We start from the raw sequence: 72,089 nt of genomic DNA on the forward strand, positions 1-72,089 counted from the left end.
GCTACCAGTGGGTCAATCCGAGCTCCCAAGGGATTGCTGAAGGGTTGCCAAAGGCCTCAGGTAAAGACGTGCTATGCTGGAGATGTCACAGTCATTAACACATAGCCTCCCTGTGTCTTATGTCCTCCGAATACATGGACTGCAGCCTAAGGAGGTGAAGTTTATACTCTGCCTATCCCACCTACAGTGTGGACTATCAGCCTGGTTAGGGGACTCATGCATGTTCTGGAGCAATAAATTGGATACTGGTATCAGGACTCTTGGACTCAGGGAGTCTGGTGACCCTTTTTGATATCCAGATAACAAGTAGGCTTTTGTTGTACTCATGTGGTTGCCAAAGACTACCCTGTTTCCAAAGTGAATTTAAAAATGAACAGTGGGTCTCGTCTCATGAGGTCGGATTGGTTAAGGACTTGCTTCACCCGATGATAATAGGGAGGGATTTTTGCTGTTCTGGGATTTATGGCGGGGGTACCAAGTGACTCAAACAGGAACCGGTTCAACCGTGATGAATCCCCATCGCTGTTAGAGGTGGATGAGTTCCTCATGTGTGTCCTTGCTAATGACGAGGACAAGATGGCGACCAATGAGGTCGAGATTCCTGAATTGGAGTTTTATGTTAGGAATTTTGGAACTGCTCAAATATGGAACCTTACTTTGAAAGGGGCATTTGACAATGTGACTGTGATAAATGGGGTCTCTTAAGAGCTGGGGGCCGACACCAGGTTTTCACTTTCGCTTTAAATAAGGAGTTGCTATATTGGGTCCCTAAGCTGAGAGAGGATGCGGGAGAGCAGTTGTTAGTACCGAGTCCCTCTAGGCATAGGGTACTAGACTTGGCAAATTATCATATTGTGGGTGGACATCTGGGCATAAACAGGAATTCTAGAGTGGGTTCTTCAGAGGTTCTACTAGCCTGAGGTCACAGAAAGATTGCTAACTACTGCCGATCCTGCTCTACCTGTCAGCTAACTGCTCCCATATCCCACTTTCGAAGTTCCCTAGTGCAATTATAGAAATTCCATTTGAATTGATTGCCAAGGACCTTGTTGAGCTCTTAATTAAGGCATCCAGGGGGCACCAAAATATTCTAATGGTGATGGACTATGCAACACGGTACCCGGAGGTGGTACCACTGAGAAACTCCTCCACCAGGAGTATAGCCCGAGAGCTAGTCCATATTTTCTCCCAGACTAGCCTGCCAAAGGACATCTTGATTGACCAATGAACTCCTTTATGTCCAAAGTGATGAAGGAGTCATGTAAGGCGTTCCATATTACACAACTCCAGACGTCGGCGTGCCATCAGCAGACAGACGGCCTAGTGGAGAGGTTCAACAACATCTTGAAGTCCATGCTGAAGCTACATGCCTGGGGGCCAATCCTGATGTCAGGGCTGATAATGTCACAGTGGCAGAGACACTGTCACTGGCCCAGAAAGAGCAGTGTTGAAAACTGCTTCAGCAGAACTGAGACCTGTTTTCCTAGTTGCCAGGATGTATGCAGGTTGTTGAGCATGAAATTTTGACGGAACTGCATGTACAGGTAAATCAAAAGCCTTATCGAATCCTCGAAGCCTGCCGCAAGGTGATTTCGAAAGAGGAGAGGAGAATTTTGAGCCTGGGCATCATCGAAGAGTCAAAGAGTGACTGGTTTAGCCCCATTGTCCTTGCCAGAAGCCAGATGGAGAGTGGTGTATCTGTTATGATTATAGGAAGCTAAAGGAGGTATCTAAATTAGACACATATCCAATTCCCCAGGTTAATGAGCTCATTGAGAGGTTAGGGTGAGCCAAATATATCACCACCCTGGACCTAGCAAGGGTACTGGTGAATTCTCCTGTCCCTAAGTACCAAGGAGAAGGTGGCATTCTCTACACCTGATGGCTATTTTCAGTATACCAATATGCCGATTGGTCTGCAGGGAGCCACAGTTACCTTCCAGAGGTCTATAGACTGGATCCTAGCATCTCACAAAAAGTATGCTGCAGCTTACTTGGACAATATTGTAATCTTCAGCTGGGATTGGGTAAGTCACTTGTGGAAGGCCCAGGCGGTACTGGATGCACAGGAAGGCAGAATTTGCAGTAAATCCAAAGAAGTGCTCCATCCGGAAAGAAGAGGCAAAATGCTTGAGCTACATCTTTGGAAGGGGCAAAATAAAGCCTAAGGGACTAAGGTGGAGGCAATCCAAAATTGGATGCAACAAGTCTCCATGAACAGGTTCAGTCATTTCTGGAAATTGGGAGATACTATAGGCGATTTATCCAGAATTTCACCATGATAGCCACAATCCAAAACAGATCTTCTTAAGAGCATGAAGACATCAACGGCCAAAGGGCCTTCTAAAGCAGAGATGACATTCCAAGATTTAAAGCTCGAGCTGTGTAAGCAGCCAGTCCTCATCGCACCTCACTTCAGTAAGAAATGTGTGGTCCAGACAGACTCCTCAGAGGTTGGAAAGCATGTTGTTCCAAGAAGTAAATGAAGAGGACCATCTAATTTTTTATCTAAGCAGAAAACTCTGCCTGCGAGAAAAACTACACCATTGTGGAAAAAGAGTGCTTTGCCATCACATGACAATGGCAATTGACACCCTAAGGTGTACTACCTGTTAGGCCAGAAGTCCAGACTAGTGTCAAATAATAAGCCCATGAGATGGATGAGGAAAAGGAAGGGGAAGAATGCCTGGCTGAACAGGTTCTTTCTAGCACTCAAGGACTTTTAGTTTTCATGTGGAACACAAGCTCGGGAAGCTACACGGTAATGCAGATGCCTTGTCTAGACTTCCCTGTTTGCCTGTTTGGTGACTGAAGGTGCCAAAACTCCCAGCTTTGGGCAGAGGTGGGATAGGTGACAAAGCCAATGACAAAGTACTGGAGGGGTGATATGTTTCATTGAGGCTGTTATATTCAGTGATTTGTAATCTGGAAATTTGCTCAAGCACGCTTATTGCTGACAGGGGTTAATCAGTCATTTTAAGGACTGGACTTTATGAGAACAACCAAATTGCAGGTCAGAGTTTTTTCACCATATTTCCACCCCAGTGTGGAGAGTGTGGTCTGGGAGATAAATAGCCAGCTTTTTGAGTCATTAGGTGTTCAGTAGACCTGGAGAGGGTAACTCTAGTGCTATGTATCCTGACAAGGAAGCTAAACCACTGTATGTTGATTTTCCTGAATGGGCAGATCCTTGCAACAACATAAACTATTTTGTATGTTATTTTTTGCTTTTCCTTCGGACATACAAGCTTTGTTTATTTTTGCTAACTTTGTACTGGCTTATGCTGCACCCCTAATAAACCAGTGAAAGACTTAAAGGGACACTGTCACCTGAATTTGGAGGGAACAATCTTCAGCCATGGAGGCGGGGTTTTTGGGTGTTTGATTCACCCTTTCCTTACCCGCTGGCTGCATGCTGGCTGCAATATTGGATTGAAGTTCATTCTCTGTCCTCCGTAGTACATGCCTGCACAAGGCAATCTTGCCTTGTGCAGGCATGTACTATGGAGGACAGAGAATGAACTTCAATCCAAAATTGCAGCCAGCATGCAGCCAGCGGGTAAGGAAAGGGTGAATCAAACACCCGAAAACCCCACCTCCATGGCTGAAGATTGTTCCCTCCAAATTCAGGTGACAGTGTCCCTTTAAAGAGACAACTTTTCTTTGGGTACCTTCATGTGAGCCGAGTGAGCCAATCAACCACACCAAGCTGTGCAACAAAATAAGCTGTGGCAATTTCACACAGTTGTGTGCAAAAGATATCTCTGTTTGGGGAGTATCAAGAGCTCAGCTTTTGAAACAAAATAGAAGTATTGTTTTGATCACAAAGAAGCTATTGCTTGTTAACTGGAATTGACAATTTTTACCTTTTTTTGGGGTCCACAAATAGTTTGCTAATCAAAAAACCATTTGGTAATTTCAAGTCTTTCAAAAATTATCCACATTTTTCTGCAGACAAAATAGGAGTACTGTTTTGATCACAGTAGTGACTGTGGCAGGGGTAACATGGTAGAGCGTTAGGAGGAGGCGGTCAATGAGATGTTAGGACCAACAAAAGCAGCCCCAGCAGCTACAAGTATTGCACTACTGATGTCATGATGAACAAGGAGTAGATGCCAGGCTGGGTTTGGTCGATCAGCATGGCAGCAGAAATGACAGTCAATAGACAATCAGACAGGCAGACAGATAATATGGTCAATTTGATCATTGACATCAGCTGTCTGTGCATGAAAGGCAGCACTGATTCATGCCTAATTTATTTTGATAAACGTTATTTTTTTAACATTTGCAAATAACATGGTCCTCTTTGCTGGAGAAATCCACTGGCCTCACTGAATATCCTCCCTGACTTGTCACTAACGGCTAGACTCAAGAGTTCTTGCCAATGGTCCAATCTGTTGACCCAGAATTCCATGGGATCGGGGCTCAGGTTATCTGACTTAAATAGGGCACAGTCTAGGTATAACTCAGCCAGTGTGCTTGTGTTTTTGGAGCAGTTTGTTACAATGTCGAATAAACATCTTGTCCATCATGTCAAATATACTGTAGCTGTTGCTGTCCAGGTTACTTGTAAGAACCTTAAGGCCTGCACAGGCGGGGTAACTGTGTATCTGCATAGGTAGCAAAGTTTCATCAGAGTGTCATTTGCATAACGATCTGATTCTTTCGGATGAGAAAATCTATGACCATCGTAACTGCCTTTAGTTGCATAATCTCTGTTGTGAATTCTGTTGTCGAACTCCCTCCTGTGGTCGGGAATGGTACTTCGGCGAGTTCTGTCCATGGACTCTCTCTGGTGGCTGTGAGTGGAGCTGCTGCTTCTGAGGTTCCTTACACAGGTGACGTGTTTTATCCTTTGGTTGGCTGCTCTATTTAACTCCACTCAGATCGTTACTCCATGCCAGCTGTCAATGTTCCTGCATTGGTTCAGTTCGCTCTTGGATCTTTCTGGTGACCTGTCTACTCCAGCAGAAGCTAAGTTCCTGCTAGTTATTATTTGTTCATTGTTTCCTTGTCCAGCTGGTTATCATGATTTTGCCTTGCTAGCTGGAAGCTCTGGGATGCAGAGTGGCATCTCCGCACCGTTAGTCGGTGAGGAGGTCTTCTTGCACACTCTGCGTGGTCTTTTGTAGTTTTTTGTGCTGACCGCAAAGATACCTTTCCTATCCTCTGTCTGTTTAGTAAGTCTGGCCTCCCTTTGCTGAAACCTGTTTCATTTCTGCGTTTGTGACTTTCATCTTTACTCACAGTCAATATATGTGGGGGGCTGCCTTTTCCTTTGGGGAATTTCTCTGAGGCAAGGTAGGCTTTATTTTCTATCTCTAGGGCTAGCTAGCTCTTAGGCTGTGAAGAGGCGTCTAGGGAGTGTCAGGAACGCTCCACGGCTATTTCTAGTAGTTGTGATAGAATTAGGGGTTGCGGTCAGCAGAGTTCCCACATCCTAGAGCTTGTCCTGTGTGAGTTTAACTATCAGGTCGTGCCGGGTGCTCCTAACCACCAGGTCCATAACAGTACAGCTGGCCCAAAGTATTAATGCATCTCAATAGAGGGATAAGAGAAGTTCTGAGACCATTTTTTTTTCTTTGCACTGTGTTTTGTCTTTCTTTTCCCCTTAACCTTTGGGTGGTTCATGACACAGGTGTAGATATGGACATTCAAGGTCTGTCCTCTTGTGTGGATCATCTCACTGCAAGGGTACAAAACATTCAAGATTTTGTGGTTCAGAATCCGATGTTAGAGCCTAGAATTCCTATTCCTGATTTATTTTCTGGGGATAGATCTAAGTTCCTGAATTTCAAAAATAATTGTAAACTGTTTCTAGCTTTGAAACCCCGCTCCTCTGGTGACCCCGTTCAACAAGTGAAAATCATTATTTCTTTGTTGCGTGGTGACCCTCAAGACTGGGCATTTTCCCTTGCGCCAGGAGATTCTGCATTGCGTGATGTTGATGCGTTTTTTTCTGGCGCTTGGATTGCTTTATGATGAACCAAATTCAGTGGATCAGGCAGAGAAAATCTTGCTGGCTTTGTGTCAGGGTCAGGATGAAGCGGAGGTGTACTGTCAGAAGTTTAGAAAGTGGTCTGTGCTTACTCAGTGGAATGAGTGTGCCCTGGCGGCAATTTTCAGAAAGGGTCTTTTTGAAGCCCTTAAGGATGTCATGGTGGGATTTCCCACGCCTGCTGGTCTGAATGAGTCTATGTCCTTGGCCATTCAGATCGATCGGCGCTTGCGTGAGCTGTGCACCATTTGGCGGTATTCTCTGAGCATAGGCCTGAGCCTATGCAATGTGATAGGACTTGGACCAGAGCTGAACGGCAAGAACACAGACGTCAGAATGGGCTGTGTTTTTACTGTGGTGAATCCACTCATGCTATCTCCGATTGTCCTAAGCGCACTAAGCGGTTCGCTAGGTCTGCCACCATTGGTACGGTACAGTCTAAATTTCTTTTGTCCGTTACTCTGATTTGCTCTCTGTCGTCCTATTCTGTTATATGCAGATGCATGTAAAGAAGCTGCGGAGACACCATCACGTGTTTCTCGACGCAAGCAGTGAATAACCAGGCCTTTCCCCGGGAAGGAACAACCACGGGAAGGGCAGCATCCTATGAAGGAATGCCACCTACGTGATGATGTCTCCGCAGCTTCTTTACATGCATCTGCATATTTCCCATAAGGGATGGGGGCAGTGTTCTGGAATCACTGCGTTGAGAAACACGTGATGGTGTCTCCGCGGTGTTGGATGTTTTGGTCTCCCCGAGGCCAATCATCTGTGCCTTTATGTCCTATTCTGTTATGGCATTTGTGGATTCAGGCGCTGCCCTGAATTTGATGGACTTGAAGTTTGCCAGGCGCTGTGGTTTTTTCTTGGAGCCCTTGCAGTATCCTATTCCATTGAGAGGAATTGATGCTACACCTTTGGCCAAGAATAAGCCTCAGTACTGGACTCAATTGACCATGTGCATGGCTCCTGCACATCAGGAGGATATTCGCTTTTTGGTGTTGCATAATCTGCATGATGTGGTCGTTTTGGGGTTGCCATGGCTACAGGTCCATAATCCAGCGTTGGATTGGAAATCTATGTCTGTGTCCAGCTGGGGTTGTCAGGGGGTACATGGTGATGTTCCATTGTTGTCTATTTCGCCTTCCAATCCTTCTGAAGTCCCTGAGTTTTTATCAGATTACCGGGATGTATTTGAAGAGCCCAAATCCGGTGCCCTACCTCCTCATAGGGATTGCGATTGTGCTATTAATTTGATTCCTGGTAGTAAGTTTCCTAAGGGCCGACTGTTTAATTTATCTGTGCCAGAGCACGCCGCTATGCGGAGTTATATAAAGGAATCCTTGGAGAATGGTCATATTCGCCCGTCGTCGTCACCATTGGGAGCAGGGTTCTTTTTGGTGGCCAAGAAGGATGGCTCTTTGAGACCTTGTATTGATTACCGCCTTCTTAATAAGATCACAGTCAAATTTCAGTACCCTTTGCCGCTGCTGTCTGATTTGTTTGCTCGGATTAAGGGGGCTAGTTGGTTCGCCAAGATAGATCTTCGAGGGGCGTATAATCTTGTGCGAATTAAACAGGGCGATGAATGGAAAACAACATTTAATACGCCTGAGGGCCATTTTGAGTACCTGGTTATGCCATTCGGGCTTTCTAATGCTCCATCTGTGTTTCAGTCCTTTATGCATGACATCTTCCGAGAGTACCTGGATAGATTCATGATTGTATATTTGGATGACATTTTGGTCTTTTCGGATGATTGGGAGTCTCATGTGAAGCAGGTCAGAATGGTGTTCCAGGTCCTTCATGCGAATTCCTTGTTTGTGAAGGGGTCAAAGTGTCTCTTTGGAGTTCAGAAGGTTTCATTTTTGGGTTTCATTTTTTCCCCTTCTACTATCGAGATGGACCCTGTTAAAGTTCAGGCCATTTATGATTGGACTCAGCCAACATCTGTGAAGAGCCTGCAGAAGTTCCTGGGCTTTGCTAATTTTTACCGTCGCTTCATCGCTAAATTTTCTAGTATTGCTAAACCGTTGACTGATTTGACCAAGAAAGGTGCTGATGTGGTCAATTGGTCCTCTGCGGCTGTAGAGGCTTTTCAGGAGTTGAAGCGTCGTTTTTCTTCTGCCCCTGTGTTGTGCCAGCCAGATGTTTCGCTCCCGTTTCAGGTCGAGGTTGATGCTTCTGAGATTGGAGCAGGGGCTGTTTTGTCACAAAGAAGTTCTGATGGCTCGGTGATGAAACCATGTGCCTTCTTTTCTAGAAAATTCTCGCCTGCTGAGCGCAATTATGATGTTGGCAATCGAGAGTTGTTGGCCATGAAGTGGGCATTCGAGGAGTGGCGACATTGGCTTGAAGGAGCTAAACATCGCATGGTGGTCTTGACGGATCACAAGAATTTGACTTATCTCGAGTCTGCCAAACGGTTGAATCCTAGACAGGCTCGATGGTCGCTCTTTTTCTCCCGTTTTGATTTTGTGGTTTCATACCTTCCGGGAACTGAGAATGTGAAGGCTGATGCCCTGTCAAGGAGTTTTGTGCCTGACTCTCCGGGTGTTCCGGAGCCGGCGGGTATTCTCAAAGAGGGGGTAGTTTTGTCTGCCATCTCCCCTGATTTGCGGCGCGTGCTGCAGAAGTTTCAGGCTGATAGACCTGACCGTTGTCCAACGGAGAAACTGTTTGTCCTTGATAGATGGACTAGTAGAGTTATCTCTGAGGTTCATTGTTCAGTGTTGGTGGGTCATCCTGGAATCTTTGGTACCAGAGATTTGGTGGCTAGATCCTTTTGGTGGCCTTCTTTGTCACGGGATGTGCGTTGTTTTGTGCAGTCCTGTGGGACTTGTGCTCGGGCTAAGCCCTGCTGTTCTCGTGCCAGTGGGTTGCTTTTGCCCTTGCCGGTACCGAAGAGGCCCTGGACGCATACTGTATTTCCATGGATTTTATTTCTGATCTCCCTGTTTCTCAAAGGATGTCGGTCATTTGGGTGGTTTGTGATCGCTTCTCTAAGATGGTCCATTTGGTACCCTTGTCTAAATTGCCTTCCTCCTCTGATTTGGTGCCATTGTTTTTCCAGCATGTGGTTCGTTTGCATGGCATTCCGGAGAACATCGTCTCGGACAGAGGTTCCCAGTTTGTTTCGAGGTTTTGGCGGTCCTTTTGTGCTAAGATGGGCATTGATTTGTCTTTTTCTTCGGCTTTCCATCCTCAGACTAATGGCCAAACCGAACGAACTAATCAGACTTTGGAAACATATCTGAGATGCTTTGTTTCTGCTGATCAGGATGATTGGGTGTCCTTCTTGCCTTTGGCTGAGTTCGCCCTTAATAATTGGGCCAGCTCGGCTACTTTGGTTTCTCCTTTTTTCTGTAATTCTGGTTTCCATCCTCGTTTCTCTTCAGGGCAGGTTGAGCCTTCGGACTGTCCTGGTGTGGATACTGTGGTGGACAGGTTGCAGCAGATTTGGACTCATGTGGTGGACAATTTGACATTGTCCCAGGAGAGGGCTCAACGTTTCACTAACCGCCGGCGTTGTGTTGGTCCCCGACTTCGTGTTGGGGATTTGGTTTGGTTGTCATCTCGTTATGTTCCTATGAAGGTTTCCTCTCCTAAGTTTAAGCCTCGTTTCATTGGTCCATATAAGATTTCTGAAGTTCTTAATCCTGTGTCATTTCGTTTGGCCCTTCCAGCTTCTTTTGCCATCCATAATGTGTTCCATAGGTCGTTGTTGCGGAGATACGTGGCGCCTATGGTTCCCTCCGTTGATCCTCCTGCCCCGGTGTTGGTCGAGGGGGAGTTGGAGTATGTGGTGGAGAAGATTTTGGATTCTCGTGTTTCGAGACGGAAACTCCAGTACCTGGTCAAGTGGAAGGGTTATGGTCAGGAAGATAATTCCTGGGCTTTTGCCTCTGATGTTCATGTTGCCGATCTAGTTCGTGCCTTTCATTTGGCTCATCCTGATCGGCCTGGTGGCTCTGGTGAGGGTTCGGTGACCCCTCCTCAAGGGGGGGTACTGTTGTGAATTCTGTTGTCGAACTCCCTCCTGTGGTCGTGAATGGTACTTCGGCGAGTTCTGTCCATGGACTCTCTCTGGTGGCTGTGAGTGGAGCTGCTGCTTCTGAGGTTCCTTACACAGGTGACGTGGTTTATCCTTTGGTTGGCTGCTCTATTTAACTCCACTCAGATCGTTACTCCATGCCAGCTGTCAATGTTCCTGCATTGTTTCATTTCTGCGTTTGTGACTTTCATCTTTACTCACAGTCAATATATGTGGGGGGCTGCCTTTTCCTTTGGGGAATTTTTCAGAGGCAAGGTAGGCTTTATTTTCTATCTCTAGGGCTAGCTAGCTCTTAGGCTGTGAAGAGGCGTCTAGGGAGTGTCAGGAACGCTCCACGGCTATATCTAGTTGTTGTGATAGAATTAGGGGTTGCGGTCAGCAGAGCTCCCACATCCCAGAGCTTGTCCTATGTGAGTTTAACTATCAGGTCGTGCTGGGTGCTCCTAACCACCAGGTCCATAACAAATCTCCCAATAAAGCATTTCGAAGTAGTAATACAGTGCACCATATGGAGACACTTGGAGTGCCTACAGACCTGTAAAATGTGACTGTAAAGACTGTTTATTGTCATACAGAATTTACGTTTAATCCCATGTACATGGAATCTTTCAGTCTTCTACAATACTACACAATAGACACTACAATTGTGCCATATTTGAGCTATTACCGAAGATGCGTGCAGACAAAGGTAGTCAATTAGCTAGGTGGAAGATCAATTTATATAGGTTTTATGTGTCCACTTTCATATTTCAGTCGATGAAAAAGAAAAGAAATTCCTTTGTTCTGATACAGAATTCTTAGCGGTTCTAAAATGCAGAGAATTTAACCATTAATTGAGCTGTAAGTCTGGTGGAAGCCCCATGTGTAGGCACAAACGTCAGGCTAATGACCATTACAAGTGAAGCCCCAGGTTATTATTTTCGCCTGAACAAAAACACTAATTATGTTTTCTGTGTGATGGGAGAAGAAAATGTAGGTGTTAGAATACTCCTAATTATTTCTAATTTATGTTAGATGAGTTCAACATGGGCGTATACGCATCAAATTTTGCTAGATTTACAGTCATTTTAATTACTAGAATTTAAGAAAGTTGTAATTCTACCTCTAGCTCTGGAAATATTTTTTTTAATAAGAACATTTTGAAATTGATAAAAGAGAGAAGAGGTAGTACTATAGGTTAGTAAGACTGGGCTGGTAACGTCTAACATTAAAACTCTAATTAAACGGATCAAAGATTTCTTTATTTTCTTTATTTATTTTACTCAATTATATGGCACCATCGTATTCCACAGCACTTTACAGACATCATCATTACTGTCGCCATTTGGGCTCACAATCTAAATTCATTATTAGTGTGTCTTTGGAGTGTCGGAGGAAATACATGCAAACATGAACATGGGAAAAACCATACAAACTCCTTCAATATGTTGTACTTGGTTGGATTGGATCTCCAGATTCCAATTGTGAAAGGCTATAGAGATAACCACAGTGCTTTTTTTTAGCTAAAGGAAGGTTTTATTATCTATAATTTACTAATTTCATGCTTAGAATAGCATATAAAAGTGGTTCCCAAACTCTAGTCTTGATGGCTCCCAAAAGGTCATGTTCCCAGGATTTCCTTAGTATTGCACAAATGGTTGGAAGCATCATCAATGCATCATAAATTGTCTCTCCTGTGCAATACTGCTGAATTCCAAAAATCATAACCTGTGGGGGACTGTGGGGACAGAAGTTTGGAAAACATTGGGTTCAAAGATAACAATAGCATTGAACTGACATGGCTGACATATTACAGTAGAAAAAAAATATGTCCATAAAGTTCAACGGGATGGGAGAGGATAAATGAAAGGGTACAACCCTCCTAATCCCATAGTTAGCTATTGTCCAACTGCTATTTTTCTGACCACCTCCCTCCTCATATATGTGCAGCCACATCTTGGGCAAGCGTATATGTTTTCCTAATGGGTTAAGGAAAAATCTGCTGTCAAATACCTTTAATGGTGGCTTATCTTCTTTGAGAGCAAAGGATCAGGAATTCCGAAATACAACATGACCATTTTCGTAGCCCTGATGCGTCACATAGGAGACAAAATATTCAGTGTGCCACAATTATACGCAGTATCTTATCATAGTCAACTTACGAAATGTCTATTGTATGCTATTTTCGACGTGTTTACCCTAAAAAGGTCCATCAGGAGGACATACTAAATAGGTTCATCATATAGAGACACATCAAGCCTTTGAATATTAGCTTTTCTGTAACACCCTTGCATATGTGGGCAAGAATTGGTCCACTTTATTGATGCATGTTGGACATTTAATTTGGTGTGTTTGGTCTACATATGGTAATTTGACTATTGATGATGGTAGTGTGATAGGTTGTCTGTATTAACCATTGGTTATATTAATTGTCTCTATGCGTGTAGGAAATAATAAGGTTTATCAAGGTGAGTCTACATTGAGCGAGGGTGCCATTTGCACTTTTTAGGGTGCCAACCTTAAAGGCCAGGCAGGACTGATATTAGGGCTTCCCCTTTGTAACACCCAGTGGGGTCCCCCTCTCCCCTCTCTCTATACTGTTGTTGGTTGATACTAACTAATCCATACAAAAAGTATATTTCACTCAACCAGATAGTGTTCACCAATTTGGGGACATCAATTAATTATATAATCCCTAATATTTTATCTCTTGGTTTTCCTCTTATTTTAAAAAATAAAAGTAATGTTTTATGTAGTGTAAATTCTGTTAACTTATTTGCTAATTCTACATCTTTCAAATATACAAAAACAATTGGTGAATAAATAGGATCTACCCATCTAGCAGTGATCAGTGGTAGCCACACTTGATGCTCTTTAACTATTTAAAGGACATTTTCAATCTCTGACATCAAGGTTAAAATAGCACAATCTTAAGTTCATATACATAAGAGCACCCACCGGCCCCCAAGCGAAGGACTGATGGGTTACCAAGGCAGTCTATAGCCAATGGCACCACCATCTTGAGACTCCTCTGAAGCTCAACCCTGGTTTATATTATACACTGCAATACTGCTGTATTGCAGTGTATAGTTTAAGTGAACAAAGATTCTGGAAAAAAATAATTAAAAATATTTAAAAAATTATGCAAAAAATAAAATTTGAAATCACCCTCTTTGTTAAAGTTGAGAAATTAAGTTTAAAAATAAAGAAATTATTACAATTATTATTATTATTATTTATATTTAGAATCCCTCTATTTAGAAAAGTCAATAAAAATATAAAATTGTTTAAAACTTACAATGAATGCCAAAAAATCGCAAGACCGGATTTGCAGTTTTTCAGTGATCATAGTTACTGAAAAAAATGTAATAAAGTGTGATCAAGTGGTATGTAGCCCAAAATTCTACAATGAAAAATACAAATTGTCACCCAGAAAACAAATCCTTACACAGCAACAAAGAGAGAAAAATAAAAAAGGGTCTCAGAAAATGGTGACACAAACTTTTGTTTTTGTTTCCATTAATACAATCTAAAGAAACAGGTTGGCATTATTCTAAATTTATTGACCTGGAGAAGTATGATTCCAGACTATTTTTACTGAGCAATTGTTGTAAAAGCAAATCCCTAAAAACCTTGGTGGAATTGCAATTTTGTTCACAATTTCACTCCACTTAGAATTTTTTTTCCTGTTTTTTCAATACGTAATGCAGGAAAATAAATGGTGTCATTCAAAGCTGCAAAAAATAACAAAATAAAAATAACAAAATAAAAAAATAACAAAATAACAAAAAATAACTACTCATATGCCTATATCAATGCAAACAGAATAATAATAAATGTTATGACTCTGGGAAAAATGAGAGTGCAAAAATAAAAAAAATTGGCCGGTCCCAAACTGGTTGATGAAAAACTTGTACATGAAAAAAAATAGATAGAAAATTCTCCTTTTGTTAGAGAATTTGTTCCTATTATCTAACACCTTTTTTCGTCCATGTGTTCATATGCTGAAAATAACTTTTTTATACTGCGGACCCAGATATGTTAAAAAGAGTGAAACTAAAATATTTATAAATATGTTGTTTTCTCCGTTAATTAGAGAAGAAAACTTCTCAGAATGAAAAATGAAGATATCTTGGAGCAGTTGTAATAAACTATATACATTTGTCATGTAACTGAGTGCTAATGATTGTGTCTTAGAAGATGAATAAATATTTAAAAGCCTGCACGTTGTAGTGAGAGAACGCAATAGGAATTTTAATATGAAATACAAATAAGTGAAATGACCTTCATGTCATAAAGTAATAATTTATAAAATAAACCACTTCACACTGTAAATTTGTAACTATGACTTTTGTTAAATTTATAATTCAACTTATCATGTTGCCAATGTACTAGAGGATAACCAGGGCGGCACTGATATCATTCTTGATTCCTTTGAGATCACTTTTTAGGAAGAACATTGTTCATATCACATAAGAAGGTCTCCTTAAAAGTGCCCTTATAACAACCAGCTACTATGGTTCATTGTCATTTAATACTCGATGTCTATAGAAATAGTAATGGCACTAGCAAATAGTTAGAGTCCTATGAAAGGACTGAAGACTCGTAAGCCTAGAGCTAAAACGGTTCATTAAATGGCGATAAGTGCTCTGCATAGAAGTATACCTAACTTGCAAACAGTGGAAGAGCATATGCCGCATTCCCCAGCAGTAGTGTGATAGTCCTTTATTCCATACTTTGGGACATGGACAAGGATGAGGAGTGCAGGTTACAGAGGCATGCAGGGAGAGACAGAAAGGACGATGACCGTTTCACGTTATAACGCTTCAACAGGTCCACCTTGTTGCACGAAACACCAGTTGTCCTTTGTCTCTCTCCATATGTCTCTGTAACCTGCACTCCTCAACCTTGTCAATGTATTTTATTCTTGCATGTTTGTGTACTTTTAACTGTTCACTTACCAGGTTAGTAATGGGGGTGTCTGATAGATGCCTCCACATTACTAACTTCTGGGCTTGAAGTCAGCAGTAGTGTTGAGCATTCCGATAATGCAAATATCGGGTATCGGCCGATATTCGCGGTATCGGAGTTCCGATACTGAGTTCCGATACTTTTGCAATATCGAATACCGGAATCGGAAGTTCCCATTATGCTATGAGCCAGTTTGATTTAATTCAGCCAATGAGGAATCCTAAGAAGTGTGGGCACATCCTGTTATGCATGTTAGGCATGTAACTAATGGCATGGCTGTGATTGGCTGCTGAAATGATGTCATGCACTATAAAAGCCGCCGCCGCCATTTTGGGTTCACTCTGCTGTGAATTCAGTTAGGGACAGGATGCTGCTGTTCTGACTGAGGGACAGTTTGAGATAGCGATTTGCTTCATTGTGCTTTACCCAGACTACTGTAGCAACCGCTGTGTGAGAAGCTTTTTTTTTGCCTTGCAGCGCTGTTCATGGCTGTCTGCAAGGTTTCTGTGTGTGTGAGTGCAGCTCACACTGCAGTGTGCTCTGCAGCCACATCTGGTTGTAGTCCGCTCAGCGTGCATCACTGCATCATACTGTTACAATGTCCTTTTTTGCATTTGTGCTGCTGCACATTTTCCTGATTTCTCCTATTAGTGTGTTTCCATCCCTATCCAGCTAGATTGCATGCAAACACTATATAGGAGTAGATAGAGGACCTTTCTGCAGCCTTGTAGCGCTGTTCATGGCGGTCTGCGAGGTCTCTGTGTGTGAGTGCAGCTCACGCTGTAGTCTGTTCTGCAGCCACATCTGGTTGTAGTCGGCTCAGCGTGAGTCACTGCCTCATACAGTTACATTGTCCTTTTTTTCATTAGTGCTGCTGCCCATTTTTCCTGATTTCTCCTATTATTGCATTTCCATCTGTATCCAGCTAGATTGCGTGCAAACACTATATAGGAGTAGATAGAGGAGCCTTTCTGCTGGCTTGTGCCCTGCAGCCCCAGCCAGATCAGTATTAGCCTATTTTTTGGAGCCTCATCTATTGCATAGTAGAGTACCTTCCTGCATTGTAATAGCTACAAAAAGTTTGTGCTACTATAGGTTTGACATCTTTGGGCACATCCATTTTTTTTTTGACAAAAAAAAACCTAAATAAAGTTCACCAAACACTCCACTTACAGTTGTGTAGGCCACATTAGCTCATATTAAAGTCTAGTCCACACTTTATAAAATTAGTGTTTCTTATACCTGTTAGCAGCTCTTCAGGAATAAGCACACTAAGCCCTTAGTACTTTTCTGCCTATCTTTATCAGTCTACCAAGATGAAGAAGGCAGGGAGTAAGGCACGTGGTCATGGGCATGGAGTTTCTGCAGGGAGAGGACATGGAGATTCTGTGCCTGCTGCGGGCACCAGTGACTCAGCATCCCCCAGTTTTACCAGGGAACAGTCCTTTATGCGCAGCTTTGTAGGAGCTCACTGTACCCCACTGCTGCGGGGTGAACAAATTGAAGCCGTTGTCGGATGGATGGCAGCTAACGCATCGACTTCAATTAGTGCCACATCATACTAGGTCCAGAGCACTGAAGAGCACCCATCTGTCTCTTCACCACCTGCCAAATTGCCCAGGCACTCAGAGAGCCCAGGACAGGAGCCATCTCTACTTCTGTTCTCTGAATCTCTTGGCTTGGAAAGAGGGGGCCAGCCAAGCAGCATTCAAGAAATGGAAGAAGAGGAAGTAGGCACTGATGCGCAACTGCTTTGTCTCTCTGAATCTGAAGAGGCGGGTGGGCAAGTGCCTATGGTCAGCACACCTCAGTGCACATCTGATGATGAGACTCAGGTGCCACTTTCTGGTGCGTACTGTGCTGCCGAGACTACCCAAGAGTAGCAGTTGTTGGAAGAGGGTAGTGTGGATGATGAGGTCCTTGACCCATCATGGCGTGAGGTACAGGAAGGTGGTGGGAGCAGCTCTGAGGAAGAGATTCCCCGAACGGCCCAAAAAGGAGGGAGAGGGAGGGGGCAGACTGGGTTGCCTGTAGCCTCCACTTCGGCACCCATTAGGAGCATGCCTCTTCCAAAACCCAAAACGGGCGCTCCCACGACATGCAGTGCCTGGTCTTTTTTTGACACAGTTGCAGAAGACATTTGCTTTTTCAAATGCAAGCTGTGTAATCAGAAAGTGAAAAGAGGGAAAAGTGTCAGCAACCTCAATACCACAAATATGTGGAAACATGTGCAGAGCAAGCACATGGTGGAGTTACAAAAACACACTGAAGACCTAGGCCAACCTACAGTGCCACCTACCACCTCTTCAGCTTGTGTTGTAGCCTCTTCCTCCAGCTCACACACAGCTGGTTCGGCTTCCTCACAGGATCGCCATGGAAGAACCTCTGGCACTATTGTACAGAGACACAGTGTAATTCCACCCACAGCACCATGTTCCCTGTCATCCTCACACTCCCAGGCCAGTCTACAGCCATCGGTAGCACAGGCATGGGAGAAAAGGCGCCCATACTCGGCAAACAACCCCCGAGCACAGGCTCTGAATGCTGGCAGTGCAAAACTACTGTCCCTTGAAATGCTCTCATTCAGGCTGGTGGAGACTGACACCTTCCGTAACTTCATGGCATTGGCAGTCCCGCAATACAACGTGCCCAGCCGCTTTTATTTTAGCAGGCAAGTCATCCCTGCCCTGCAAAAGCATGTGGAGGGAAAAATTAAACATGCGCTACTAAACGCCGTCAGTAGCAAGGTCCACCTGATCACCGATGCGTGGACCAGTAACCATGGACAGGGATGATACCTTTCCCTCACTGCCCATTGGGTAAATGTTGTGGAGCCAGGTACAGATCTTGAGAGTGGCGCTGTATTTGTTCTGCCAAATCCAAGGATTGCAGGAATCCAGTCTGTACACATTGACTCCTCCTCATACTCCAGTTCATCAGCGCTGCAGGAGCAGTCACAGTCTACCTCCACATGGACAGGTGAACGCTTACCAGTTACAACCGATATGAGCACAGCCGTGGCCAAACGTCAACAGGCCGTATTGAAATTAATTTCTTTGGGGAATTGAAGCCACACAGCGCAGGAGCTCTGGAATGCCATCAAGCAGCACAGCGTCGTTTGGTTTGTGCCAGCGAATCTCCAGCCAGGCATGGTAGTGTGTGACAATGGCCAAAATCTGGTGGCAGCTCTAGGCAACCTCACTCACATCCCATGTCTGGCACATGTGATCAACTTGGTCGTGCAGAGTTTTTTGAGGGACTATCTGGATCTTGATGCACTGCTGCACAAGGTCCACCTAGAGTGCTCTCACTTGCAGCGTTCCAGCATGGCAAGATCACGCATTGCAGCTCTGCAGCGCCGATTCTGCCTTCCGGAACATCTCATCATATGTGACCTACCCACCAGGTGGAATTCAATGTTGCATATGTTGAAGTGGTTGTGTAAGCAGCAGGCAGCAGTAATGGAGTACCAGCTGCATCAGGCACAAACAAGTCGCACTGCGCGCTGTTCACACTTCACCACCACTGAGTGGGCCTCTATGAAGGACATCTGCCATATTTTGCATGCCTTTGATGATTCCACATGGATGGCGAGTGCAGATTATGCACTAGTCAGCATGACTATCCCCCTTATCTGCCCGCTTGAAAAAACACTGCAAGCACTAAGGGAGGAGGTTGTGGAAGAGGTGGAGGATGAGGAGTCACAAATGCCATCTGCTTCTGGACAGTCTGCGCAACGTGGTTCACAAAGGCCTATGCAGGGGACACTTTGTGAGGAGGATGAGGAGGAGTCAATGGAGGAGGAAGACATCTGTCCAGAGCAGGGAGTTACACAATGCTCTAGTAGTCAGTATGTAGAGAAGAGGGTGGGGTGATGCAGAGCAGGCAGAGATGACGCCTCAAACAGGGGACTTTGTTTCTTGGCCAGTTGGCAGTCTGCAGCACATGGTTGATTTCATGCTGCAGTGCCTGAGAAACGACCGCCGCATTGCCCACATTCTCAACATGGCTGAATATTGGGTGTACACCCTCCTAGATCCTCGCTACCGGAACAACTTACAAAGCCTCATAACAACATTGAACCGGGAGCAAAAAATGCGGGAGTACCAAGACACACTGGTGCATTCCATCATGTTCTCCATTACACCCGAGAGCAGTGCTGCTAGTGCTTTACAAACCAGCTCAGTGCGTCGAGGCAGTGGAGGTAGCTCTGCACAAAGAGGGAGCAGAAGCAGCTCCTCAGCACAAGGCAAGACCAGTATGACCCAAATGTGGCAAAGTTTGGTGTCCCCTCCACAAATGTCTACACCATCACAGACGGCTCCAGTCAGCAGGAGGCAACGTTTTCGTCAGATGGTGACAGACTACATGTCTTGCCCTCTCATTGTTCTCTCACATGGCAAATACTGATGTAAAATACTAACCAAATACTGCTAGTGTGACGGCAGCCTCACACTACTACAGATATTAAACTGACTCCAATTAGGCCTCAGCCTAAACTCTGTTTCTCCTGTAATCCCTGGGCTCCAACACCGCCAGTTGCTGCTCAGAAGTGCCGTTTGCACAGTCAACACATGCTCCAGTGTTATTGGGGTTCAGTAACGTCAGCTGATCCCCTGCTGTGTGTGCGGCAATTCTCCTGCTCCCTCCACATTCACACTACTACAGATATTAAACTGGCTCCAATTAGGCCTCAGCCTACACTCTGTTTCTCCTGTAATCCCTGGGCTCCTACACTGCCAGTTGCTGCTCAGAAGTGTCTTTGGCACGGGTACTCCCTCCTGCCCAGCCTTGTTCCAGAATGCCAGCTGCTTCCGGGTAGTGTCAAGGTCACTTTGCCTCCAATACGTTGTCCTGTCGGGTTGCGGTCGGGTTAGCCGACTCTATGGTGCCTGCAGTTTAGGTGCTTCCTATGTGGGCTGCAGGAACTGGCAATCAAGGCTGGTTCCGTAGTGCCAATAGGACAAGCTCCCCCTGTAGGACTGTGGGTTTTCGGTAACTCCGGCTGGCTCGCGGCCCTGCAATTTTCTTTTTCATGTGGACCTTCTGCTGCCTATCTGAGTTCCAGCACCATTAGCTGGTTCTTTGGAAGTCAATCTTGAATAGGTCCCCCTGGGTTCCAGTACCGTCAGCTGGTTCCAGGCAGAGCATTTGGCTTAGGTGCCTCCTTTTTGGTATCCAAGTTCCACCAATGTCTGGTAGTCCTTGGTAGTGCTTTCTGGCACAACTACCTCCTGCTTAGTAACCGGGTTCCAATACCATCAGCTGGTTCTCGGTAGTTCCATTGGCTCTTGTACCTTCAGCTACCCATCCGGGTTCCATTACCGTCAGCTGGTTCTCGGCAGTTCCTCAGGCTTTTTGTACATTCTGCTACATTTCCAAGTTCAAGCTTTTTGAAATGGTTTTTGGTAATCACTCTGGATCTCCCTGACGACGACCCTAAAGACGACAACCCTGAAGACCACCCCGAAGAAGATGACGACCCAGGAGACGACGACCCCTAAGACGATGACCCTGGAGACGACGACCCTGAAGACCACCCTGAAGAAGACAACCCCAGAGACGATGACCCTGGAGACAACAACCCTGAAGACCACCCCGAAGAAGACGACCCTGGAGACGACAACCCCGGAGACGACGACCCTGAAGACCACCCCGAAGAAGACGACGACCCCAGAGACGACGACCCCGGCACTTTTTGGAAGTGCATTTGAACTGCAAGGTGGATTGCTGTTAAGGGGAACTAGAGAAAAAAAAATCTATAAATCTTCAATATAGCGAGTTTGAGCGAGCTGAGTGTGACTAGAGCGTAAGTGTGAATGGCGCTAAGTGTGACTTGTGATTCAGTGAAGAGGTATTTGGAAAGCCTTTAACAAATACCTGTGTGAATTGGTGTGAGTTGCTGAATTGGGAGTAGCTATATTCATAAGGGGTTAACTTAGGGTTAACTCAGGGTGGGGGTTCATAATTAAGGGTTTATAAGGGGCAGCTGTTTGGGGCTCAAGTTCTTTTTGGAAGTGCATTTGAACAGCAAGGTGGATTGCTGTTAGGGGAACTAGAGAAAAAAAAATCTATAAATCTTCAGCATAGCGAGTGTGAGCGAGCTGAGTGTGACTAGAGCGTAAGTGTGAACGGCGGTAAGTGTGACTTGTGATTCAGTGACTTTGGAGTCAGGGAGTTTCCAAGGGAGGAATTGCTGTCTGTTTTTTATTAATACTTTGTATTTATTTATTTATTTTTTATTATTATTTAACTTTTCTGTCTGGTGCAATCCCCATTAGGAAATGTGCTCCACTCTTGTTAATGCCATCCAGTGCACATCTTGCCACATGTATGCAGTCCTTGAGCAGCCGGTCTAGGGTGCATACTGCTGTGCGAGATGTGAGCACGTTGTGCATTTGGAAACCCAGATTCTGAATCTAAATGTGCAGCTGGCAACACTGAGATCCATAGACAATATGGAGAGGAGTCTTCTGCTCACTGAGCAGACGCTCAATGGGATAGATGAGGGGGGGATGGTAGGATGGAGCTGCAGGACGATGAAGAAGCAAGCTGGGTGACAGTTAGGAAGCGGGGTAGAGGGAAGAGTGCCAGGGAGGCTAGTCTTGATGTGGAACACCCCAATAAGTTTGACAAGTTGGCAGATGAGGGGGGTGCCAGTACAGGGGTAGCACTGATGCAGCCAGGCATGTCCTCTGAAAGCCGGGGGAGTGACTGCTCCAGTAAGGAGGGAAATAGGAGAGCAGGGCAGGCCAGACAGGTGCTGGTAGTGGGGGACTCAATTATTAGGGGAACAGATAGGGCAATCTGTCACAAAGACAGGGATCGTCGAACGGTGTGCTGCCTACCTGGAGCTCGAGTCTGACACATCGCTGATCGGGTGGACAGATTACTGGGAGGGGCTGGTGAGGACCCAGCGGTCATGGTGCACATAGGCACAAATGACAAAGTTAGAGGTAGGTGGAAGGTCCTTAAAGATGATTTCAGGGAATTAGGCTGCAAGCTGAAAGCAAGGACCTCCAATGTGGTATTTTCCAAAATACTGCCTGTACCACGTGCCACGCCAGAGAGGCAACAGGAGATTAGGGAGGTTAATAAGTGTCTCAAGAATTGGTGTGGGAAGGAGGGTTTTGGTTTCTGCAGAACTGGGCCGACTTCTCAGTTGGCTACAGGCTCTACGCTAGGGACAGGCTGCACCTCAATGGGGAAGGTGCAGCTGTGCTGGGGGAGAAAATGGCTAGAAGGTTGGAGGAGTGTTTAAACTAGGGATTGGGGGGAGGGTATTTAATTTACAGGAGGGGAAGATAGTGCAGATAGAGACCTGGGCACAAATAAGGAAGTTGGGGGTGGCGGTGGCATGGGGGGTGGTGTTAGAACAGTTAATAATTTAAGAAATAGAGGTACAGAGAGGAACAACAAGTGCATGTATACTAATGTCAGAAGCCTCGCCAACAAAATGGACGAATTAGAACTAATGTTATTGGAGCATAATTATGACATGGTGGGGATATCTGAAACATGGCTGGATGAGAGCCATGACTGGGCTGTTAACTTGCAGGGCTAAAGCCTGTTCAGAAATGACCGTAAAGATAAGCGAGGGGGTGGGGTGTGTCTATATGTAAAATCGTCCTTAAAACCCATCCTGCGTGATAATATAGGTGAATTTAATGAAAATGTAGAATCCCTGTGGGTGGAGATAAGGGGAGGGGGAAAATATAATAAATTACTGATAGGGGTTTGTTATAAATCTCCAAAATTAATGGAAGCAATGGAGAATATCCTCGTAAAGCAAATAGATGAAGCTGCGACTCAAGGAGAAGTCATTATTATGGGGGACTCCTCGCCAGAGATGGACTACACCTCAACAAACCTGGGAAACACACATTCGCCAGAAGACTCGCTACACTCATCAGGAGGGCGTTAAACTAGAAGAAGAGGGGACGGGAAGAAAAACATTAGACTTGAACAAAGAAGACCCAGGAAAACATACTCAGATGGGAGGTAAGAACATTTCTAAAGCAATCCACAGCGAGGAGATTGGAACAAAACAAAATCCTCTAAACTGCATGCTCGCAAACGCCAGAAGCCTGACAAACAAGATGGAAGAACTAGAAGCAGAAATATCTACAGGTAACTTTGACATAGTGGGAATAACCGAGACATGGTTAGATGAAAGCTATGACTGGGCAGTTAACTTACAGGGTTACAGTCTGTTTAGAAAGGATCGTAAAAATCGGAGAGGAGGAGGGGTTTGTCTCTATGTAAAGTCTTGTCTAAAGTCCACTTTAAGGGAGGATATTAGCGAAGGAAATGAGGATGTCGAGTCCATATGGGTCGAAATTCATGGAGGGAAAAATGGTAACAAAATTCTCATTGGGGTCTGTTACAAACCCCCAAATATAACAGAAACCATGGAAAGTCTACTTCTAAAGCAGATAGATGAAGCTGCAACCCATAATGAGGTCCTGGTTATGGGGGACTTTAACTACCCGGATATTAACTGGGAAAGTGAAACCTGTGAAACCCATAAAGGCAACAGGTTTCTGCTAATAACCAAGAAAAATTATCTTTCACAATTGGTGCAGAATCCAACCAGAGGAGCAGCACTTTTAGACCTAATACTATCTAATAGACCTGACAGAATAACAAATCTGCAGGTGGTTGGGCATCTAGGAAATAGCGACCACAATATTGTACAGTTTCACCTGTCTTTCACTAGGGGCACTTGTCAGGGAGTCACAAAAACACTGAACTTTAGGAAGGCAAAGTTTGACCAGCTTAGAGATGCCCTTAATCTGGTAGACTGGGACAATATCCTCAGAAATAAGAATACAGATAATAAATGGGAAATGTTTAAGAACATCCTAAATAGGCAGTGTAAGCGGTTTATACCTTGTGGGAATAAAAGGACTAGAAATAGGAAAAACCCAATGTGGCTAAACAAAGAAGTAAGACAGGCAATTAACAGTAAAAAGAAAGCATTTGCACTACTAAAGCAGGATGGCACCATTGAAGCTCTAAAAAACTATAGGGAGAAAAATACTTTATCTAAAAAACTAATTAAAGCTGCCAAAAAGGAAACAGAGAAGCACATTGCTAAGGAGAGTAAAACTAATCCCAAACTGTTCTTCAACTATATCAATAGTAAAAGAATAAAAACTGAAAATGTAGGCCCCTTAAAAAATAGTGAGGAAAGAATGGTTGTAGATGACGAGGAAAAAGCTAACATATTAAACACCTTCTTCTCCACGGTATTCACGGTGGAAAATGAAATGCTAGGTGAAATCCCAAGAAACAATGAAAACCCTATATTAAGGGTCACCAATCTAACCCAAGAAGAGGTGCGAAATCGGCTAAATAAGATTAAAATAGATAAATCTCCGGGTCCGGATGGCATACACCCACGAGTACTAAGGGAACTAAGTAATGTAATAGATAAACCATTATTTCTTATTTTTAGGGACTCTATAGCGACAGGATCTGTTCCGCAGGACTGGCGCATAGCAAATGTGGTGCCAATATTCAAAAAGGGCTCTAAAAGTGAACCTGGAAATTATAGGCCAGTAAGTCTAACCTCTATTGTTGGTAAAATATTTGAAGTGTTTCTGAGGGATGTTATTCTGGATTATCTCAATGAGAATAACTGTTTAACTCCATATCAGCATGGGTTTATGAGAAATCGCTCCTGTCAAACCAATCTAATCAGTTTTTATGAAGAGGTAAGCTATAGGCTGGACCACGGTGAGTAATTGGACGTGGTATATCTCGATTTTTCCAAAGCGTTTGATACCGTGCCGCACAAGAGGTTGGTACACAAAATGAGAATGCTTGGTCTGGGGGAAAATGTGTGTAAATGGGTTAGTAACTGGCTTAGTGATAGAAAGCAGAGGGTGGTTATAAATGGTATAGTCTCTAACTGGGTCGCTGTGACCAGTGGGGTACTGCAGGGGTCAGTATTGGGACCTGTTCTCTTCAACATATTCATTAATGATCTGGTAGAAGGTTTACACAGTAAAATATCGATATTTGCAGATGATACAAAACTATGTAAAGCAGTTAATACAAGAGAAGATAGTATTCTGCTACAGATGGATCTGGATAAGTTGGAAACTTGGGCTGAAAGGTGGCAGATGAGGTTTAACAATGATAAATGTAAGGTTATACACATGGGAAGAAGGAATCAATATCACCATTACACACTGAATGGGAAACCACTGGGTAAATCTGACAGGGAGAAGGACTTGGGGATCCTAGTTAATGATAAACTTACCTGGAGCAGCCAGTGCCAGGCAGCAGCTGCCAAGGCAAACAGGATCATGGGGTGCATTAAAAGAGGTCTGGATACACATGATGAGAGCATTATACTGCCTCTGTATAAATCCCTAGTTAGACCGCACATGGAGTACTGTGTCCAGTTTTGGGCACCGGTGCTCATGAAGGATATAATGGAACTAGAGAGAGTACAAAGGAGGGCAACAAAATTAATAAAGGGGATGGAAGAACTACAATACCCAGATAGATTAGCGAAATTAGGATTATTTAGTCTAGAAAAAAGACGACTGAGGGGCGATCTAATAACCATGTATAAGTATATAAGGGGACAATACAAATATCTCGCTGAGGATCTGTTTATACCAAGGAAGGTGACGGGCACAAGGGGGCATTCTTTGCGTCTGGAGGAGAGAAGGTTTTTCCACCAACATAGAAGAGGATTCTTTACTGTTAGGGCAGTGAGAATCTGGAATTGCTTGCCTGAGGAGGTGGTGATGGCGAACTCAGTCGAGGGGTTCAAGAGAGGCCTGGATGTCTTCCTGGAGCAGAACAATATTGTATCATACAATTATTAGGTTCTGTAGAAGGACGTAGATCTGGGGATTTATTATGATGGAATATAGGCAGAACTGGATGGACAAATGTCTTTTTTCGGCCTTACCAACTATGTTACTATGTTACTATGTAACTACCCTGTAATAGGTTGGGGAATAGAAACCTGCAGTTCCAGCAAAGGTAATTGGTTTTTGACAACTATGAGATACAATTACCTTACACAACTGGTTCAGGACCCAACAAGAAGGGGGGCACTGCTAGACCTAATATTAACCAACAAGCCAGACCGCATATCAAATATAAGGGTTGGGGGTCACTTGGGAAATAGCGATCACAAAATAACAAGTTTTCATGTATCCTTTAAAAAGATGTGTAATAGAGGGGTTACAAGGACACTAAACTTCAGGAGGGCAAATTTCCAACGGATGAGAGAGGATCTTGGTGCAATTAACTGGGACGATATCCTGAGACACAAAAATACACAAAGAAAATGGGAGACGTTTATTAGCATCCTGGATAGGACCTGTGCACAGTATATACCGTATGGGAATAAACATGCTATAAATAGGAGGAAACCAATATGGCAAAATAGAGCTGTAAGGGGCGGAATAAGTGACAAAAAGAAAGCATTTAGAGAATTAAAGGAAGTAGGTAGTGAGAAGGTATTAAATAAATACAAAAAATTAAATAAATTCTGTAAAAAGAAAATCAAGGCAGCAAAGATTGAGACTGAGAGACTCATTGCCAGAGAGAGTAAAAATAATCCCCAAATATTCTTTAACTACACAAATAGAAAGAAACTAAAAAATGATAGTGTTGGCCCCCTTAAAAATAGTCTGGGTGAAATGGTGGATGAGGATGAGGAAAAAGCCAATATGCTAAATGACTTTTTTCATCAGTATTTACACAAGAAAATCCCATGGCAGACAAAATGACTAGTGATAAAAATTCCCAATTAAATGTCACCTGCTTAACCCAGCAGGAAGTGCGGCGGCGTCTAAAAATCATTAAAATTGACAAATCTCCGGGCCCGGATGGGATACACCCTCGAGTACTGCAGGAATTAAGTACAGTCATTGATAGACCATTATTTTTAATCTTTAAAGACTCCATAATAACAGGGTATGTACCACAGGACTGGCGTATAGCAAATGTGGTGCCAATATTCAAAAAGGGGACAAAAACTGAACTCGGTAATTATAGGCCAGTAAGCTTAACCTCTACTGTGGGTAAAATCCTAGAGGGCATTCTAAAGGATGTTATACTGGAGTATCTGAATGGGAATAACCTCATGACCCAGTATCAGCACGGGTTTACTAGGGACCGTTCATGTCAGACTAATTTGATCAGTTTCTATGAAGAGGTAAGTTCCGGACTGGACCAAGGGAACCCAGTGGATGTAGTGTATATGGACTTTTCAAAAGCTTTAGATACGGTGCCACACAAAAGGTTGATACATAAAATGAGAATAATGGGGATAGGGGAAAATATGTGTAAGTGGGTTGAGAGCTGGCTCAGGGATAGGAAACAAAGGGTGGTTATTAATGGAGCACACTCGGACTGGGTGGCGGTTAGCAGTGGGGTACCACAGGGGTCAGTATTGGGCCCTCTTCTTTTTAGCATATTTATTAATGACCTTGTAGGGGGCATTCAGAGTAGAATTTCAATATTTGCAGATGACACTAAACTCTGCAGGGTAATCAATACAGAGGAGGACAATTTTATATTACAGGATGATTTATGTAAACTAGAAGCTTGGGCTGATAAATGGCAAATGAGCTTTAATGGGGATAAATGTAAGGTCATGCACTTGGGTAGAAGTAATAAGATGTATAATTATGTGCTTAACTCTAAAACTCTGGGCAAAACCGTCAATGAAAAAGACCTGGGTGGATGACAAACTCATATTCAGTGGCCAGTGTCAGGTAGCTGCTACAAAGGCAAATAAAATAATGGGATGCATTAAAAGAGACATAGATGCTCATGAGGAGAACATAATTTTACCTCTATACAAGTCACTAGTTCGACCACACTTAGAATACTGTGCACAGTTCTGGTCTCCGGTGTATAAGAAAGACATAGCTGAACTAGAGCGGGTGCAGAGAAGAGCGACCAAGGTTATAAGAGGACTGGGGGGTCTGCAATACCAAGATAGGTTATTAAACTTGGGGCTATTTAGTTTGGAAAAACGAAGACTAAGGGGTGATCTCATTTTAATGTATAAATATATGAGGGGACAGTACAAAGACCTTTCTGATGATCTTTTTAATCATAGACCTGAAACAGGGACAAGGGGGCATCCTCTACGTTTGGAGGAAAAAAGGTTTAAGCATAATAACAGACGCGGATTCTTTACTGTAAGAGCAGTGAGACTATGGAACTCTCTGCCGTATGATGTTGTAATTAGTGATTCATTACTTAAATTTAAGAGGGGACTGGATACATTTCTGGAAAAATATAATGTTACAGGGTATATACACTAGATTCCTTGATAAGGCGTTGATCCAGGGAACTAGTCTGAATGCCGTATGTGGAGTCGGGAAGGAATTTTTTTCCCCAAGGTGGAGCTTACTCTTTGCCACATGGGGTTTTTTATGCCTTCCTCTGGATCAACATGTTAGGGCATGTTAGGTTAGGCTATGGGTTGAACTAGATGGACTTATAGTCTTCCTTCAACCTTAATAACTATGTAACTATGTAACTATGTAACTATGGAGACGACGACCCTGGAGACGACGACCCTGAAGGCCACCCCGAAGAAGACCAAGAAGATGACCCTGAAGAAGATGACCAAAAGGACAAAGAACAAGAAGACAACCACCAAGATACAGAAGAACAAGAGACAGAAGACCAAGAAGCAGAAGAACAAGAATCTGCAGAACAAAAGCAGAAGAACATTAAGCATAAGAATAAAAATCAGATCAAATGATATTATCTAAATTATAAGTAGAAGAAGACTAAGCAGTGTATGGGGGTGAGTCCGTTCCTCCTTGTGGTGCCCCTGGAAAAAACCTGCTGCTGCAGGCCAAACTGAACGCGGACTAATCCTGTTGTAAATCTTTTGTGACAGGCAGAACGGAAGGTGTAATCTTCAAACTTTTATAGATAACAACTACAGGAATGCCTGTCACAAGTAAGAATATGATGAAGAAGAAGAGTATGAAGAAGTTGAAGAAGTAGAATATGAAGAAGAATAATAGTCGAATAAGAAGAATATGAAGAATGTAAAAAAAAATAATAGGAAGAAGGTGAAGAAGAAGTTGATGAAAAAGATGCTGCTGCTGACGATGATGAAGGAGAAAGTGTGGGAGAAGTAAAAAAGAAGGTGAAGAGCATGGAAGTAATGAAACATACAGTAAATATCTGACAAAATATAAAAAAGCTTAACATAGTCAATATCTTTGTAACTCCGAACGTCTTAAAAAAAAAAAAAGTCCTGCTATTCTATTTGATTGGGCTAAATCTCTATGCCTTTAATGTCTCCGCCACCTCCCCCAATACATCCTGCATTATTCTTAGTTGTTTTCCTTCATGTAGAATTAACCTACAAGGAAATAAAGGGTTTATTTTAATTCCGATATTTGTGTCCCATTGACTTGCATTGGTATCCGGTATCGGAATCGGCGATACCCGATATTTTTTGGGTATTGGTCCGATCCAATCCGATTTGATATTTACAGATATCGGAAGGTATCGCTCCACACTAGTAAGCAGATATTACACAGCTGATATCATCCCCAAAATATTACCCCACTTGCCAATGTGACAGGGTGAGTGGAAAGAGCTAGGTATGGAGCCAGTATTGGCACATCTAATAGAGGCACCTTTTCTGGGGTGTCTGCGAGCTATTATTGTTATTTTTAGGCTGGAGAGAGCCAAATATCCATGGAACTTCCCAGCCTGAGAATACAAGGCCCCAGCTGTCTGCGTTACCTTGGCTGGTTAACAAAAATGGGGGGGACCCCACAAAGTTTTTTTATTATTTATTTAAATAATTTAAAAAAAGATAATGCAGGCTGCTGAGGGCTGCAGCCCACAGCTATCTGCTTTACCTGCACTTGTTATCAAAAATAGGGGAGACCTCATATCTTTTTTTTATTGTTATTATTATTTTTTTAATACTTGGCATTGCTGTGATGGGGCCAAAAGTGTGCTCACTAGAAAAGCTTGTTGATTGGCTGCTCTGCAGCTTTTTAACACCCTTTATTTGGGCTGCTTAATCCGAACATTAACACTTATGTTATCACTCCTAACCCCCTCTGTAACCAGTGCACAGATCTGCAGAGAAAAATAATGCAACACGGAGCTCTCCCCAGTAATAAAAGTGTAAAAGCTCGCTCCCCCTTGCCATTAAATCGGACAAATTTAATCCGAACACCAATATAATCCATCACTTCTGTTCTCAGTGGCGATTGCATGCTGAATTAAGATCGCACGTATCTATATAAGTCTATGGGTGTATGACACCCCAGAGTCCGGTTGCCACGGTGACATTGCCTCCCTCTGAAAGGTGCATGGAATCAGGAAGTGGTCCTCATGCCAGGTAATACACAGCATGTAACACAATTCTAGTTCCAGGCCAGAAGGGGGCGCTCTAGGCCCGACTTCAGGGGAGCTGCTGTCTCTGGTCGCTAAGAGGAGTCAGTTTTAGGCTGTTAGTAAGTTGGATGAAGGGGAGAGAGAGAGAGAAGCAGAGACAAAGGCTCTGTGAGATTGCAGCTTCATGAGAGCTGACCTCGGAGAAGAGCGCTGACAAGAAGGATGCCAGAGTCCTTGGCTGTGTGGGTGCTGTATGCCCCGACAGCCAAATCTGGAGGGTAGGGGATTGCAAGCTCCCTGGCCACACTGAACACCCGTAGGCACCGCAGCAGACCAAGAGCCCAGAGCTGCTAGTGAACAGGCAGTGCCCATGACAGGCTCATGCTGTCTGCCATACAGGTCGAAGCCAACATGCAGGAGAGGGCCGCAGCTAGCTACAGACAGCAGAGATCCTAAAACAGAGAGCACAGCAGGAAGGCTTCCAACCCCACCTGGCAAGGTGGACCCCCTGAACGCTTCCAGGCTAGCTGGACTCCTGCTTCTAACTGGTATCCCAGACTGCATGTTCATCTACCAAGAAGTAAAGGTAAAGAAAACTGCACTTTTCTGCGTCTCTTGCTTATTCTCTTCACCCCAACGTTCACCGCCACCTGAACAGATTGTTAAATCTGCCCTGGGGCCCCACTCTACCCATGGGGTGCTGTACCTTCTTTGCTGCTTCATCATCGGCCCCGACCTAAACCAGAGAGCCGGCCATCCCTTGCCGAACACCACAGGTGGCGTCACAAATCAATCTCATATAACTTTCCCCTTGCATTTTTTATTGCACACCCAGGGCCATGGAGTTGTGTCACGGCTCCGTGACTTCCCCAAAGAACTGTCCGACCCGGTTCCGAGTACTCCATGGCCCTGATGGGCGTCGCAGGTGAGTTTGAAACATCGCACTGCACTCGGATATCACTCAAGTGCAGTGCGATTCCTGCCAACGCCGGCAGCTGTGCCGCAATCATCTCTCTGTGAGAGGACTGGAGCACAGACCACTGACTGAAAGATACCAGACTGCATTTATTTCTCTGTTAAAATGCTGTTTTAACCATTGGTCTGCTGGAAGATACCAGACTGCAGTCTTGTGATTAATTGCTTCACTCCTAGAAGATACTTGTTTCTTATACAGTTATTGTTCCTGTAAGTTTCTGTGTCTTTTTGAGCACATTTCTTTGTTTCATGTATGCTACCTGCTCCTCTTACCTATCTGCTGTCCTGGCCCTTGCTGATTCACATGTCATCCATCAAGAATCATTCTGCTGCATCATCACTTTTTGTTCATGCTGGTCATCCAGACATACATCTTAGGGTATGTGCACACGTTGCGGATTTGATGCTGCGGATTCACAGCAGTTTTATATGCGGTTTAGAGTACCATGTAAACCTATGAAAAACCAAATCCGCAGTGCACATGTGGAGGAAAATTCTGCGTGGAAATACAGCGGTTTATTTTCCGCAGCATGACAATTCTTTGTGTGGATTCCGCAGCATTTTACACCTATTACTTAATAGGAATCTGCAGGTCTAAAAACGCATGCAAATTCTGCACAAAATCCACAGTAAATCCGCAGTTAATCTACAGGTAAAATGCTGGGCTTTTTGCCTGCGGATTTTTCAGAATGTTCGCCAGAAAATCCGCAAAGGAATCTGCAACGTGTGCGCATACCCTTAGAGAATCCAGCTTACCAGGTGAGCTCATAGCACTAGGCCTGAAGAAGTCAATTGATTGTCAAGATGGCTCATACAGGGTCCAAGGATTGACAAATGGAGAAATACTTTTAAATAAAGGTCCATAAATCCTATAGTTTTGGCAAGCAATGTTACACTGAACAGCTTTGACGTCTTATTGCATTAATTTTATACTCCTTTCTATTTCTAAGGGAAATATAGAGATGCGTTGTCATACTGAGCAGTTTCCCATCTTTTTCTGCTCATTAGGCCTTTATGTCTCTCTACTTTCTTACGTCGATCCATTTTTTATCAATCTCTTTCACAGTATTCTTCGACCTTTGCCCTTACCATAATATTTGCCTGTGTCATGAAGTGCTCATCAGTTTGAAGTCCTAATCATTCCATAACTAGTACTGATTAATCTTACCTGCGACCTTTCTTTAATTATTCCTTTTCTGACAGGCTCCAGATATTGAGGAAATGCAGTAGTCGCTTGTAGTCATTTTCTGAGATGTTAATGAAGCTTTCCTTAACAAGAGGTCTTCTGGTAGAGCTTGTTAGAGCTTTCTCAGAAACCAGGCAAACTGATGTTGGCTATAAAGAATTAGGACAGATAGCGTTAGCTGCTCATCACCACTTGTCATATCTGACATTTCAGAATGTACATGTGATTGTGTGGGCATACATACCCATATAATTATCATACGCAGTTCTGCATGGTCTGTTAGCGTGATGTTTCAGGAACTGAAACTTTATATATGAATAGAGACGGGCGAATCGGTTCAATGGAAATTGAATTTTAAGTAATTTACAAAACCTGGTAAATTCGAAAAATTTGCGCTTTGTTTTGCGCAAACCACCTACAATTTCCGCCCAAATTTTACGTGTTGCAAATGTTTACTACAGCGAGAGAAGGATCAAATGACTTCAGGAGTGACCAGCAGGACTTCCCAATAATTCCTTGCAGCTATCAAATCATATGATTTAGCAAAGCCAATAAGGACAAATTATCATAGTCTGTATAAAAGCAGAAGCAAGGAATGCAGCAGCTATTTTGATATTGCTAAATCATAAGTGTATGCCTCCTCTCAAAATAAAGACACTGAAGAGACTTTACAGACAGTGTGTGTGACAACAAAGCAGTGAAAAACGTTAGACAGTTAGGTTGGGAGGAACAGGCTCTTGGTTTCCACTGATTACTATTATTTTACCTATAGTTATAGTGTGCAAGGATTTTAGGCATTTGAGGGGTGGCCGGAGAGGTAAGCAAAGAAGTGACAATTTTTTTTAACTAGTTTATTCCCAGCCCTCTACTGTTCAGCAAGGTAGCAGCTACAGATGACTTCCATTTTGCTGAAATCGAGAGTAGTGAATTACAAAAAAAATTGTATTCTCCAGAATGCGGAATTTTGTGAAATTTGAGTAGAATTCAATTCAACTTTTAAAAAAAATTGCCCATTTCTAGTGGTTACACCAAATATTGATTGGAATTAGATTTTTATTTTGTTCATTAACTTTACATTTTATAAATATTTTTCTATCTTTGAGAGCATTCCTATTTTGCAGCATGTTTTCCACACCTACCTAAAATTTTTGCACAGAACTATATTTTAAAGTCAACTGAACATTACTATGGCTGAGTATGTGTTAAACAGCTTGAAAGAGTTTGGATACAAACTTTAAAAACTGCAGACTGTCATAAATGTCTTTTCAGGGCAACTGGAGGCTTTGCGAAACTTTCAATTGAAAATAGAAATTTAGAATTTTTGCAAAACATTTTTTTTAAAGCAGATGAATTTGAATTCCAAAATATTCGCTCATCTCTACGTATGAAGTATAAATTCTTTTATATAGTTTTCTAGTGCTTATGGTAGTAGTAAAATCTGTATGTTTAAATTAGCCTTGTAATATGACCAGGTATTTTGGCCAAGCTGGACACCCATATGGTCTTGATAATTTCCCTAGTCATGTTGAAAGACATGCTTAGAAGCTTAGACCATGATTCATATGGTATTTGCCGCCAACAAATAGAACTGGCAAGATAGTTTTTAACCAAGAGGAATGCAAAATTTAATATTTTTTCCCAAGGTGTATCAATAATAAGACTCCATACACAACTGTTCTACTAAATGACTCACTACTACCCACACAAAGCTGAAAAAGAGTCCAGGAGAGGCATCATGTTTTGGGTATGCCTTGTTGCTGGCTGCTGCGCTCACACAAGTTGGTCAATTTGTGCTCTATGTAGCTTACTTTTTTTATATTTTGTGAACAACAGTAATGCAGTTTCAATTTCATATATTCAATGTTTATATATTACTAGATGGTAGCCCGATTCTAATGCATCAGTGATCATAAACTTGTAAATAACTCATGAAAGAATAAAATAAAGTTACGTTAAAACAAAGCACACCATTGTTTTTCTTGTGATATTCTCAATGAGATTGATGTGTCACATGACCCTCTTCACATTGCATAAAATAAAGTTGGATCCAAAATGGCTGACTTCAAAATGGCTGCCATGGTCATCACCCATCTTGAAAAGTTTCCCCCCTCCCATATACTATTGTGCCAAAAACAGGAAATTGATGTCACCAACCATTCCCATTTTATTTAGGTGTATCCATATAAATGGCCCACCCTGTACTTACAAATACTATGGCGGCAATCCGGGTCCGGCGCTGTAGGACGACACAGCCTCCCTTCCCAGGCTGGTGCAGCTGTGGGGCTGCGGCGGTGATGCTCTTCTGTGGGGTGGTGGTAGTGGTGATGCTCTGTTTGGTGGCATGGCAGTGCCGGCATTTTGTGAAAGCCCGGTGGCCCCTGCAGATCCAGTGATGTGCATGCTGAGATTCAGATCTCGGCAACGAGATCTCGTCCCAAAATCTCAGGACAGGATCTCATTGCCAAGATCTGAATTTGAGCATGTGCCGCCCCTGGCGGCTATTTTCCCAGAGGCCACCGCATGCTCAGATTCAGATCTTGGCAACTAGATATCATCCTGAGATCTTGGGGCAAGATCTTGTTGCCAAGATCTGAATCTGAGCATGCGCCGCCCCAGCGGCCATTTTCCCGGAGGCCACCACATGCTCAGATTCAGATCTCAGCAACGAGATCTGAATCTGAGCATGCACAGCCCTAGGCGATCATTTTCCTGGAGTCCACCGCATCGCAGCACTGGACATGCGGGGGGCCTCCGGGCTTTCACAAAATGCCGGCATAGCCCTGTTGCTGAACAGATCATCACCATTGCTGCCACCCCACAGAGGAGCACAACCGCCACCGCCCCACAGAGAAGCAACACAGATGAGAACTACCACCACAGCTCTACATAGGAGCACCACCATCGCCCCACAGAGGAGCACTACTGCCGCCACCCCACAGAGGAGCACCACCACCACAACCCCACAGAGGAGCACCACCACCGCTGCCCCACAGAGGAGCACCACAGAGCACCGCCACCACCCCACAGAGGAGTACCACAGAGCATCACCACTGCACCAGCATGGGATAGGATTTCACGAAGGCCACCGGACCAGCCTGGACCACCGAACAACCCCGGTGATCACTCTTCCACAGGTGCCGATCCCCCCTAGTAAGCTGAATTCGGAGTGTTAGGTGGAACCCATTTGACACATTATATTTTTTCCCTATTTTCCTTCTGAAAATTTTGAATGCGTCTTATGGTCCGCTGCATCCTATAGTCCAAAAAATACAGTACTTTGTTTGGCGAATATCTTCTTATTGCATCCTCCTCCATTTGTTCATCTTGTTTTGCCCTAGAAATATGTGGAATTCAGTTTTGCACAAGAACGAAGAAAACTAAAAACAATTGGATTTGCTTTTCTTTAGTGATTGAGCCCTTACTATTTTAATAATGTAACACTCCAGGGTCCTGGTTGTTACAGTGACATTGCTTTCCTCATGGGGAGCATGATATCACCGTGTAACATATTATCCCTTTAAAAAATATATATTTATTTAAATGGTCTAAAAAAATACCACTTCCCAGTGAAAACAGAAGAAAAAAAAAATATATATAAGAACGGATCTACTAGTGCACCTTTCCTCACAAATAACCCTACGCTCCCCTGCTGTCCCTTCCTAACAGTGGAGGTTGGCACCCTGATAGATGAATGCTTTTGGCTACACATTAGATGAAATAACTAGTAGCCAGTAAACTCTGAAAGCCAGTGGTAGATGTCTATATACATGCACAGTCAAATAGACAAAAATAGGTGATTTCAACGCCAGCGTTGTGCTGACAGCTAAGTGTTTGTTTTTCTGGGGCCAATACCCTTTTCACTGGGTGCTGTTGAAATCACCTATTTTTGTCTATTTGACTGTGCATGTATATAGACATCTACCACTGGCTTTCAGAGTTTACTGGCTACTAGTTATTTCATCTAATGTGTAGCCAAAAGCATTCATCTAATATCATTTCAGTATCAGTGTGGCACCATAAAATCACTGTGTGCTTATAGATACTAGGAGCTATACTGAGATACGGTATATTGTTTGAATTTCTGGCATAAAATTATTGTGATACCAGGGGGGTGCTGTCATGCACAAGTGTCTATCCTAGACTGAACCAGGTCATTTTTTTATTTCTGTCCTCCCATTGTCATCCCGTCATCTATGCACATAGCTGTATCCCTTTGAGGTGTGCATTAGGACACTATGAGCATATAAGTTATTTACTCTAATTATATTTTTTAAGTGCTTTTTTGTCCTATATGGGATGTTGATTGAGGAGGATGGTATATGATGTTTGTGCACCTTAGTTTCCTTTACCCTACGCTTTCTTTCATTTCTTTTTATTGCTCATTGTTTTCCCTCCTATAGCTGGCTAGTTACCTTAACAGGGCTAGTAGGTGCTAGCCGTCGCGGAGTGGGGGCGCCAAATACTCTATCAGGGTGCCAACCTCCACTGTTAGGAAGGCACAGCAGGGAAGCGTAGGGTTATTTGTGAGGAAAGGTGCACTAGTAGATCCGTTCTTATATATATATTTTTTTTCTTCTGTTTTCACTGGGAAGTGGTATTTTTTTAGACCATTTAAATAAATATATATTTTTTAAAGGGATAATATGTTACACGGTTTTTGATTTTCCCTTTTGTTTATTTTCTTTTTTGATGCTATTTTTGAGCATGATATCACGCTTGGAAGCGAGCGAGGATCTTCTTTATCAGTTAATCACAAGCATACAACATGTTCACACTCCAGGCCTGAAGGGGGAGCTCTGATCCAGCTTATGGGTGGCTCCCTTTAGATATATATTCTGGCTTAAAGGGAAAGTGAGTTAGTTCCTGTCAGAGAGACAGAGGAGAAGGAAGCAGAAAGATGTGCTAGAACATGAGCTTGTCGAGGAACATCAGCTGGCGGAGCTGGTGCGAGGGGAGTGCAGCTGAGAAGACATGGGATTCTGCAGCTTCTGGCAGACAGTGAAGAAAGGTAAAGGACTGAGGGGCCATGCAGCCACAAGAAAGAGCTGCAGCTCCGGGACAGGGATAACGCAGAAAGACGAACAGCTTGTAGTGAGCGTGCAGGAGAGCGGAGCACAGGCGGGTGACAACTGGGGAGGTCAGCTGCGATTGGGCTATCTCCCTGCAAAGCACAGACACCAGTAGCTGGAAGACCAAGGTTGTGAGGGACTCCAAGACTTACAGCAGAAACCGGCAGGACGGCTGGACTTTACATCATCTGTCCGACCTAATACGCTAATACGCAGGAAATACAGTAGCGCATAGAGCCAAGGTCATAATAGAGACCCTGTAAAAAGGCTCGAGCCACCTATCATATGGGTTAGTGTCCTACTTTCAAGGAGGGCAGAAAAACAGTGAGGACCCTGACCGTAGCCACAGGCAGCAAAGCGCTAGTAGGAAGGCTTTCATCTCCACCTGGTAAAGGGGACTCTAAACTTGCTTCCAAGCCAGCGGGACCCTGCCTGTACCTGTGATCCAGTGCCCTGGACTGCAGTTGCCTGAAGCCTACAGTAAACCAGTTAAAGAGACTGCAAACCTGTGTCCTCCGTTCTTTACTATACCATCCACCATCTTCACCTATACACCGGGAGCCCTGGAGACCTACTTTACCTGTGGGAAGTTATACCATCTTAGCTGCCATAACATCACCCCAGAGGACCCCTTAAAGCAGCGCCGGTCCTCACTGACCGAATACCACGAGTGGCATTACGATCACAAACTTTATTCCACAAATCCATTTAAAGACTTTTCCTTTAACATGGGCGCCCAGGGCCACGGACCGGGTCGCCGCCACCGTGACATTCCCCTTTAAGTACCAAAGCCGGTATCGAGTACCCCACGGCCCTGGCGGGCAACTCAATAATATAGATATTTTTTCAGCAATTGCCAGAGTTGTAGCTGGTTATGTTTTTAGCTTTTTATAGTTTATAACTTGTACAGTATCCGGTTTTTGTGAAACTACCATTTTTAGTCCTTCCTAAGAATTTTCTTTTAACTACTGGAGAACCTCAGGTTGGAGATTACTTATTTAAATTGGTTTTCCAGGACTAACTACCTTCCTGTTTCTGCCCTGTAATGATCTCGGAGGAGTCAGAGACCACTTGTGCTGTCGATTCTCCTGCTTATTGAGACTTCACTTTGACAAAGCAGTTCCTTCACTTTCGCTCTGTCAACAACACGTCACTGCTGATGCCATGTTGATTGACAGCAAGTTCTTCATTGCATTAAGCTGAGCTGGCTGTCCATCAGCATGATTTCGGCAGTGATGCCCCAGCAGCAAAGAAAAGTGGAAGAGATGTCATGGGAAGCAGGAGAATTGCGGACAGGAGCGGGCCATGATTGCTCTGCTCCAGTAGAGATTGTCACATGACTGAGCAGTCTGATAAGTGTTGAGCTCCGTATTGACAAAAAATAACTCCTTTTAATACTAAGAAGCAAGTATCGTGATGTTCACATGACCTAACCTCTCTCTTTTCGTTGTTTTTTTGTTTCCTTGTTCTTTACAAAATAGTGTCAGCAATGGTGGAAGTTCTGAAAATAAAATGTACAGGATTTTTACATTATAGTAAAGTGTGTTCTAAAACTTGCAAAATGTTACAAACAAGTAATTACAGTACAGACCAAAAGTTTGGACACACCTTCTCATTTAAAGATTTTTCTGTATTTTCATGACTAGGAAAATTGTATATTCACACTGAAGGCATCAAAACTATGAATTAACACATGTGGAATTATATACTTAACAAAAAACTGTGAAACAACTGAAATTATGTCTTATATTCTAGGTTCTTCAAAGTAGCCACCTTTTGCTTTGATGACTGCTTTGCACACTCTTGACATTCTCTTGATGAGCTTCAAGAGGTAGTCACCGGAAATGGTCTTCCAACAATCTTGAAGGAGTTCCCAGAGATGCTTAGCACTTGTTGGTCCTTTTGCCTTCACTCTGCGGTCCAGCTCACCCCAAACCATCTCGATTGGGTTCAGGTCTGATGACTGTGGAGGCCAGGTCATCTGGCGTAGCACCCGATCACTCTCCTTCTTGGTCAGATAGCCCTTACACAGCCTGGTGGTGTGTTTGGGGTTATTGTCCTGTTGAAAAATAAATGATGGTCCAACTAAACGCAAACTGGATGGAATAGCATAGCCATGCTGGTTCAGTATGCCTTCAATTTTGAATAAATCCCCAACAGTGTCACCAGCAAAGCACCCCCACACCATCACACCTCCTCCTCCATGCTTCACGGTGGGAACCAGGCATGTAGAGTCCATCCGTTCACTTTTTTTGCGTCGCACAAAGACACGGTGCTTGGAACCAAAGATCTTAAATTTGGACTCATCAGACCAAAGCACAGATTTCCACTGGTCTAATGTCTATTCCTTGTGTTCTTTAGCCCAAACAAGTCTCTTCTGCTTGTTGCCTGTCCTTAGCAGTGGTTTCCTAACAGCTATTTTACCATGAAGGCCTGCTGCACAAAGTCTCCTCTTAACAGTTGTTGTAGAGATGTGTTTCCTGCTAGAACTCTGTGTGGCATTGACCTGGTCTCTAATAATAATAATAATAATAAAAAATTTTATTTATATAGCGCCATCATATTCCGCAGCGCTTTACAAATTATAGAGGGGATTTGCACAGACAACAGACATTACTGCATAACAGAAATACAGTTCAAAACAGATACCAGGAGGAATGAGGGCCCTGCTCGCAAGCTTACAAACTATGAGGAAAAGGGGAGACACGAGAGGTGGATGGTAACAAATGCTATAGTTATTCGGACCTAATCTGAGCTGCTGTTAACCTGCGATTTCTGAGGCTGGTGACTCAGATAAACTTATCCTCAGAAGCAGAGGAGACTCTTGGTCTTCCTTTCCTGGGGCGGTCCTCATGCCAGTTTCTTTGTAGCGCTTGATGGTTTTTGCCACTGCACCTGGGGACACTTTCAAAGTTTTCCCAATTTTTCAGACTGACTGACATTAATTTCTTAAAGTAATGATGGCCACTCGTTTTTCTTTACTTAGCTGCTTTTTTCTTGCCATAATACAAATTCTAACAGTCTATTCAGTAGGACTATCAGCTGTGTATCCACCAGACTTCTGCACAACACAACTGATGGTCCCAACCCCATTTATAAGGCAAGAAAACCCACTTATTAAACCTGACAGGGCACACCTGTGAAGTGAAAACCAATCCCGGTGACTACCTCTTGAAGCTCATCAAGAGAATGCCAAAAGTGTGCAAAGCAGTCATCAAAGCAAAAGGTGGCTACTTTGAAGAACCTAGAATATAAGACATATTTTCAGTTGTTTCACACTTTTTTGTTAAGTATATAATTCCACATGTGTTAATTCATAGTTTTGATGCCTTCGGTGTGAATTTACAATTTTCATAGTCATGAAAATACAGAAAATTCTTTAAATGAGAAGGTGTGTCTAAACTTTTGGTCTGTGCTGTATATATATATATATATATATATATATACAGGTATATATATACTAGCTGAAGAGCCCAGCATTGACCGGGCATAGTAACTAACAGTGGTTAGTTATAAAACGTCACTTCTCTCATTTTCCCCCTCACGTCTCTCATTTTCCCCCTCATATTTCTCATTTTCCCCCTCATATCTCTCATTTTCCCATCACGCCTTTCATTTTCCCCCTCATATCTCTCATTTTCCCATCACACCTCTCATTTTCCTCCTCACATCTCTTTTTCCCCCTCACATCTCTCATTTTCCCCTCACTCCTCTCATTTTTCTCCTCACATCTCTCATTTTACCCCTCACACCGCTCATTTTCCCCCTCATACCTCTCATTTTCCCCTCACACCTCTCATTTCCCCCTCACTCCTCTCATTTTCCCCCTCACACCTCTCATTTTCCCCTCACTTCTCTCATTTTCCCCCTCAAGCCTCTCATTTCCCCCCAACCACTGTCATTTTCCTATCACACCAGTATTTCCTCACTCCTCTCATTTTCACCTCACGCTTCATTTTCACCTCACACCTCTCATTTTCCCCTCACACCCCTCATTTTCCCCTCAGTATATACCTGTATGTCATCTCCCCTGTATATAGTATATACCTGTATGTCATCTCCTCCTATATCTATAATATAACGCTGGGAGCGTCACTCTGTCCGAAGCCTTTATAGACTGCGCAGGCGCAAGCACCGGCGCAGTCTGGGCCTCACAGAGTGACGCTCCCGGGAGATCGCGGTGTGCGTTCACACTGAACGCACACCGCGATCTCCAACAGAGAAGCAGGGACCGCCAGGAGGGTGAGTATCGGCCATATTCACCTGTCCCCGTTCCACCGCTGAGCGCCGCCATCTTCCCGGTCTTCGGCCTGTGACCTTCAGTTCAGAGGGCGCGATGACGCGCTTAATGCGCAGCGCTGGAACGGGACAGACAGGTGAGTATAGTAAGTGCTGGGGGGCCTGAGCTGGCGGCGATACCGGCACCTGACCCCCACAGCGCGCCGGTGTCCCCGCCTGCTCAGGCCCCCCAGCACTCGGCGCCGAGTGGGTCAGAGGCAGGATGGGGACGCAGGATGGAGCAGCACATAAGGATGGGGACACAGGATGGAGCAGCACATAAGGATGGGGACGCAGGATGGAGCAGCACATAAGGATGGGGACGCAGGATGGAGCAGCACATAAGGATGGGGACGCAGGATGGAGCAGCACATAAGGATGGGGACGCAGGATGGAGCAGCACATAAGGATGGGGACGCAGGATGGAGCAGCACATAAGGATGGGGACGCAGGATGGGAGCAGCACATAAGGATGGGGACGCAGGATAGAGCAGCACATAAGGATGGGGACGCAGGATGGAGCAGCACATAAGGATGGGGACGCAGGATCAGGGGCTGACTGGCAAATTTTAGCCTGGGGGGCAAGCACACAGCAGTGGCCCATGAGTAGCGGCTCATCCTTAAAGGGGTTGTCGGATCTTATGCTACATGTCTACAGACACTATGTGTGAATCCTCATATCATGCGCTATGAAGATTCTCTGGTGCCGGCAACAGGTGGTCTTGTGACTGCAAGCATGCGATATATATATTCCCAGCCACATTTCGACTAGACTGTTTTGGGCCTTGTTCAATACAGTTGCATTAGGCCATGCAAGTCTGGTCGGCATGTGACCGCATGTATGCAAATCACAAACTTACAGCCACACACCCGCCAAATGACCACAGCACTGCCAGCAATGTGAGAAGCACAAGTCTGCAGTCCAAAGAATGACAGAGTGAATGCACCAATGGCACACACACACACGCACAGCCCCACTGTATAATGACAGACACATGCACAGCCCCACTGTATAATGACAGACACATGCACAGCCCCACTGTATAATGACACACACACAGCCACACTGTATAATGACACACAGCCCCACTGTATAATGACACACAGCCCCACTGTATAATGACACACAGCCCCACTGTATAATGACACACACACACACAGCCACACTGTATAATGACACACAGCCCCACTGTATAATGACACACACACACAGCTACACTGTATAATGACACACAGCCCCACTGTATAATGACACACACAGCCCCACTGTATAATGACACACACACACAGCCCCACTGTATAATGACACACACAGCCCCACTGTATAATGACACACACATAGCCCCACTGTATGACACACACAGCCCCACTGTATGACACACACACAGCCCCACTGTATAATGACACCCACAGCCCCACTGTATAATGACACCCACACAGCCCCACTGTATGACACACACAGCCCCACTGTATAATGACACACACACAGCCCCACTGTATGACAGGCACATGCACAGCCCCACTGTATGACAGGCACACGCACAGCCCCACTGTATAATGACAGGCACACGCACAGCCCCACTGTATAATGACAGGCACACGCACAGCCCCACTGTATAATGACACACACACAGCCCCACTGTATAATGACACACACACAGCCCCACTGTATAATGGCACACACGCACAGCCACACTGTATAATGGCATACACACACAGCCCCACTGTATAATGGCATACACACACGCACAGCCCCACTGTATAATGACACACACGCACAACCCCACTGTATAATGACACACACACGCACAACCCCACTGTATAATGACACACACACGCACAGCCCCACTGTATAATGACACACACACGCACAGCCCCACTGTATAATGACACATGCACAGCCCCACTGTATGACAGGCACACGCACAGCCCCACTGTATAATGACAAACACACACCCACAGCCCCACTGTATAATGACACACACGCACAACCCCACTATATAATGACAGGCACACGCACAGCCCTACTGTATGACACGCACAGCCCCACTCTATAATGACACACACACGCACAGCCCCACTGTATAATGACACACACACAGCCCCACTATATAATGACATACACACACACACACACACATGTACAGCCCCACTGTATAATGACACACACACGCACAGCCCGACTGTATAATGACACACACACACACACACACGCACACACGCAACAGCCCCACTCTATAATGACAGGCACACGCACGGCCCCACTGTATGACAGGCACACGCACGGCCCCACTGTATAATGACACACACACGCACGGCCCCACTGTATAATGACAGGCACAAGCACAGCCCCACTATATAATGACAGGCACACGCACGGCCCCACTGTATAATGAGACACACACGCACGGCCCCACTGTATAATGACAGGCACAAGCACAGCCCCACTTTATAATGACAGGCACACGCACGGCCCCACTGTATAATGACACACACACGCACGGCCCCACTGTATAATGACACACACACTCACACACAGCCCCCCACTGTATGACAGGCACACGCACAGCCCCACTATATAATGACAGGCACACGCACGGCCCCACTGTATAATGACACGCACACGCATGGCCCCACTGTATAATGACACACACACACACACACACCCATTGTATAATGACAGGCACACGCACAGCCCCACTATATAATGACAGGCACATGCACGGCCCCACTGTATAATGACACACACACACACACACACCCATTGTATAATGACAGGCACACGCACGGCCCCACTGTATAATGACACGCACACGCACGGCCCCACTGTATAATGACACACATGCAGCTCACAGATGCACGCAGCACACACACGCACGCAGCTCACACACACGCACGCAGCTCACACACACGCACGCAGCTCACACACACGCACGCAGCTCACACGCACACATGCACGCAGCTCACACACGCACACATGCACGCAGCTCACACACACACAAGCACGCAGCTCACACACACACACGCACGCAGCTCACACACACGCACGCAGCTCACACACACGCACGCACGCACGCAGCTCACACACACACGCACGCAGCTCACACACACACACACACACACTCTCCTCATACACACACACTCTCTCCTCATACACACACAGACACTCTCCTCTGTGGTGCAGGGGCGGCTGATGTCCATGTGCAGCTCTTCAGTTTCTCCTGCTCACAGCTCTGCACTGTCCCGGCACCTCCCCCATCTCTCCTTCTCTGCCGGGATAGCAGATAAGAGCAGGAGAAGCCGGAGCTCCGTGCACACACAGGCGGGTATGCCGGTATGCTGACCTTTCATCTTGGCTGCTGGCTCTCTCCCTCAGAGTGGCAGTGGCGCATAGGAGCTTGCTCATCACATACCCCTGCAGCTTGCATGCTAGGGCTGCTGGCGTGATGACACCATCGCGCACTACAGGTGCGCTATGTATTAGTCACTGCCAGTCCTCCAGCGGCCCTGTGCAGCTGCTTAGACACCGGCCCGGGGGGCATATGCATTTCTGCCACCTGGGCCAGCCCGCGCCTGCGCAGGATGGAGCAGCACATAAGGATGGGGACGCAGGATGGGAGCAGCACATAAGGATGGGGACGCAGGATGGGTGCAGCACATAAGGATGGGGACGCAGGATGGAGCAGCACATAAGGATGGGGACGCAGGATGGAGCAGCACATAAGGATGGGGATGCAGGATGGAGCAGCACATAAGGATGGGGACGCAGGATGGAGCAGCACATAAGGATGGGGACGCAGGATGGAGCAGCACATAAGGATTGGGACGCAGGATGGAGCAGCACATAAGGATGGGGACGCAGGATGGAGCAGCACATAAGGATGGGGATGCAGGATGGAGCAGCACATAAGGATGGGGACGCAGGATGGAGCCGAACATGACAGGATGGGGACGCAGGATGGAGCAGCACATAAGGATGGGGACGCAGGATGGAGCAGCACATAAGGATGGGGACGCAGGATGGAGCAGCACATAAGGATGGGGACGCAGGATGGAGCAGCACATAAGGATGGGGACGCAGGATGGAGCAGCAGATAAGGATGGGGACGCAGGATGGAGCAGCACATAAGGATGGGGACGCAGGATGGAGCAGCACATAAGGATGGGGACGCAGGATGGAGCAGCACATAAGGATGGGGACGCAGGATGGAGCAGCACATAAGGATGGGGATGCAGGATGGAGCAGCACATAAGGATGGGGACGCAGGATGGAGCAGCACATAAGGATGGGGACGTAGGATGGGAGCAGCACATGACAGGATGGGGACGCAGGATGGGTGCAGCACATGACAGGATGGGGACGCAGGATGGGAGCAGCACATGACAGGATGGGGACGCAGGATGGGAGCAGCACATGACAGGATGGGGACGCAGGATGGAGCAGCACATGACAGGATGGGGACGCAGGATGGGAGCAGCACATGACAGAATGGAGGCGCAGGATGGAGCAGCACATGACAGGATGGGGACGCAGGATGCAGCAGCGCATCACAGGATGGGAGCAACGCATCACAGGATGGGGACGCAGGATGGGAGCAGCGCATGACAGGATGGGGACGCAGGATGGAGCAGCGCATGACAGGATGGGGATGCAGGATGGGAGCAGCACATGACAGAACGGAGGCGCAGGATGGAGCAGCACATGACAGGATGGGGACGCAGGATGGGAGCAGCACATGACAGAATGGGGACGCAGGATGGGAGCAGCACTTGACAGAATGGAGGCGCAGGATGGAGCAGCGCATGACAGGATGGGGACGCAGATTGGGAGCAGCACATGACAGGATGGGGACGCAGGATGGAGCAGCACATGACAGGATGGGGACGCAGGATGGGAGCAGCACATGACAGAATGGAGGCGCAGGATGGAGCAGCACATGACAGGATGGGGACGCAGGATGCAGCAGCGTATCACAGGATGGGAGCAGCGCATGACAGGATGGGGACGCAGGATGGGAGCAGCACATGACAGAATGGAGGCGCAGGATGGAGCAGCACATGACAGGATGGGGACGCAGGATGGAGCAGCACATGACAGGATGGGGACGCAGGATGGAGCAGCACATGACAGGATGGGGACGCAGGATGCAGCAGCACATGACAGAATGGGGACGCAGGATGGGAGCAGCGCATCACAGGATGGGGACGCAGTATGGGAGCAGCGCATCACAGGATGGGGACGCAGGATGGAGCAGCACATGACAGGATGGGGACGCAGGATGGAGCAGCGCATGACAGGATGGGGACGCAGGATGAAGCAGCACATGACAGGATGGGGACGCAGGAGGGAGCAGCATATACCTGGATGGAGACCATATACCAATATAAATGCTCGCCACCCGGGCGTAGAAGGGTTCAATAGCTAGTATAGTATATAGCTGTATGTCATCTGCTTCTGTATATAGTATATACCTGTATGTCATCTCCCCTGTATATAGTTTATACCTGTATGTCATTTCCCCTGTATATAGTATATACCTGTGTGTCATCTCTCCTGTATATAGTATGTACCTGTGTGTCATCTCCTCCTGCATATAGCATATACCTATGTGTCATCTCCTCCAGTATATAGTATATACCTGTATGTCATCTCCCCTGTATATAGTATATACCTGTATGTGATCTCCTCCTTTATATAGTATATACCTGCATGTCATCTCCCCTGTATATAGTATATACCTGTGTGTCATCTCCCCTGTATATAGTATGTATGTGTGTCATCTCCTCCTGTATATAGTATATACCTGTATGTCATCTCCCCTGTATATAGTATACACCTGTATGTCATCTCCCTTGTATATAGTATATACCTGTGTGTCATCTCCCCTGTATATAGTATGTACCTATGTGTCATCTCCTCCTGTATATAGTATATACCTGTATGTCATCTCCCCTGTATATAGTATATACCTGTATATCATCTCTCCCGTATATAGTACATAACTATGTGTCATCTCCCCTGTATATAGTATGTACCTGTGTGTCATCTCCTCCTGTATATAGTATATACCTATGTGTCATCTCCTCCTGTATATTGTATGTACCTGTATGTCTGCTCCTCCTGTATATAGTATATACCGGTATGTCAACTCCCCTTTATATAGTATATAACTGTATGTCATCTGCTCCTGTATATAGAATGTACCTCTATGTCATCTGCTCCTGTATATAGTATATACCTGTATGTCATCTCCCCTGTATATAGTATATACTGTACCTGTATGTCATCTCCCCTGTATATAATATATACCTGTATGTGATATCCTCCTGTATTTTTAGTATATACCTGTATGTCATCTCCCCTGTATATAGTATATGTCTGTGTGTCATCTCCCCTGTATATAGTATGTACCTGTGTGTCATTACCTCCTGTATATAGTATACTAGATGGTTGCCCGATTCTAACGCATCAGGTATTCTAGAACAGTGTTCCCCAACTCCAGTCCTCAAGGCCCACCAACAGATCATGTTTTCAGGTTTTCCTTTGTTTTGCACAGGTAATGCAATTATCACCTGGGCAATACTAAGGAAATCCTGAAAACATGACCTGTTGGTGGGCCTTGAGGACTGGAGTTGGGGACCCCTGTTCTAGAATATGCATGTCCACGTAGTATATTGCACAGCCCATGTAGTATATTGCCCAGTGACATAGTATATTGCCCAGTTACGTAGTATATTGCCCAGCCACGTAGTATATTGCCCTTTCACATAGTATATTGCCCAGTGATGTAGTATATTGCCCCGCCACGTAGTATATTGCCCAGCCACGTAGTATATTGCCAAGTGACATAGTATATTGCCCAGCCACGTAGTATATTGCCCAGTCACATAGTATATTGTCCAGTGACGTAGTATATTGCGCAGCCACGTAGTATATTGCCCAGCTACATAGTATATTGCACAGCGACATAGTATACAGCACAGAGCCACGTAGTATACAGCATAGACATGTAGTATACTGCCCAGTCACGTAGTATATTGGCCAGTCACGTAGTATATTGCCCAGCTATGTAGTATATTGCCCAGCCACGTATGTAACAGGTTAAAAAATAAAAAAGAAACATATACTCACCCTCCGAAGGCCCCTTGTAGTCCTGTCGCCTGTGTGTGGAGCACGTGGCAGCTTCCGGTCCCAGGGTTGGTATGAGCGCAGGACCTGTGATGATGTCGCGGTCACATGACCGTGACATAATGGAAGGTCCTTCTCACATAGCATCTTTGGAACAGGAACCTGCCGCTTGCACTGCCAAGGACAGCATGCACGTCGGAGGGTAAGAATAACCTTTTTTTTTTCATTATTATTATTTTTAACATTAGATTGTTTTACTATTGATGCTGCATACGCAGCATCAATAGTAAAAGGTTGGTCACACAGGGTTAATAGCTGCGTAACCGGAGTGCGTTACACCGCGCTCCGTTAACATTGGCATTAACCCTGTGTGAGGGCTGACAGGATGACTGGAGGGGAGTATGGAGCGGGCATTGACTGCGGGGAGGAAAGAGCGGCCATATTGCCGCCGGACTGTGTCCGTCGCTGATTGGTCGTGGCATTGGTCGTGGGCATTTTGCCACAACCAATCAGCGACTTGGATTCCATGAAAGACAGAGGCCACGACCAATGAATATCCATGACAGAAAGACAGAAAGAAAGAAGGACAGACAGACAGACAGAAAGACGGAAGTGACCCTTAGACAATTATATAGTAGATAACTATGTCTCTTCTCCTCCTGTATATAGTATATACCTTTATGTCATCTTCCCTGTATATAGTATATACCTGTGTGTCGTCTCCCCTCTATATAGTATGCACCTGTGTGTCATCTCCTCCTGTATATAGTATAAACCTATGTGTCATCTCCTCCTGATTATAGTATGTACCTGTATGTCATCTCCCCTGTATAAAGTATATAACTTTATATCATCTGCTCTTGTATATAGTATGCACCTGTGTGTCATCTGCTCCTGTATATAGTATATACCTGTACGTCATCTCCCCTGTATATAGTATATACCTGTATGTCATCTGCTCCTGTATATAGTATGTACCTGTATGTCATCTGCTCCTGTATATAGTATGTACCTGTATGTCATCTGCTCCTGTATATAGTATATAACTGTATGTCATCTGCTCCTGTATATAGTATATACCTGTATGTCATCTCCCCTGTATATAGTATAGAACTGTATGTCATCTGCTCTTGTATATAGTATACAGTTATATGAAAAAGTTTGGGCACCCCTATTAATCTTAAGCTTAATGTTTTATAAAAATTGTTTTTTTTTTGCAACAGCTATTTCAGTTTCATATATCTAATAACTGTTGGACACAGTAATGTTTCTGCCTTGAAATGAGGTTTATTGTACTAACAGAAAATGTGCAATCTGCATTCAAACAAAATTTAACAGGTGCATACATATAGGCACCCTTATCATTTTCTTGTTTTAAATACTCCTACCTACTTTTTACTGACTTACTAAAGCACTGTTTTGGTTTTCTAACCTCATTGAGCTTTGAACTTCATAGCCAGGTGTATGCAATCATGAGAAAAGCTACTTAAAGTGGCCACTTGCAAGTTGTTCTCCTGTTTCAATCTCCTCTGAAGAGTGGCATCATGGGCTCCTCAAAACAACTGTCTAATGATCTGAAAACAAAGATTATTCAACATAGTTGTTCAGGGGAAGGATACAAAAAGCTGTCTCAGAGATATAACCTGTCAATTTCCACTGTGAGGAACGTAGTAAGGAAATGGAAGAACACAGGTACAGTTCTTGTTAAGGCCAGAAGTGGCAGGCCAATAAAAACATCAGAAAGGCAGAGAAGAAGAATGGTGAGATCAGTCAAGGACAATCCTCAGACCACCTCCAGAGAGATGCAGCATCAACTTGCTGCAGATGGTGTCACTGTGCATCGGTCAACTATAAAACGCACTTTGCACAAGGAGAAGCTGTATGGGAGAGTGATGTGAAAGAAGCCGTTTCTGCAAGCACGCCACAAACAGAGTCGGCTGAGGTATGCAAAAGCACATTTGGAGAAGCCAATTTCTTTTTGGAAGAAGGTCCTGTGGACTGATGAAACCAAGATTGAGTTGTTTGGTCATACAAAAAGGCGTTATGCATGGCGGCCAAAAAACACAGCATTCCAAGAAAAACACTTGCTACCCACAGTAAAATTTGGTGGAGGTTCCATCATGCTTTGGGGCTGTGTGGCCAATGCCGGCACTGGGAATCTTGTTAAAGTTGAGGGACGGATGGATTCCTCTCGGTATTAGCAGATTCTTGACAATAATGTTCATGAATCAGTGACAAAGTTGAAGTTATGCAGGGGATGGATCTTTCAGCAAGACAATGATCCAAAACACCACTCCAAATCTACTCAGGCATTCGTGCAGAGGAACAATTACACTGTTCTGAAATGGCTATCCCAGTCCCCAGACCTGAATATCAATGAACATCTGTGGGATCATTTGAAGAGGGCTGTCCATGCTCGACGACCATCAAACTTAACTGAACTGGAATTGTTTTGTAAAGAGGAATGGTCAAAAATACCTTCATCCAGGATCCAGGAACTCATTAAAAGCTACAGGAAGCGACTAGAGGCTGTTATCTTCGTAAAAGGAGGATCTACTAAATATTAATGTCACTTTTCTGGTGAGGTGCCCATACTTATGCACCTGTCAAATTTTGTTTGAATGCAGATTGCACATTTTCTGTAGTACAATAAACCTCATTTCAAGGCAGAAACATTACTGTGTCCAACAGTTATTAGATATATGAAACTGAAATAGCTGTTGCAAAAAAAACAATTTTTATAAAACATTAAGCTTAAGATTAATAGGGGTGCCCAAACTTTTTCATATAACTGTATACCTATGTGTCAGCTGCTCCTGTATATAGTATATACATGTATGTCATCTCCCTTGTATATAGTATATACCTGTATGTCATCTCCCCTGTATATAGTATGTACCTGTATGTCATATGCTCCTGTATATAGTATGTACCTAGGTGAGTTTTGCACGTGTGGTGAGTTTTGCGTGAGCCTAGTTTTGCTTGTGGCAAATTTGCGCGTGGCGAGTTTTGAGTGGCAACATTTTTGTTTTGACTTTTATGTGGAGAGGTTGGTGTATGTGTGGTGAAATGTGTGCTAAGGGTGGTATATGTGTTCAAGCACGTGGTAGTGTGTGGCACATTTTGTGTGTGTGTTCATTTCCCTGTGGGTGGTGAGTATCCCATGTCGGGGCCCCACCTTAGCAACTGTACGGTATATACTCTTAGGCGCCATCGCTCTCATTCTTTAAGTCCCCCTTGTTCACATCTGGCAGCTGTCAATTTGCCTCCAGCACAACATTTTCCTTTCACATTTTTCCCATTAAGTAGATAGAGGCAAAGTTGTTTGGGGAATTGGAAAGCGCGGGGTTAACATAGCCTATGATGCTATACACCGTCGCTGTAGCTGTGGCGGTGCAGATGCCATTCCCGGGCACTCACTCACACACACACACACACACACACACACATATTCAGCTTTATATATTAGATTACCAATATCTAGGCTATTTTATAAGTGACCCAAACAGAAATATTGTAGAAATTTACCATATATTCAGTTGATATATTACTGACATGAACTCTGTGCATTATTATTATTATTATTATTAATAATAAGATCAGTTCTAACTCATGTTTACAATATGTATAAGGCTTCTTATGGGTTTCTACTTTTTGGTATGTCTTCAGGTTATCACTACCATGTTTAATATTTTGATACTCATCCATTTTCTCACTGCGTTGCGTAATTGTGTTTTACTCATGATATGAAATATTGCATCGTCAAAAGTATATAGATCCAGCCCCAAACTATGAAAAATAGTCCCATTTTTCTTCCTCTAAGCTCTACAGTTAACGTTTCATATTTGGATAAGAATTACTCTCCTTGTCTCTGCCAAAACTTGATTCTTCCACAAGACTGACAGATTAGAAAGTATGATTTATTACTGTGGAGAACATTTCCAGCCCTCCAAAATCCAACGTGGTGTTACATGCTTTACAGCACTATAGCTGATTCTTGGCATTGAGAGTAATGACCTCATGTTCACTTGTGGCTGTCATACTTACTAACATATTGGTTGGCAAAGTAAAGGCATTTAATTCCCATGACTGTCTTGGAAATACCCTAAACTGGGCAGGAACACTATTTTTTGGGTGGAATTTATGTAAATTGTAACAGGACCAGGAGAAAAGTAAATAAAGCTACAAGGCAGTTTGGTAGTTGAGAGTTGTGCATTTTCCTTGCTCTTCTGCCTTTGGAAAAATGGCTGTGAATGAAGAAACTGTTTGCTTAGGAGCTGTGCACTAGGCCCAGCTCTGGTGTTTCAAGTTTTTGCCTGTTTAATTAACAGCCAACTAGCCTAGGATTTATTTTGTATCCTATGTATTTTGTTTTGCTGTAGTACAAAACCAATAATTCTGGTTGCCACCAGTTGCTTTTTGTGAGGGGCTAGAATCCAGTCCATGGCCATTTGGAAGATAACAGCGGCTCCTTGCAACCTGGTATACTGGAAATAATCATTAGGTGTAGAAAAGGTTGTCTTCTCCTCTGGACTTTGGTAGGACAGGATATGCCAGTACCCTTTCATTAGGTCCAGGGTGATTATGTATCTTTCTGACCCTAGCCTCCTTTAGTTTCCTGTAGTCACTGCAGGAATGCTACTCTAAGGCTTTGAAATTCAAGGGAAAAGAATGCGGTCACTAGGGAGCGCTGTGAGGGTCACAGTTACAATTGAAAGCAAAAAGGTCCACCGCAGCTCCAGACGTTAACCTTCTAGGAGGATACAAAATGCAGTAAATAGTAATAACGGTCCTAGGAGCGCTGGAAATGAGACCAAAACAAGGATTTTAGTGTTGAACCACAACGCGTTTCAACGGTTAAACCGTCTTCATCAGGTGAAAGTTTACTATTTACTGCACTCTAAGGCTTTGGCACGAGGACAATGAGTCTTTTTGACTCCTCGATAACGTCCAGGCTCGACATTCTCCTCACGTTCTTCAACATCACCTCACAGCGGGTTTTGGGGATTCTAGATGTCTTTTGGTTCACCAGCACATGTGATTCCATCAGGATTTCATGCTAAGCAACCTGCCTACATCCTGGATTCTCCAAAATCAGATCCCGCTTCCACTGAAACATCTCTAGGCACTGTTGTTTCTTGGCCGGTGACAGTGTCTTTGCCAATATGAGGCTGCATAAGCATAAAATGAACAGCGGCTCCTTGCAGCCTGGTATACTGGAAGCAACCATCAGGTATAGAAAAGGTTGTCTTCGCCTCGGCATTTTGGTAGGAGAGGATATGCCAGTACCCTTTCATTAGGTCCAGGGTGATTATGTATCTTTCTGAACCTGGCCTCATTTAGTTTCCTGTAGTCACTGCAGAAATGCTACTCTCAATCGGGCTTTGGCATGAGGACAATGAGGCTAGACCAACCAATTTTTAACTCCTCGATGACGTCCAGGCTCGACATTCTCCTCACCATCTTCAACATCACCTCACGGCGGGTGCATCTGTTCAACGGACATAGGACAACCGACAGCTATGTGCCCAGGACCTTGACATGCCCAAATTAAGTCCTTAGCAGTGGTCATCAGAAACCTCCTTGGACCTTGGGCCTACCCCAGTTGTGGCTCTTCTACCCTTCTATTGAGAGTCAATCTCCTTCTGGCTACCCCAATATGGGCATGCAACACCGGCCAGTTTTCTTAAGAACTTTTTGACCACCTGATAACTTTCCACTAGGCCATCCAGATCATCTACATTCCAGGGGTCTTCCAGGGCAACCTACGTCTGAACCGACCTGGATGAATCTGTTCATAATAACTTGCACAACTATCTGGGCTGGGATGGAGGACTCTTGCTGCAACCACTTGTGTACCAGATGTGTACCAGATGTGTAGCAGATGTAGTAGGATGAACATTTGGGAATGAGGGGGTTCGTTACCATAATACATCCAGTGGTGGACCCTTTGAAATTTAACAGGCACAGTCACTGCTGAATGTGCCAATATCTTAGTCTTTAATTTGGCATACTGCTGTACATACTGAAAAGCCGGACTATAATAAGCCTTTGGGGTACACCAGTTAGATAGGGCCCAGCACTTCACCCACTGCTCTGGCGACAGCCTCTCCCACTTTGCTACCCTTTCAAACACATTTAAAATGCCTCAACATAACAACCAGAGGTAATCTATTGAATGGCTCATATGGCCTTCTGGACGTATGAGCCATCACCTGGACTTGGGGATGGGTGATTTCTCAATTGTGGATATCCCCTGCCAGGAGTTACATCTGTTGTTGCTGCTGTTTGATCTGCTGCATAAGGAGTTTGTCTTCTGGTGTACTTGCTGCTGCTGTTGAAGCTACTGCTGCTGGTTGCTGCTCCTGAAGATGCTGCTGGTGCTACTGGAGTTGGTGCCAATGGTGACCATCATTATTCTCATTTGCACATGGAAACATAAGAAGCAATGGAATGAAACTGAAAGGGAGGAGATGCAGATTAAATATTAGAAAAAAAACCTTTTCAACAGTAAAGTGATCAATGAGTGGAACAGGCTGCCACGAGAGGTGGTGAGGTCTCTTTCAATGAAAGTCTTCAAACAGAGGCTGGAAAGACATCTGACTGAGCTGGTTTTGTGAGTCCTGCATGTGAGTCCAGGGGTTGGACATGTCATAGACAAAGAATGCTTCTCGTCTTCCACTGGTTTATTTAAAAGGTAAAGCATAAACCTGTACAATCTGGAGTGGAGATATGATGAACAGCCTCCCACCCATACTTCAGATGTACACTAAATCCTACCCTAAACATAGCCAATTAAACCCTCTCAGCACTTAGCGTGCTGAAGCATTTTCCTAGATTCCTATCACTGAAGCTAAAAAATTCAGTGATACATATCTCCATGTCAATACTCTGTTAGTGACTTTGCCATAGCTATTTACAGGGTGAGTCTCTTACCCAGTTGGCACCAGGACACCTGAAAACCTCTGATCTTTTCCTAATTAAAAGGAGCTGAATGAGTTTCGTAAAGGAGAGTTGACATAGATATAGTAGCAAAGTCATTAAAGCCAGTTGACCGGAAAGATCTTTGTATGACAAGAACAATGTTGGCTGGCACTATCAAGGACTGGGCAATTTGACTACCAATTGTCCACTAATGAATGAGCCCATGGAGTGTGGTAGTTGGTGGAAAAAGTATGTCACTGCTAGTCCAACCTACTCTGTCTTGCCGTCACATAACCCAGAGAGACAAACAATCCATGTGATTGTAGAAAGTCAGCGAGACAATGCTCTGGTCTGTTGTATTTGGGTAGACTCGTAATTCTGGTCAATGTTAGTTTGTTAGACAGAAGAAAAATGCATGGTAGGTTAAAGGAAGTAACCACTTTACATGAGTACACAAAGGAATATCTCACTGGGTTCCTGCTTTTTGAAAAGCCATGTGGAAAAGTGACTCAGGATGTTGAAATATTAAAGACTTTAATGCATGATTGTAGGTTGTGACTTTCCTTTGTTTTGACAACTGTAGTAAATGCTACTAATGTGTGTCAATAAACTGTATATGTTGTTAAACCAATGGATGATCTTAAAAATGTACAAACTATTGGGGTGATAATGTGTGAAAGGGAGAGTTCTGCCTTAGATGTTTATGGTGGAATTATTGGTGAATTCCCACCTGAAATTGGTCTGCTTTACTTGTCAATCTTCAACGATAACTTTGGGCAGCCCAGCTTAGGAACCCTACATTAACCGATGCACGAGAATGGGTAAAAGTAACAAAAGTGATGCCCATGGTAAAGGATCACTTACAGCAAGCTCAGGAGAGTCTTGATCCGTATTCTCACAGTGCAAAGAAAAATTTCTGGCTAAATGGGAGAGCCTTATGAAATGGTGGGGAAGAAGAAGGGAAAGGTAAATTACCAGGAGTATCAGTTAGGGACTTGAAAGCCCTATCAAATTCATCATGTGAATCTAATAAAACCATTCAGGATGCTGAAGGTAGCACTGTACAATATTCATGAAGTTTTTTGAATTTCTATTGTCTCTTCAGTAATAATGCCAGGCGTGTTATCAGGTTCTTAGATGGAAGTGGTAAAGTAGTTTGTACACAAAAACAGTAATGTGTTCTCTGAGCTCCCAAGATGCACAAATCTCTCATAATACCTAGGAAAATAATTGTGAGTAAAGCAATTGTTTAGTTAGGAGTTGTGCACTAGGCCCAGCTCTGGTGAGACAAGTGTTTGTCTGCTTAGCTAGCGGACGTAACACTGGTGAGTATGGAGCCATTGCACCTTTGGTCGTACTTACTATGGAGGGGTATAAATAAGTGGGTACCTGGTCTTCACTTGTGCCTCTGATGGTGAGGATAGGTTTGGGCCATACAATAGCCACCAGCTACCACTCCAGGGCAGTGTTTGGACCTACAGCAGATGACCCACAGGTCAGAGCAGGTATGTGAGGTACAAAGGGGTGAGACAAAAGCATAGTCAGATGGTCTGGGGTCAGAGCAGGCAGCACGGGTTCAGGATGTGAAGCCGAGGTCAGGGCACAGTGAACAGACAGGACAAGAAGACAAGTTGGGTCCATAATGGGAAGGTTAAACAACAAAATACCTTGACTGGGAACTAAATGCTCACAGCAAATTTGACCATTAGCCGAGGTCAGGTGTGGAGGGCAGCGGTGCCTGATGTAGCAATAACACCTGCTAGTGGGTGATTGGCTGGGGAATCCAATCCCTGCGGGACACAGCAGGGTTAAATTCCTACAGGATCTGGCGTACTCCCTTATAGCCATGTGGAGAGATCAGGGATATGCAGCAGAGTAGGAAGTACTCTATGGACTAGTTGAGGGCGACAGATATGAGGGACAAGCAGAATGGTGAACACATTCAGTAGCACAGTGGCAGGAAAGCATGCCAGTTACACCCATGATGGCAGCTAGCCAGATAGCAATACTTTTCTCTCTCCCTCTCTCTACCACTCCTCTCCTCTACTTTCCTCAGAAAACTGCTGTTAGTAATGCAATTGTTAGATTAGGAGCTGTGCACTAGACGCCACTCTAGTGGGTCAGGATTTTACCTGTTTAGTTAGAGGCCACTCAGCCTAGGATTTATTTTGAATATTTTATATTTTCTTTTTTTGCTGTTGCACTGAACCAATAAACCTGGCATCAAACTTATAGAAAGCACATGGTCACCCTAGGATAACCATAACGAAGAGATCCAGAAACAATACTGATTAATAAGGCTTTAATTGGTAAAAGTAAATTGCATAAAAATGCCCAAGCACCCTAACATAAGGTGGAGGCTATGTGCAATACATATGTGCAGTACATCACTATAGAAAATTCATATACATGGTAATACCACCATAGTGACATATACGGCTATATGCAACTTAAGCTGCCTGAGTATGCCCAGTAAAAAGCAATAGTAACAGTGTACACAGTAAGTCTATACAGCCATATCTACCTGCTAGCAACACAGCGTTCCACCTCACCCCAACGCACGTTTCGCACCAGGCTTCTTCCCCCGGACGCTGTGTTGCTAGCAGGTAGATATGGCTGTATAGACTTACTGTGTACACTGTTACTATTGCTTTTTACTGGGCATACTCAGGCAGCTTAAGTTGCATATAGCCGTATATGTCACTATGGTGGCATTACCATGTATATGAATTTTCTATAGTGATGTACTGCACATATGTATTGCACATAGCCTCCACCTTATGTTAGGGTGCTTGGGCATTTTTATGCAATTTACTTTTACGAATTAAAGCCTTATTAATCAGTATTGTTTCTGGATCTCTTCGTTATGGTTATCCTAGGGTGACCATGTGCTTTCTATAATGTATTTGAAGTGCCAGTATTATTCAGATTGGACATTGGTGTACACACTGGCATCAAACTTGCCTGGTGGGAAGAGTTCATTGAAGTAGCTGAATTGCTTATCTATCCCAGTATAAATCAACCCTGGGAGCTAACTCCCTAATCCGATCACAAAATATACCTTAACTGTAGAAAAGACATGGATCGCACATCCAAATAATATGCATGGATCTATAGAGGCTAGACAACATTTTTCAAAAATGAACATGAGGTTCTTAGTTAACATTTTGATCAAAGTGTATAAGCCCACTGCCATATTAAGGCAACCACTGTGCTTGGTCCCTACTTTAGTAAATTTAGAGCTGTAAGGCAGTTACCGCACCAAAAGACTAACATGTAGCACCACCAAGCTTTCCATCTGCACCCTTGCTCCTAGGCAAAGCCTTCCCCGGATCCTGGGCTACACCACCCCACTGACACAGCACCGACAACAAGTGAAATGATCTCAAAACTCACCTTCAATATGAACTCGCACTTTAACCTTCGTCTGGCTGAGTAGGTACAATTGTAACTATTCCGTTTTAAAATTGCAATAACTTTTTTTTTCGAAAAGACGTACAGGGCTGAAATTTTGTGACAACTCTGCAGTTTTGGTCCAGAATATATTGGCCAAGTTTCAATAAAATATATTTGAAGGTACAATTGTACCTCTGCAAAAATTATGCAGCCTGACGAAGGTTAAACTGAGAGCAAGTAAATAGGACTCTAGTTGCAAATTAAAAAACCTGGCCCAAAATGAAAGAAGTGATTATATGATGGGGAAAAATACATAAACCCTTCCACTTTTTTGACCAAGGCATGCCAGAATTTGTTGGAATTGTTTCTTAAAATTTAGAACAATCAACAAGTTTTAACTTTTGGCAACTGTAAGCTATTCATCCAGTAAAATCCAATAAACATGTATACCTGTAAATTGGTAGTCATATCACCAGCACCAATCATATTAATAAACAGAAATGTATATAAAGGTACCCAAAATGGTAATAAATAAGCATCTGAGTTTACTTTACATATTATAACATAAAATATAGAAAAAGAAGAAATCAGACACGTTAAGTTTTTCTAACATTACATTTTATACATTCCATTTGTTGTATTTACATTTGCAATTTGTCTTTTACGTGTTGCTTTAGTAGTAAAAATAGCATTCCCAGCACATATACTGCACTGATGTATTCACTGATAGAAGAAGTGTAAGTACAGTTTTTGCATAAAGTGAAAAATATTTGCTTGTTAGCTAAAGAAGAAACTGTAGATTGCCATTTAGCACAGAACCAAAGGGTTAAATGAATGGTCGAATAGAGGATAGGCTCCGAGGCACTGAACATGAGTGTGCATGAATTTCTTCTTTTTCATATTCGTGATTTTGATCATGTCTGAGCGGGGGAATATAGCGGAGAATTCATTATGCAAAGTCTAACATTGGTAGGCCTGATCTGCCAGCGACTTGTTGCATTCAATTAATAGCATTTCACATCTGTTAAACGGCAAAATGAATGCTTATTCTGTAGCCGTAATTGCATTAATACACAGAGCCACACGAGACCACCCCTATGGCATGTTGAAAGAATTAAAAGTAAAAGACATAATAAAAAAAAAACAGCATACCAAATTAAGATAAATGAAGAATATGATAAACGTATAGATGCTTGCATCCTCAAAACCGTGTCACTATGACATGTCAGACGTTTGTTAAGATGATAACTAAGAATCTTATGTTGAATTATGAAATTCTGCTTAGACTCAGCTGAACAATGGATATAATTTGACTGTGTGGAACAATACTAATTAAATTTTTTATTAAAATAATACATATATTTCCAATTCTGAAATATCTCCTACGTAGCTTAAAAGGTATCCTTAGACCAGTTCTAGAGTTTCCAAACAAATGCCACGACCTTTATTTCCTCCTGTATTGAATGCCACAAATGTGTCCATTATCTCCTTTCTCCCCCTATATACCTTCAAAAATATCATTTTAATTGCTCCCGTGCTCTAGTTAAGAGAGGGTGGTCTAATCCGATGGGCGTCCTCGTTGGAGAAGAGAGGAGGCACAGACAACGCAGCAAGGATGCCCATTGGCCTACTGTCCAGACTTTCTTTTGATGCGGGACATGTCAACTATGTCAATCACTGGACCAAGGGAACCCAGTGGATGTAGTGTATATGGACTTTTCAAAAGCTTTTGATACGGTGCCACACAAAAGGTTGATACATAAAATGAGAATAATGGGGATAGGGGAAAATATGTGTAAGTGGGTTAAGAGCTGCCTCAGGGATAGGAAACAAAGGGTGTTTATTAATGGAGTACACTCAGACTGGGTCGCGGTTAGCAGTGGGGTACCACAGGGGTCAGTATTGGGCCCTCTTATTTTTAACATATTTATTAATGACCTTGTAGGGGGCATTCAGAGCAGAATTTCTATATTTGCAGACGACACTGAACTCCACAGGGTAATCAATACAGAGGAGGACAATTTTATATTACAGGATGATTTATGTAGAGTAGAAGCTTAGGCTGATAAATGGCAAATGAGCTTTAATGGGGATAAATGTAAGGTCATGCACTAGGATAGAAGTAATAAGATGTATAACTATGTGCTTAATTCTAAAACTCTGGGCAAAACCGTCAATGAAAAAGACCTGGGTGTATGGGTGGATGACAAACTCATATTCAGTGGCCAGTGTCAGGCAGCTGCTACAAAGACAAATAAAATAATGGGATGAATTAAAAGAGGCATGGATGCTCATGAGGAGAACATAATTTTACCTCTATACAAGTCACTAGTTCGACCACACTTAGAATACTGTGCACAGTTCTGGTCTCCGGTGTATAAGAAAGACATAGCTGAACTAGAGCGGGTGCAGAGAAGAGCGACCAAGGTTATTAGAGGACTGGGGGGTCTGCAATACCAAGATAGATTATTACACTTGGGGCTATTTAGTTTGGAAAAATGAAGGCTAAGGGGTGATCTAATTTTAATGTATAAATATATGAGGGGACAGTACAAACACCTTTCTGATGATCTTTTTAATCATAGAATTGAGACAGGGACAAGGGGGCATCCTCTACGTCTGGAGGAAAGAAGGTTTAAGCATAATAACAGATGCGGGTTCTTTACTGTAAGAGCAGTGAGACTATGGAACTCTCTGCCGTATGATGTTGTAATGAGTGATTCATTACTTAAATTTAAGAGGGGACTGGATTCCTTTCTTGAAAAGTATAATGTTACAGGGTATATATACTAGATTCCTTGATAGGGCGTTGATGCAGGGAACTAGTCTGATTGCCGTATGTGGAGTCGGGAAATAATTTTTTCCCCAATGTGGAGCTACTCTTTGCCTCATGTTTTTTTTTTGCCTTCCTCTGGATCAACATGTTAGGGCATGTTAGGTTAGGCTATGGGTTGAACTAGATGGACTTAAAGTCTTCCTTCAACCTTAATAACTATGTTACTATGTTAAATCGGAGGATGACGATTAGGAGCAGAAAGCAAGCACTGACACTGCAGCAAGAATCCCCATTGAGCCAAAAAATCTTCATTACATTCAGAGTGGAAGCAATTAAAATGGGGACTCAGGAGACGGTAGACATTTTTGGGGAATGAAGCGCAGGAGGAGAGAAAGGTGGTGACATTTATTCAGAAACTCAACAAGTGATGACAGGTTCTCTTTAATATGTAGTGGAGTAAAAATATATTCAATTCTGCCCAGATTTGTTTCAGAAATATCTGGTGCAGTAATATCTACAGATGAGCAAATTGATTTGTATATAATCAAATTTTCTACGATTTTTCCCCAAAATCTTGATTGACCAGAATTTTTCTGAATTCGAATTGGGATTTGATTTGAGGTTCATAAAGATGGTAGTAATGGCTGATGAAGAGATTAAATTATGATCTTACAACTTTTCTCTGATTTCAGATGTCAAAAGAAAGATTCTTCACATTGGATATTGACTTGTATTATCCTTTTGTTCTTGCAGAAGATGAGTCGTTGATAGCAGTATAGGGCAGCAGCATATGCACCTTTCCCCATAATTTATTTAGTAATTTGGTAGGAGCTGTGCATAAAAGGTTTGTCAAATATAGAGGAAAAGTTGCACACAGACATCAATACATGTTAAACCTAACAAAATAGTGCATTTATACAGTATATACTGTATGTTCTGAGTAACAGAAGGTCTCCATACCTATATAGTTGTGGACAAAATTTTTGTTGGTCGTGTGGTCTACCTGACCGTGTTTTTGTCTTTACAGTGCCCCTGATTTTCCATTTGATAATCACAGTGTGAACCCTGCTGACTGGCACTATCAATTCCTTGGATATCTTTTTGTATCGCTTTCCTGTTTTATACAGTTCAACTACCTTTTCCCATAGATTCATTGACAATTCTTTTGCTTTCCCCATGACTCACAATCCAGAAATGTCAGTGGCTGGATGAAAGATGCAAGAATCTGTCTGAATCCCAGAAACCCAGCTGTTATGCACACACTGATTACAGGCAAACAGGTCACAGGTGAGGATGTTACCTTAGTAGACATTCAAACCCATTTGTGTCAACTTCTGTGCATGTTATCAGGCCAAAATCACCAGGGTATGTAATCAGGGTCATTTGGATGTTTTGAGATGTCACAATGATTTAGAAAGATAAAACACAGTAATTTGACAATAAATGGCTTCACTCAACCACTAACCATGAGTGGAAAAAAGTTTTGGTGTTATCATTCATATTCTCTGAAAAAAAGGCCAAGAAAGCAAAACTTCTGCTGGGGTATGTAAACTTTTGAGCACAACTGTGTATACACTATACTGTATATATACACTGTATGTGTGCTACTTTATTTCTGAATGTTTCAGCTCCGTGTCCATGATGTTCCTTGCTGCTCTTTTCTTTACATTAGTTGAAGACATCAAAGTCTCCATGAGGCCTTCGATTGGCTTCAGTCATTACACCGAGTACACTATTTGTGATGTCTGCAGCCACTTTAAGAAGAAGACAAGCAGGAAGCATCAAACACGGCATATATTGGACCTTTAATAAACCTATATCTGGAGATCTTCTGTTCCTCAGAAGGCATTCATTGAGATATATGTGTCTGCAGGAGCTTTCCCTATACAATTACTTTTGCCTAGTGAAGAGTCGGGTGTAGACTTGGACTGAGCATTGAGAGAAAATAAACCTGGTGTAAAAAAAAAAAAACTACATAAAGTGGGGCTGATTCCTAAATGCAACATAGTTCTATAATAATGGTAAATGAGGCCATCTTGGGCATGGATGTGCCATGCTAGGAGATGTAAGGAAGCGGTAGGTCTTACGAAGAATAATTGCTGGACACCAACAGAAGGGAATCCCTGTGCAAGAACAACATATAAGCTCTTTGCAGTCCAAAGTGCCTGAAACCGAAGCTGCTTTGGAGCCGGAAGTAGGCCCTTCTTGGGCACCTGTTGCACCAATGATGTGACTGCTCCTTCGCATTACCCCTTTTAAGCCAATTAATATAGTTGATGAAGGAGCTTCCAGCTGCCTTTTTTGACTATGATCACCTAATGCAGTCACAAGTCCTAAAGCTCACATAACCTCTTCCGTCGGCTTTGAGCCAAGCCGTTGAGATGATTTTAGTTTAAAATGAACGCTAAAGAAACATAAACTTTGCTGTTTTCATGGTGTAATTTTATAGTTTTAGCAACAGAAAGCTAAACAAAACTCATAGTAAGGTATAAAGTGTAAAATTATTTTATTTTAAACAGATTATGAAATATAAGATAAAATGGAATGCGCAGTGACAGATTGTTTACGAGCATGTGTGATCACCACCTCCCTTTTTCAAAATGGTAACTGTATTTGGTGTTATTCTTTACAGGAAATGTTGCTTCAATAAAACTCTTTGGAATTTTGAGTATGTGTTATAGTTAATATAAACATATCTTTATCGAGCTCCAGTTGAGTGTTGATGATGTGAAGTGGCAAAGTAAGGTAGAATATGTAAAAGTAGCTTGTTTGTGAATGTATGCAGCGATAAACTAAAAGTACAAGAAAACTTTTAGGATTCTCAATTAACTGTCATGTTAAATCAACAAAATTAAAAGTTTTTTTTTTTGTCTGAGATTCACCTAGCCATTTAGTCTTCCCATAAACTCATTACGTCAAGCTTTCTTCGTGGTGTCCTCTGTTTCTGATATTGGTCTGGTAGAGGTGAGCATAGATATGGAATTGATCACTACTCAGATTTTACAAAAATCTGCATTTGCCAAAATGTGGATTTTTCGATACCTGTATTCAGCAAAATGGCAGCCACTGGATGCCATTTTTCTGGACTGTAAAGACGCATTAAATGGTTAAAAGATGGAAAAAAATCCTTATACTCACTTCTCTGGCCCCTAGGCTTCTCACCACTCCACATCACCCAATTTGGAGGTTCTGCAGCAGCTGAGCTGTCCATTAAGAGGTTCTGTAGCAGTTGAGAGAGATGTATATTATGATGTTCTGCAGCAGTTGAGGGAGATGTGAATTTTGAGGTTCTGAAGCAGCTCGAGTGAGGTGTGTGTTTTCAGGTTCTGTAGCAGCTAAGGTGTTCACAATGAAGCTCACAATATTTAGCTTATGATTATGACCCTTGACCAATTTGCTGATGTTTAACAACTTAAATGGACTCTGTTCACACAGAATAACTGTTCCAACCAAATACTGGTGCTCGGTGTACAATGGGCAAATATTTAGGTGCTTCTTCCCAACTGCTTCTTTTCCATCTATCTCTACCCTGCTCTCACTTTATGAAGCCAGAACTGTCAATCAAAAATATGGGGAGGATACTGAGGGAAAGCAAGCAGGTCGGAAGATGAATTTAAATGATTAGCCACACCTTTGTGCACTGAGCTCTTGTACTTGGTTTGAAGAGTCATTCTGTGCTGACAGGGTCCCTTTAAATGCTATTGTCAATTTATTTGGCATTTAAGTGGCTTGATTATATGACACCATTGTTTCCATAGCCAAAAAATCCCTGTAACACAAGTTTAATCTTAAGTTCCCTAGGGGGACTAAAATATAAAATAAAAATGAATTGAAAAAAATAGTTTGAAAGAATATAAAAAACAAAGTAAAAATTTAAATCCCCCATTATTGATTCAAAAACTGAGAAGCAAAGTAAATTAAAACTAAACATATTTAGTATTGCTGCATTTGTAAAAGCATGATCTATCAAATTAACCCCTTTCTGACATTAGGTATATAAGTACACTGATGCCGGACTCCCACTGTTTGGTGCAAACTCCGGTGCTGAGCCCGCACCTTTCTGGGTACATGACAGATGATCTATATAGCTGACATGTGCATGCAACAGCCACGGGTGGAACAGTGTCCACCCGCGGCTGTTGACTAGTTAAATGCCACTGTCAATCTGTAACAGCGGCATTTAACCCACACCCACCAGAAGCACGTTGCCAATCCCGCCCTTCGGTGACCCCATCACATGATATCATGGGTCACCGATCATTCGGCATGATGACCAGTGGCTTCCAGCAGACCTCTATTGTTGTTATTGCCAGATTGCTATGAGCGCCACATTGTGGTCGGCACTCATAGCAAGAGAGCTTTTCTGCTACATAAAGGCGAACTGATCATTGTCTGTGTGCAGCAAAGGCGATCAGATTATCACAACTTTTTGTCTCACATGGAGGCTATTGAAGCATGCAAAAAGTAGAAAAAGTATTGAAAAATATAAAAAAGTTAAAAAAATAAAGTTCAAATCACCCCCCTTTTGTCCCATTCAAAATAAAACAATATAAAAAAATTTAAACTCACATATTTGGTATTGCCTGATCTATCAATATAAGAAAATAATTAACCCAATCGCTAAAAGGCGTAACATGAAAAAAATTAAAAAACTCCAGAATTATGTTTTTTTGGTTGTCTCTACATTGCAATAAAATGCAATAATGGGTAAACAAAATACCGTATGTACACCAAAATTGTATAAATAAAAACATCAGCTCGGCGCGCAAAAAATAAGCCCTTATTAAGCCCAAGATCACGAAAAATGGAGACACTGTAGAACTTGGAAAAGGCATCTTTTTTTTAACCAAATTTTGGATTTTTTTTCCACCACTTAAATAAAAAAGAACCTAGGCATGTTTGGTATCTACAAACTCGTAATGACCTGGAGAATCATAATGGAAGGTCAGTTTTAGCATTCAGTGAATATGTTAAAAAAAAACAACAACTGTGGAATTGCACTTTTTTGTCAATTTCACCGCACTTGGAGTCTTTTTCCCTTTTCCAGTACGCGATATGTTAAAACAATGGTGTCGTTCAAAAGTACAACTTGTCCTGCAAATATCAATCCCTCACATGGCCATTTTGACAGAAAAATAAAAATCTTATGGCTTTGGGAAGAAAAGGGAGCATAAAATAAAAACGCAAAAAAACTGACCTTTGATCATTAAGGGGTTAATTACTAATCAACTTAAAGGGGAAAAAAATGAAACACAATCAGATCACTGTACGTACAAAATGGTATCAATTATACATCAGTTCGCTACATAGAAAAGAAAAAGAACAAACCCTCAAAAAAGTTCACTAATAAAAAAGAGAAAGTAAGTATCTCAGAAAATAGGGACACGAATCAAATATTTTTTACAAAGTATTTTTTTAACCTCTTAGGATTCATTGAGACCTATGTTATTCTAGTCTGAGTGCTATCCATGGTCTTCATGGGTTGCACTTGTGATAGTCTATGGGGCAATTCACATCTTTGATTTTTCACGGACTGAGTTGTCCATGGAAAATGGCGGTGACATGTCCTATCAAAATCGGCAAAGCAAATCTATGACTCCGTGAAAAATATTGGACTGCACTCGGTTGACACCTGAATGCGGTCCGATTTTCACAGACTCTCAGAAAGTAGAAGGTGGAAAAAAAATTTTCTCCAAATATGAGGAAAACCGATGACATTTGGACCACCCTTTTTCATTTTTCTCTTATATGAGAAAAATGCATGTCTGAACGAGGTCTTAAAGATAAAAAAATAAAAGCAAAATATACAAGTTTTTTTATTTCCATAATCGTTGTAGCCTTTATGGTGATGTTGCCAGGTCGTTTTTTACCATACTTGAATATTTTAATAATGAAACCCAATAAACAATTCAAGAATTGCATGTTTTCCACCGTTTCAATCAGCCTGGACTTTTTTTCATGCTAAAATGAATGGAGTCATTCAAAACATTAACCCATCCCACCAGAAAAGAAGTCCCCGATCGTTGAAAAAAAAAAGAAATGGCTCTTGGAAAAATGTAGGAAAAAACGCAAATCTGAAAAATTCCGGTAACAATAATTATGCCTGAAATAAGTAAACAATTTTCTCTTCTCGATATTGTAGACAAATTATTCTTTTGACCTTTGCTCATTACCGAACCTATAAAGCCTTGTATTGAACATGCAGAAATTAATAAATAAATTTGATTTGAGAGCGGTGACCACTGAACTATATAAAACAATGTAAGAACAATGTTAATAAGTCCCCCGGTGACTAACAAACCTATATTTGATTTGCTAGCTGTACTGTAATTCGTTGCTCTATTTCATTATGTTAGTGAAATATCTATGTTTGGAGCTAGCATTGTAAATGAGCCAGACAAGCAATCACTAGTCTCTCAGTATGATTGTTGCTTTCTGCTGCCGCAATCACTCACAGATGAGTGATAGAGGGAAAACAGCATTTATTTCCTCTATTTTTCTTTTGTCATTGGCAGAAATTAACTTTTGATCTCTTTTTCTTGATAGAGAGCTTTGCTGACTGACTGGAGCATAATACAGCAGAAAACTCCGAAGTTAAGTAAGTGTTTATACTTTCCTAACACCCATGATGGAAAGCGAGACCCTCGTGGCACACAGTTTTCATAGAAGCCTTTCAAAGTAAAAAGTTATGAAAAATTCTCTTCCAGACTACGCGACCTGTGTTTATTTTATTTGTACCAAAAGTAGATTGCTTAAATTACATACTATAGGTTGGATAAATGAAAAGCAGTATGATGCTTGTACACTCATGGTCTAAAAAATTTGAGATTGACACAAATTTTGGTTTTCATAAACTATTCTGCTTCAGTGTTTGTAGAGCCTTTATTCAGATGGCTTCATAGCTACTGGAGTACAATATTAAATCCTTCAAAGACTCAATATTTTCAGTGTTGACCCTTATTTTTTAAAGGGAACCTGTCACCCCCAAAATAGATGGTGAGGTAAGCTCACCATCATCAGGGGCTTATCTATAGCATTCTGTAATACTGTAGATAAGCCGCCGATGTTACCTGAAAGAGGAGAAAAAGAGGTTAGATTATACTCACCCAAGGGTGGTCCTGCTCCGATGGGTGTCTCAGGTCCAGAACAGTGCCTCCCATCTTCATTCCATGATGTCCTCTTCTGGTCTTCATGCCGCGGCTCCAGCACAGGCGTACTTTGTCTGCCCTGTTGAGGGCAGAGCAAAGTACTGCAGTGCGCAGGCGCCGGAAAGGTCAGAGAGGCCCGGCGCCTGCGCACTGCAGTACTTTGCTCTGCTCTCAACAGAGCAGACAAAGTACGCCTGCGCTGGAGCCACGGCGTGAAGACCAGAAGAGGATGTCATGGAATGAAGATGGGAGGCGACGGAGCGGACCTGAGACACCCATTTGACCGGACCGCAGCGGGATCGTCCCTTGGTGAGTATAACCTCTTTTTCTCCTCTTTCAGGTTACATCGGGGGCTTATCTGTTGCGAATTCTGCTCTTGGGTTCCCTCCAGTGGTTGTAGGTGGGAATGCAGTTGTCTCTGAGTCACAGTCCTGGCCAGGTGTATCTGCTAATTGCTGTTCTGACTGGGATATTTAAGTGTGCAGGATTCATTAGCCCTTGCCAGTTGTCAATGTTCCTTGTGAAGTGTTGGATCACTTTCTGGCTTCTCCTGCTAGCTGCCAAATTCAGCAAGGATAAGTGTTTGGTTTTTTGTGTCTGTGGCACACTGCTATCTGCTTGTTTTTGTTTGTATTCCTGCTCTGATTGTAGGATTCGCTGGAGTTGCAGATATACGCTCCTACATCTTTAGTTAGATGTAGGAAGTTTTTGTATATTCTGCTGTGGATATTTTTGAAGGGTTTTAACGCAATTATGATGTCGGCAATCGGGAATTTGATTTACCTCGAGTCTGCTAAACGGCTGAATCCTAGACAGGCTCGATGGTCCTTGTTTTTTTCCCGTTTTGATTTCGTGGTCTCGTACCTTCCGGGTTCTAAGAATATTAAGGCTGATGCCCTCTCTAGGAGTTTTTTGCCTGATTCTCCTGAGGTCTTAGAGCCGGTCGGTATTCTGAAAGAGGGGGTGGTCCTTTCTGCCATTTCCCCTGATTTACGATGGGTTCTTCAGGAATTTCAGGCTGACAAACCAGACCGCTGTCCTGTGGGGAAACTGTTTGTTCCTGACAGATGGACTAGTAGAGTGATTTCTGAGGTTCACTGTTCCATGTTGGCTGGTCACCCTGGCATTTTTGGTACCAGAGATTTGGTTGGTAGGTCCTTTTGGTGGCCTTCATTGTCGCGTGATGTGCGTTCTTTTGTGCAGTCCTGTGGGACTTGTGCGTGGGCCAAGCCTTGTTGTTCCCGTGCTAGTGGGTTGCTTTTGCCATTGCCAGTCCCTGAGAGGCCCTGGACGAATATTTCGATGGATTTTATTTCTGATCTTCTGGTCTCCCAGAAGATGTCTGTTATCTGGGTTGTTTGTGAATAGGGTTGAGCGAAACGGGTCGAAATTGTTCAAAAGTCGCCGACTTTTGGCAAGGTCGGGTTTCATGAAACCCAACCCGACCCCAGTGGGGGGTCGGCCATGAAGTCGGCAATCTTTTGAATCTGTAATCGGAATTCCGATCCCGATTCCCGATATGTTTAAGATATCGGGAATTGGTATCGGAATTCAGATTAAAGTGTAAAATATAGAATTAAAATAAAAAATATTGCAATACTTACCCTCTGACGCGCCCTGGTACTAACCGGCAGCCTTCCTCCTTCGAATCCGCGCTTCTAGGACCTTGCCGTGACGTCGCGGTGACGTCGCGGCTTGTGATTGGCCGCGCGGCCGCCCATGTGACCGCTCGCGCGGCCAATCACAAGCCGCGACGTCACCCGCGACGTCACCGAAGGTCCTGGAAGGGCTGATTCTTAGGAAGGAAGGCTGTCGGAAGGAAGCAGGGCGCTTCCGAGGGTGAGTATATACCTAATAGGAATATACTCACCCTCGGAAGCGCCCTGCTTCCTTCCGACAGCCTTCCTTCCTAAGAATCAGCCCTTCCAGGACCTTCGGTGACGTCGCGGGTGACTTCGCGGCTTGTGATTGGCCGCGCGAGCGGTCACATGGGCGGCCGCGCGGCCAATCACAAGCCGCGACGTCACCCGCGACGTCACCGAAGGTCCTGGAAGGCTGATTCTAAGGAAGGAAGGTTCCCGGTTAGTACCAGGGCGCGTCAGAGGGTAAGTATAAGGATATTTTTTATTTTAATTCTATATTTTACACTTAAATATGGATCCCAGGGCCTGAAGGAGAGTTTCCGCTCCTTCAGACCCTGGGAACCATGGAAACCCAATGCACTGCATTGGGTTTCGAGTTTCGGCCGACCCCGACCCCGACTTTTTTATAGGATTGGCCGATTTCACTCGACCCGACTTTTCCAAAAGTCGGGTTTCGTGAAACCCGACCCGATCCTATAAAAGTGAAGGTCGCTCAACCCTATTTGTGAACGGTTCTCTAAGATGGTTCATTTGGTGCCTTTGCCTAAATTGCCTTCCTCTTCAGATTTGGTTGCGTTGTTTTTTCAGCATGTGGTTTGTTTGCATGGTATTCCGGAGAATATTGTATCCGACAGAGGTTCCCAGTTTGTTGCTAGGTTTTGGCGGGCCTTTTGTGCTAGGCTGGGCATTGATTTGTCTTTTTCTTCTGCATTTCATCCTCAGACAAATGGCCAGACCGAGCAAACTAATCAGACTTTGGAGACTTATTTGAGATGCTTTGTGTCTGCTGATCAGGATGATTGGGTGGCTTTCTTGCCATTGGCCGAGTTTGCCCTTAATAATCGGGCTAGTTCGGCTACCATGGTTTCGCCTTCCTTTTGTAATTTTGGTTTTCATCCTCGTTTTTCTTCTGGGCAGGTTGAGCCTTCTGACTGTCCTGGTGTGGATTCTGTGGTGGACAGGTTGCAGCAGATTTGG

Source organism: Ranitomeya imitator, chromosome 4 (genome assembly GCF_032444005.1).
Source record: "Ranitomeya imitator isolate aRanImi1 chromosome 4, aRanImi1.pri, whole genome shotgun sequence".
NCBI lineage: Eukaryota > Metazoa > Chordata > Amphibia > Anura > Dendrobatidae > Ranitomeya > Ranitomeya imitator.